This window comes from Rattus norvegicus, chromosome 10 (assembly GCF_021556685.1).
Source record: "Rattus norvegicus strain SHRSP/BbbUtx chromosome 10, alternate assembly SHRSP_T2T, whole genome shotgun sequence".
Lineage (NCBI taxonomy): Eukaryota > Metazoa > Chordata > Mammalia > Rodentia > Muridae > Rattus > Rattus norvegicus.
The window spans coordinates 106,564,373-106,634,807 of record NC_141543.1 but is presented as its reverse complement, the minus strand read 5'-3'; the positions used below and the strand labels follow the sequence as shown (position 1 = coordinate 106,634,807).

General features: G+C 47.1%; 3 protein-coding genes, 1 long non-coding RNA gene and 2 pseudogenes across 7 annotated transcripts in view; 4 read left to right on the top strand and 2 right to left on the bottom strand.

Moving 5' to 3' along the window:
* The window catches only part of LOC103693477 (uncharacterized), an 11,202-nt gene extending 835 nt beyond the window's left edge, over nucleotides 1-10,367 (top strand). The window contains exons 3-5 of one of the 2 annotated variants that reach the window (XR_015632256.1): nucleotides 6,808-6,922; nucleotides 8,699-8,779; nucleotides 9,707-10,367. This is a non-coding gene — a long non-coding RNA (uncharacterized LOC103693477). Of the gene's footprint in view, nucleotides 1-6,807; nucleotides 7,084-8,698; nucleotides 8,780-9,706 lie in introns of those variants that run through there. The other variant, XR_015632255.1, reaches the window with a different exon arrangement.
* Nucleotides 10,368-18,348: 7,981 nt separating this feature from the next.
* Nucleotides 18,349-18,874, bottom strand: Rpl6-ps9 (ribosomal protein L6, pseudogene 9; annotated as a pseudogene).
* A 2,773-nt stretch (nucleotides 18,875-21,647) lies between these two features.
* On the top strand, nucleotides 21,648-29,421 carry Cd300e (Cd300e molecule). Its single transcript, NM_001166577.1, has 4 exons — nucleotides 21,648-21,754; nucleotides 27,036-27,383; nucleotides 28,062-28,173; nucleotides 29,267-29,421. Exons 1-4 carry the CDS (start codon nucleotides 21,715-21,717, stop codon nucleotides 29,379-29,381), a joined length of 615 nt encoding a protein of 204 aa, NP_001160049.1. The 5' UTR covers nucleotides 21,648-21,714; the 3' UTR covers nucleotides 29,382-29,421.
* Nucleotides 29,422-40,574: 11,153 nt separating this feature from the next.
* On the top strand, nucleotides 40,575-49,804 carry Cd300le (Cd300 molecule-like family member E). The gene is given in 4 exon segments (NM_001202463.1): nucleotides 40,575-40,648; nucleotides 44,416-44,757; nucleotides 47,796-47,958; nucleotides 49,653-49,804. Coding segments are annotated over 4 exon segments (678 nt in total). The 5' UTR covers nucleotides 40,575-40,608; the 3' UTR covers nucleotides 49,786-49,804.
* A 9,295-nt stretch (nucleotides 49,805-59,099) lies between these two features.
* Nucleotides 59,100-60,132, bottom strand: Slc25a5-ps8 (solute carrier family 25 member 5, pseudogene 8; annotated as a pseudogene).
* Nucleotides 60,133-62,305: 2,173 nt separating this feature from the next.
* Nucleotides 62,306-67,345, top strand: Cd300c2 (CD300C molecule 2). 3 transcript variants are annotated; one of them, NM_001168284.1, is given in 4 exon segments: nucleotides 62,337-62,453; nucleotides 62,819-63,163; nucleotides 64,953-65,067; nucleotides 66,857-67,028. In NM_001168284.1, coding segments are annotated over 4 exon segments (636 nt in total). In that variant the 5' UTR covers nucleotides 62,337-62,392; the 3' UTR covers nucleotides 66,972-67,028.
* Nucleotides 67,346-70,435: the final 3,090 nt, after the last annotated feature.

Sequence of the window (70,435 nt, the reverse complement as noted above, 5' to 3'; positions counted from 1 at the left end):
TGTCGCTAAGCATGAACCTGTGTGTGAGCCAGGAAGCAGTGTTTCTCCATGGTCCCTGCCTCCAGCTTCTGCCTGAGTTCTTGCCCCAACCTCACTCAGTGGTGCACCGCGACATGAAAGCGTTAGCCAATAGTTTCTTTTAATAGTGGCATTTGTCACAAGAGTAGAAGTGAAACTGGGACAATGGCTTAATAAAAAGGATCAGAAGAATCTTCTGTGCTTAGAAAGTGAAATGTGGGTGTTACCATCTCTTTGATTTTTTTTTTTTTTGTTGTCACGGTCATCGCCATTGCCAGCATCACCATCACCACATCACGATTGATGATATCATCATCATCACCATCACTGTCACCATCACCACTATCACCATCATCATCACCATCATTACTGCCAATCATCAATTATAATTTCATAGTAGCAGAAGTGTGAGCTGGGCACAAGGTTCAGAATGTGAAAGCCACATTTCTCAGCACACCTTGCAACAAGATCTGGTGACATAACTAAGTTCTGGCCAGTAGGAATTGTGTCAGAAGTCAAACTCTTAAGAAGCAAGGAGCAGCAAGCCCTCTCTTTAACATCCACCTGGCTGGAATACGCAGGTGGCTATGGCAGCCATATTGCCTTGAGATGGAAACCAAGTCCTGGAGGCCAGAAGAACCCTGAGGCCCATGGACATGCCACACCAGCCTTGGACCATTCAACCTTCAATGATAAGACCCTTCTTATCGAATACCCTTTATGCCTAGTGAGGTGATGCCTCTTACACTGGATGACACCTCTTACCACTGAACTGCGACCCCAGTTAAACAGATAATTCCTATGTCATATATGGAACAGGTCTATTATTGTTTAGTACCAAATAATGTAGTTGCTAGGTGTAGAAAGAATGAATATTCTACTTGGTGGCTTAAAAAAAAGAATAAGGAAGGATGGACAGAAGGCCTTGTATTGATGGTGTAGATAGAAACATAGGGAGGAGCCAGGCATGGTGGTACATCCTTATAATCTCCCTTGGCAAACCTTTATCTCCAAAAATATATATACTACAATTCATAACATTAGCAGAATTACAGCTATGAAGTAGCAATGAAAATAATGTCATGGCCAGGGGACGCCACAACACGAGGAACTGTATTAAAGGACCGCAGAGTTGGGAAGATGAGATGAGAACCACTGTACTAACCCAAGAACTTCCTACATTTTTATTCAGGGTGGATCTCTTATGTCTGTGTAATTCTGACCGTGGAAGGATATAAGCTACAGAAGAGAGTTTGTTACTGGGGTCTTACTTTGGCTTCCCCTGAGCTCCCTACCACTGTGATCTCTTGGAAGGAATTCAGAGAAAACACACAGAGCATAGGCCAGAAGATGCAGAGCATTTATTACAATGTAAAGTGGATACAACGTAAAGTGGATACAATGTAAAGTGGATACAACGTAAAGTGAATACAACGAAAAGTGGATACAATGTAAAGTGGATACAATGTAAAGTGGAACCCTCTTCAGACTATGATAGACAAAGGCCAAAGGGAACATCTGGTCAACCTAAACCTTTAGCTGGGCTTTCTACTATTTCTTTAAGTCCTTTGCTGCCTTCCTTAGGGATGTTTTCCTGACTAAGTGATAGACATGCCCAATGTGGTAGATTATTCTGGGAGGGGGCAGGGGTATGTCTGTGGTCTTTGTCAGAAACTCCTAGCTGCATAGGATTCTTATAGCCTCCTGTGCAGTCCAAAATGCCCCCACTTCAACTATGACCAGAGAAAGGACTCAGATCTCATCCTTCAGAACAGTAACCAGAAGAGGGCTTTTGTTTTCTCTCCAGACTTTACAAGCCGCTGGCTGTGAGGGAGGAGGTCCGTCTTCAATGACCGCTAAACCTGCTAATATTTAACCAGCTATCTAACAGAATGGAAGGGGGAGTGGGGAGGGCCGGAAGGATGAAAGGGGACGACGAGAGGAAGAGATAAGGAGAGAGTAAATAGTTACTTTCAAGTTAATGGCTAAAGTGGGCAGTTTTTAGTTCAGAGAGACTGTTTCTTTACACCTGATATTTTCCAAGTGGGAACTGATTGAAAGTCTACTTTTGTGCCCTAGAAATGAGGCATGGTTGGGCAGGGAGAAAAAAATAGTGTCTTCTACCAGAGAAGGTGATAAAGGACAAGCTCTGTGACAGTCAGGTGAGTATCAGCAACATAGTCACCTCCAGCCATAACGGAGAAGGCCACGAGGCAGAGGATGTGGCTGAATACAGAACAATTAAGTTACAAGAAGAACTCAGAGCATGGGGGGGCATCCCATGTACTTAGTTCCCTTTCCTGGGGCCACAGGGCAGGGTCATGGCTATACTACGGTGCTGTGACATCATAGGCTGCCAGGTAATGAGTGGCTGGCTGCGAGACACACTAAATAAAGCCGGCCTAGAATAGTCTTTCCGAGTCTCACACTGTCTGTTTCTCTAAAGTACCCTGTCATTTCCTGACCTCATTGCTACCCTGAAGTTTTTGTGTTGTATGAAGCACAGGGGAGGGACAGTTTAGACTCCACGGGGCAGGACAGAGGATAGCAAGCTGCACTTTGTGGTTGCGTGGAATTGCTGTTTGGTTCAAGACAAATGTTTGAACCTGAAAACAGCTCAGTGGGCTTTGCTTCCCTCAGAGCTAGTGGGGTCCTGTGGAATGGAGGTGGGTGGCTCTGAATAGGAGGAGACCCTAGGTTTACAGATATGACTTTCTTTGTTGCCCAATGGGACTAGTCTCATGTTCTCTCTGCTCTGTGGACCACAGGGAGGGAGGTGGTAGAGAGAACAGGAAAGGAGAGAAAAGCTCAGTGCATAAAATGCTTGCCTTACCTTATAAAAATTGAATTTTGAATCCCTGGCACCAATGTGGAACCAGGGTGGTCCTGGCGGCCAGAGTGGGCATGGGATCTATAATCTCAGCACCAGGGAGGTGGAGGGAAGTGGAGGGAAGTGGAGGCAGGTGGATCCTCAGGACAAGCTAGCTAAGTATTAGACTAGCCAAATCACCAAGCTTGAGTTCATAGAGAGACCTTTAATTTTCCTTTCTATTTCAGTGATAAAACACCATGACCAAAGCAATGTACAGGGAAAGGATTTATTTTTGCTCAAAACTCCAGGACTGCCACGGCAGTAAAGCAGGATTTTGAGGGAGTTGACCACATCACATCCATAATCAGTGGGAGACCCATGAATAAATGCTTGCTTGATTTTCTCCTGTCTTCTATAGTTTAGTTTCCCCTGCCTAGGGAATGGCACCGCACATAGTGGACAAGCTTCCCACCTCAATGAACATAATCAAGATAACCTCCAATAGATATGAACACAGGCCAACCTGATCTAGACAGTCTCTTAGGCCCTTCCTAGGTGACTTTAGACTATGTCATTGACAAAACTGATCACTTGTCTCAGTAAATAAAGTGGAGGGGGACCAAGGAAGATACCCAGGATCGACTTCTGGCCTCCACATGTGTCTGATAGATCTATAGATGTATAGTATGTGTCCAAATACCACAAATGTATGCACATACAATAAATGGATTGTATGGAGTGGAGGAAGCCCAGTGTGAAGTCAAAGTGGCCAAAGCCTTTCTGGGTCAAAGTCTAAGTGTTTACAGATGATTAATCAGTGTATACAAAAACTAGCAACTGCAGCTTCCTCTTCCTCATAGATGTTTACAGCCTGAGACTGGGCCCCTGCAGAGACCTCCTGGCTAGACTAGTTAACTAGTTAACTGCACTGGCTACGAGAAACATGCTGAAGTTCTAGGTTCCAACAATAGGATGGACCTCTCCACCAGACTGAGCACATTCAACCTGACTTTAGCCTTCCTTAATGTGCATCTGCGTGTCTGTATGTCTGTCCTCTCTGCGTTTCCTCACCAGCCCCAGTCTGAGTTCCAGGACTCAGGCCAAGAGTGTCAACGGTAAACGGAAGAGAATGTGACCTTGGGTCAGAGCCCTGTGAATGTTGACCGTAAGAATTAGCTGTTTCTAGCAGAACTGTTTTCTTGCATTTGTGTATTTGTGTACACAAGCATTTTATGGGGTTTGGTTGACTAGAGGGGGGGTGCGTGCAAAGACCTTGGAGTCACAGTTCTACAGTGTGGGGAGGCCATTTTCTGTCCCTACTTCACCTCTCCCCCACCTACTCACCCTGTGGCCCCCACTAGAATGCCATTTGACTAGATTCCAGAGGTTGCACGGCAGCAGATCCCAGGGCCTCCTTTGCATATCTCCCTGGGTCCCCTCCCTCAGGTTCTAGACTTCCTGGCTCTGGTGGTTCTGGATGCCTGGTTCCCATCTCCATTTGGTCACTTCCTCTTGCCTGACAGTGTGCCTCATTTTCAGCATTTACATTTGCTTCCCCTTCTGTCCCCCCCCCCAGGGTTTTGCCCTTTCTCCCTTTTTTTCCTATAAGTTCACTGTCTGCTTTCAGTTACTTTCATAATCCCAAACCTCCCAGCCCCTCCCTGTGCTTGGGATCAGCTACTGCTTTTAGTCTCGGGTATCCCCCAGTTGCAAGGCTCTCCTGGGATGATTGTCAGACCAATTTTGGGTCCTCCCAGTATTTTCTTTTCTTTTGAATTGAGACTCGGGAAGGGAGGCCTTTCTCAGAGATACAGAAATCTGGGCCAAGTCAGTGGTTGTGTTTTTATCCCTCAGGGAAGGCTGTGTAGAGGGAAGAGAAAACAGAGCCACAGGACACAAGTAAGAGAGGTCCCGGGGCAGGGCTCTTTCACCTGGTTCCCATTGTCCCCAAGATTCTTCTAAAGCGTGTCCCCGTTTCCTTATGTGTATTCTAGGTGAAAACAGTCCTGGTCATGATGGGCTCCAAGGGAACAAAGGTCCCACTCAGGCTTTGTGATAAGCCAGTGGACAAGGGTACCAGGGACTGAGCTGGGGACCTTGTAAAACAATATGCGCTCCTAACCACTGAGCCATCTCTCCAGCTTCTTCCTTTCCTTTCTTTTCCTTTCCTTTCCTTTCCTTTCCTTTCCTTTCCTTTCCTTTCCTTTCCTTTCCTTTCCTTTCCCTCCCCTCCCCTTCCCTTCCCTTCCCTTCCCTTCCCTTCCTTTCCTTTCCTTTCCTTTCTGTGTTCTCTCTCTCTCTCTCTCTCTCTCCTTTCTTTCTTTCTTCCTTCCTTCCTTCCTTCCTTCCTTCCTTTCTTTCCTTCTCTCTTTTTTTCTTTTTCTCTGTGTAGCCCTGACTGTTCTGGAACTTGCCCTGTAGGCCAGGCTGTCCTCGAACTCACAGAGATCCCCACCTGCCTCTACCTCTTGAGCGCTGAGATTAAAAGTGTGTGCCACTATGCCAGGGCATGTGCAGATTTTCAACTGAATGATCTATTTGTAACGTTTTTATCAGGCACCTTGACTTACAGCCTGAATATCCACTTGAGGGAATGGACTTCCCGGGGACTTGCAGTCACAGCTGACCCCAGGCCTAGGATAGGAAGGTGCCTGTTGACAGCCGAAGCTCAGGCACAGCCCTCTGGTTGGCAGAGTCAGGCATGGAGGCAGAGGCCAAGCTTGAGAAGCCGGACTCCTGTCACTCATTTATGGAAGCTGCCCTCCTTCTCCTTCTCTTCCCCCCCACCCCCAGCTCCTCTCGTCCAACTCTTTTTTTTTTTTTTTTCCGGAGCTGGGGACCGAACCCAGGGCCTTGCGCTTGCTAGGCAAGAGCTCTACCACTGAGCTAGATCCCCAACCCTTCATCCAACTCTTTTATTCTCCTGCCCCTTGCATTCTCCTCTCTCCTGCCCTCCTTTTCTGTCTCTGAGACAGGCTGAGCGGAACTACAGCTAACCACCAGGAAGGAATCGAGAAAATAGAGTGTCTATCCAGCAGGGAGTGACTCAGGCGACGCAGCCAGCCATAAAATACAGAACAGACAGTATGCTCCACCCAGGGAGACGTTGCCAGTAATCCTTCTGGTGACTTGTTCCATCTCTACCAAGGGATGTTCGGAGTGAGCCTCCAGCTTCCTCGGGAGCCCTCCACGGTGCATCCTTTTTTTCTGAATTCCAGATGCTATCACACAGTTGCCCTGCCCTCCACCCACCATCATTTGATACCCAAATGCACTCATATTCTCCCTTTCCCTACTTTCTCTCTCTCTCTCTCCCTCTCTCTGTCTCTGTCTCTCTCTCTCTGTCTCTGTCTCTCTCTGTCTCTGTCTCTCTCTGTCTCTGTCTCCCTCTCTGTCTCTGTCTCCCTCTCTGTCTCTGTCTCTCTCTGTCTCTCTCTGTCTCTGTCTCTCTCTGTCTCTCTCTGTCTCTGTCTCTCTCTCTCTCCCTCTCCCTAAGTGGTCAGTCTGTTTCCCAAGTAGAAGGGGAAAAACGAATTGCTACTTCTATCTGAAACACACGCAGTGAGGAGACTGGCAAAGCACTCGTTGTTGTGTCTGACAGGGCAGTGTCTGGTGATTAAACGTGATTGATGGAGGTCTCTCACCGGGCTGGGAACATGAGTCTCTGGTGATAACAGGGAAAGGGGAACGCTAGCAATCTTGTAAACAAGAATGCTCTACAAGGCGTGTCTGCAGTCCAGCCAAGGGCAGGGCCTGTGGTGGATTCTCAGACTTGCTGTCTCTGCCACGTCTTTCTATCCGAACATCGTTTACCCAGAGAACAAGGCATGGTTCTCCTTGCTGTGAGGAAAGGTTAGTGGGGGTGCCCAGTGGATAAAGCTCTATTGTGTGTCTAGTTTGCTCTCCAGTTGCTGTGATAAACACCATGACCAGAAACAATTTGAGGAGGAAAGGCTTAATTCTGCTTACATTTTCAGGTCACAGGCTCTCCCTGAGGGTAGTCACGGCAGGAACTGAAGCAGATACCGTGGAAGCACTGTTGCTTACTTACTCAGCCGACTGCTGATACAGTTCAGGACCATCTTGCCCAGGGTGAGCTCTCTAGGATCAATCATCAGCCAACAATCATGACAACCCTCCACAGACAGCCACAAGCCAATTTGCTTTGAGCAATCCTCAAGGGAGACTCTTCCTCCGAGATGACTCTTAGATGTGTCAAGTTGAGAATAAAAACTAACCGGGAGGCAGAGGCAGGTGAATCTCTGTGAGTTTCAGGCCAGCCTGGTCTATATAGTGAATTCCAGACTATCCAGGGGTACACAGTGAGACCCTGTTCCAAAGCAGGGATCCTCTTCTCTTGGCCTCCTTGACACTGGGATTCCAAGAGTGAACTGCTGTGCCTGGTTTTTTTTCTGTGCCTGTCGAGGAGGATCAAATTCAGGCCTCATGTTCACACAGCGAGCACCTTACCTAATGTGCCTTCTCTCCAGCCTCGGACATTGCTGTTTCTCCATCTAATTGCCTTGTATTTGTGCTTGTCAATCAACCGACCATGAATCTATTCATGGGCTTTTTACGTGCCATTGATCATTGTGTATCCTCGCTTATAGATTCAGTGGTCATTAATATGCTGTACTCTCTTCTCTAGCGAACCCCAGACGGTCCCAAGCTGCTCTGTGGCTATGGTTCGCTGTTGGTTTATATATACCTTTATGCTTGGTTGAACCCCCACCCCCACCCCACAACAGCCTTCTACCTCACCACATATGGTCCCACCGAGAAACTTCTGTGGGAGTGAACCTGCAGGCTGGACCTGAAAGGAATTGTGCAATGAAGTTTTGGCCGGTTCCTGACGAGGATGACATCATGATTCACTGAGATTCCAACGTTATAAGCTGTTTTCTGTTGTTCTGTTGACCTATAACTGAGTGACCCAACCCTGAATTCAGAGCGCTTGCAGAAAGGTTAGCGGTAGGAGAGCCTGCTCATCCATCTTCCAGGTCCTCGTTCAGCCATAGAACTTGTGAGTGAGCTGGCTAATGGTGTGGGGTGTGAAGGGTATGGGGTCAGCACTGGACTCCAGCTCTGGGGACTGTTGATTCTTCTTCCAGTGTGATCAGCTGCTCCCTCAACAGTATAGCTTTCTCCTGTGCGAAATGGGGATAAGAACTGGTCCTTCTTTCAAGGTGGTTGTCGGGGGCTGGAGAGATGGCTCAGCGGTTAAGAGCACTGACTGCTCTTCCAGGGGTCCTGAGTTCAAATCCCAGCGACTAGATGATGGCTCACAACCATCTGTAATGAGATCCAATGCCCTCTTCTGGTGTGTCTGAAGACAGCTACAGTGTACATTTAGGGAAACAAAAGCTGCTTTAAGGTGATTGTCTGTTGGGGGTGAGATAATAGATAAAATAGCAATCTCTCAGCAAACAGGGGTCCTTGTTATAATCATAACTAATATCACTGCTATTGTATTTAAGATTTGAGACAGTCTCACTATGTGGCCCCAGCTGGCCTGGAACTTGATATTAGACCTAACTGACTTCAAACTCACAGAGATCCACCTGCCTCTGCCCTGGAAGTGACAGGATTAAAAGTGTGTCTTAGTCAGGGTTTGACTGCTGTGAACAGACACCATGATCAAGGTAAGTCTTATAAAGGATATTATTCAATTGGGGCTGGCTTACAGGATCAGAGGTTCCGTCCATTATCATCAAGGTGGGAACATAGCAGCATCCAGACAGGCATGGTGCAGGAGGAGCTGAGAGTTCTACATCTTCATCTGAAGGCTGCTAGCAAAATACTGGATTCCAGGCAGCTAGGATGAGGGTCTTAAAGCCCACACCCACAATGACACGCCTATTCCAACAGGGCTACACCTACTCCAACAGGGTCACACCTTCTAATAGTGCCATTCCCTGGGCTGAGCGTGTACGAACCATCACAAAGTGTGTGAGTACCCTCATCTTACTCTTTTTGAGCCAGTGTCTTGTGTAGTCTAGGCTGGTCTTGAACCCAAGATCTTCCTGTCTCAATCCCCCCAGTGCTGGTTTTATAGGCATGCACTGTTACACCTAGTTGTGTATATATTTGTGTGTGTATGTTGTATTCCAATGTGCTGAATTTTCATATGCTTTCTTGAATTCTCACATACTTTCTGTCCCTGTATGTATGCTCTGTGCATCTGTGAGTTAAAATTTATGTCTGTCTGTCTGTCTGTCTGTATGTATGTATGTACGTATGTGGGTAAAGTACATATGCCGCAGTGTGTTTAGGTCAGAGCACAGCTGTCGAGATTCAGTTCTCTCCTTCTACCACGTGGGTTCTAGGGCTCGAACTCTCAGGTCGTCAGTCTTGGTGACCGACATTTTTACCCACCGAGGTGTCTGGACAACCCTGGTGTGCTTTTTCTACATCCTTCTACATGTGTGTGTTGTGCTGCTGTGTGTCCTGTGGTCTGTGCTAGCTGCCTTTTCTCACTGCTGTGGTGGGATATCTGACAGAAACAACCACGGAGTAGAGGGAAAGGCTTACGTTGGCTCATGGTACGAGAGGGTTCGGTTCCCTATGGAAGGAAGCGCGGAGTTGAGGGCATGAACAGTTGTATCCTATGCAGTCAGGAGGCAGAGCAAGACACTCCGTGAGATGCTCAGCTTGCTCTCTCCTGGGGTCAGGGACCTGAGCTCTTGGGGCGGTGTTGATCACACCTAAGGGAGGTCTTGCCTCTTTGGTTAAACTGCTTGAAACACTATGAGATCTCACTGTGTAGCCTACGATTGACCTTGAAATCTCTCTGTGGCCCCAAGTGGTCTTGAACCCTCAACCCTCCTGCTTTTACCTCCCTAGTTCTGGGACTTCAAGCATGCTCCTTCCACCTAGGTATGATGCCCACAGAGAGAGTGTCTTCTACGTGTCCACCCTGGCTCTTAAACTTCTTATGACATTCAGTTCATCACCATCATCTCCTATCTAAAGACTCCCCTGATCCTCCAGTCCCAGCTGGTCCTGCCCCTCCTCTGGTCTCCATCGCTCTTGTCACAAGGTGTTATGGTCAGCCGCATGTGCCTCTGTCTGCTACTACATGCAAGTCCCACTGGGGCTGCCTGATCCATCATCTTTGTAGCACCCTAGATGTGATCCTGGGCTTCCATTAATATATATTCCACGGACCACAATCAAGCAGTGGCTGAGTGGGGCATGTGATAAAGACCAATCTTCGGGTGCATTTCTATGTCACTTCTTGCTACAGAGCTCAAAATCCAGCCTCAAGATACTTCATGGACAAGTGAGACGGATATAAAAAGACACACTAAATTCGTTCTGTTTTTTGACATGCTCCACTCCGTTGGCGTTCAGTGAGCTATCCAATGAACTCTGGCACCGGAAGAAAGCTCTCTTGACCAAAGTAAAGAACCCCAGAGAGACCTTTATTGGAGAAATTTACAGAAAAATAATCCCAAAATAGATTTCAGATGGAAAAGCGGCTTACAAAAAAATTTCCAGGAAAGCTAAAAGTGAAATAAAGAAGAGCTTCAAAGTGCTAACGATTGAAGTCGATCTGTCCTGGGGCTTACTCATGTCGAACAAAAGGTCCACAGGGTTACCGGGAGGAGACGGTCTGATGACAGAGGCAGAAGGGCTCGGAGAAGTTTGACATGCTATGGTCTCCAGTGTCCTCTGGAGACCTGGTATAGACCAGATGACTGTGGCCTGCCTTTAGTATAGATGTCTTATTTATTTATTATTTATTTATTTATTTATTTATTTATTTATTTATTTATTTATCTTTTTTTTCCCCCAGAGCTGGGGACCAAACCCAGGGCCTTGTGCTTGCTAGGCAAGCGCTCTACCACTGAGCTAAATCCCCAACCCCGGTATAGATGTCTTTAACGCAGAAATGTCTCTGCCTTGAAGGTTCCCTTTTAGCATCCTTCTCACCTGAGGCCAGCCGGTTTCAGTTGGTGTTTCTCGGAGAGGGGATGGGGTCACACGGGGCACTGAAGAAGTAGGAGAGCAAGGAGCAAGTCCCCGGGTCCCCCCACAGGCCATGAGTGTTCCCGCTCTGTTCTTAAGGTTTCTGAGGGTGCCCTGCTCCGGGCTGCTCAGTTCTGTGATCCACCCAAGCAGGCTACAAAGCTGACTTCCGCACCTGCTGAGCCCTGGTTAGAAAGGTCAGGACTTTCTGACGTTATTACTCCCGGTTTTCTGTTTGTTTGCTTTTCCTTCTCTTGTTGATTTTCATTAAGTCTTCCCTAATTAAAATGTCCTCTACTAGGCATCAGGATGCTTGCTGACACCCCTGCTCCTCTCTTGCCTTTGTGACCACAGTGGCAATCTAACTGAAATATTCATTAACAGACTGTACCGTTAGCGTTATATAATGTATGCTACCCTGATCGGGTCAGCAATACTTTGCCAAGATTTGCTAGTGTGGAGGTGTATAAATGGCTCCGTGGTGGAGAACATATTCTGCTGTTCAGTCCCCAGTGGTTCACAGCTGTCTGAAACCTCAACTCTGAGAGAATAAACGCCCTCTTCTGGCCTATGCAGGAACTGCACAAACAATTTTTTAAAAGGGGGGCGGGGTTTGAGATCAAACGTCAAATTTCCAGGCCCGACTGCCCCATGAATCTGAGGACTCAGTGGTATGTAAAAAGAGTGGCTAGTCTGTCTGCGGAAGCTGTGGGCCATTCTTTAGAAATTGGGAGGCCTATGTTAATTATTATGGGAGTCAAAGCCACAAAGTTTCAGTTCGCCTGCCTTCAGTTCTCCTTTTTCTGGGAAGCTGTAGTTTCTACTCCTGAGATGAGGAAGAAACAAAAAAAACCCAACTGCAAGGGAGAAAATCGGGACATGAGAAAGCATCTTGGCCAGCTGCAGGAGCCCCCCAGCCCCAGTTTCGGCAGAGGAAGCAGAGAGGCAAGGTAAGTCTGGTTCTGGGTCAGTGTGGGAGGCTGGTGTTGGGTTAGTCAGGGAGCCCTGGCCTGGTGCGGTGGGAGAGGATGGATCATGGGGGCTGCTCTAGGGACTGAGAGGGAGAGCAGGAAGGGACTGGAGGGCTTCAGGCTCCAGCTTTAGGTAGGTAGGGGTCTCTGCCAATCAAAGACTGAAGGAAAGACTCCCAGCTAGGCTGGTTGTCCAGAGGTCCTGGGATGATGGCACAGGGTGTGTGTGTGTGTGTGTGTGTGTGTGTGTGTGTGTGTGTGCGAGTGTGTACACCCTTGAGGGTAAAACTGTGCCTGCGGCGAGATGGCACATAGTGGGGCTACTGACTGCACTGACAGATCCCAGGTGCTCTGAATACTGGGGAATCTCAGTGGAGACAGGAAGGCAGCAATGACAGGTTAACTCACATCAAAGGGCAGAGGCAGCAAAGTAGGCAGCAGGAGGTTGGCAATCAGGAAGACAGCAGGCTAGCCCGGTGGAAGTTCTTTAGACACCCATGTCTGGGCTTTTAGTATTTCATGGAAAGACATAGTCAGAGTTCATTTGCATGGAGGATGGGCTAAGTCCAGGGTCAAGGTACCCATATGCCTGGGGTGCTCACCCGGGTGTCATGCAACAACACATGGTGCCCAGCAGAAAGGTGCTGGTGGCGAGAGCCTTTGAAGAGCTTACACGTTCTTGCTGAAAGTCCCTGAGCTATGAACGTGAGTCCTGGAACATGTTGTTCTCTTTCCTTGGGGTAAACAAGAACAAAAGCAAGGCAAGGGTTTGTTGTGGCCCACAGTTTGAAGGTGCATTTCACTGTGGGGGGAAGGGGGCAGCTGGCGAGTATGTCTACAGGTGGAAGGGGAGAGTCACAAGTGCTGGTGCCAGCTTTGCTCTCTCTTTCTCCCCTAAAGTCAGACGAAAACAAAACAAAACATAATTGAATTGTTGACTGCACTTGTGTGTGTATGTGTGTGTGTGAGTTTGTATGTGTGTGTATGTGTCTCTGTGTGAATGTGTCTCTATGTGTGTGTTTACATGTGTGTGTGTGTGTGTGTGTGAGTCTGTATGTGTCTTTCTGTGTGAAGGTGTGTGAGTCTGTTTCTCTGTGTATATGTGTGTGTATCTATCTGTGTGTGTCTGTATGTGTATGTGTCTGTGTTTCTCTGTGTGTATGAGTCTGTATGTGTTTCTGTGTGTGTATGTGTGTGAGAGTTTGTATGTATCTGTTTATGTATGTGTGTGTATCTATCTGTGTGTGTCTGTATGTGTATGTGTCTGTGTTTCTCTGTGTGTATGAGTCTGTATGTGTTTCTGTGTGTGTATGTGTGTGAGAGTTTGTATGTATCTGTGTATGTATGTGTGTGTATCTATCTGTGTGTGTCTGTATGTGTATGTGTCTGTGTTTCTCTGTGTGTATGAGTCTGTATGTGTTTCTGTGTGTGTATGTGTGTGAGAGTTTATATGTATCTGTGTATGTATGTGTGCACATCTGTGTGTGTTTGTGTGTGTGTGTGTGTGTGTGTGTGTGTGTGTGTGTGTGATGATGTTCCACAGATCAGATGAGTCTGTCCTCTGTTTCAAAGTGTTGCTCCCAAGGATTGAATTCAGGTCCTCTGACTTGGCAGAAAGTGCCCTTTCCCTGATGAGCCATCTTGCCAGCCCCTCCTTGTTCCAGTTTTACCCCATCAGACTCCAGCTCAAGGATGGTGCTACCCACGCTCAGGGAGGCTCTTTCAGAAAACTTCTAGGCTCCTTCAAAGGCAATTCCACACCCATCCAGGATGTGACAGTCAGGACCTCCCACCACAGCCGTTAAAGCAACTAACTGTTGAGCAACCATTTCCTGTTTTCCAGAAATGCTTCCTTGTGCTTTGGGTCTGTCCAGGAAGCTGAATGTTCTAGTTGCCATTGCAAGCCATAGCCCTGTCAGGAAGTGAAGACTACACTCTTCAGTGACCACGCATGACCCACCGAGCCCCTCACTGTCCTTTCACCAGGATCTCTTTAGACAGTGAGGAATATCTGCGACCTCTTGTGCTGGGGCCCAGTGCTTATTTTTTGATTATTGTTATTGTTTGAGACAGGGTTTCTCTGTGTATTTCTCTGTCCTAGAACTCCCTCTGTAGACCAGGCTGGCCTTGAACTCAGAGATCTACCTGCCTCTACCTTTCGAGTACTGAGATCCAAGTGCTTACTTTCACTAACTTAAAATACTGTGTGTTTGGGACTGGAGAGATGAGTCAATAGTTAAAAACACTGGATGCTTTCCCAGAGGACTGGTGTTTCATCCACATGCCGGCCTCACAGTGCTCTGCAACTCCAGTCCCAAGGGATCTGATGTCCTCTTCTGGTCTCCAGAGGCACTGCACACTCCCGGTGCACAGGCATATATGCACGTGAAACATCCATACATAAGTATTTTTTTGAGATAGTATCTTTCTTCATACCCCGACTATCCTGACACTCACTGTGTAGACCAGACTGGCCTCAAACTCAACAGAGATTCACCAACCTCTGTTTCCCAAGTGCTGGAATTAAAATTGTGTATTGTTGGATGATGTCACAAGTGAGGCAGGTACAAGATAGAAGGAGGCCTGTCATTGGATGAGAAGGAAGGATGGGTGGGGAGAGAAGTTTGAAGGAAGAGGAGAAGACTGGAATGGAAAGGAGGAAGAGACAGGAGGGAGAGGGAGAGAAGCTATGGCAGGACAACATGGCGGGTGACGTTAAGATTCCATGCTGTACCTTTACAGGTTGTTATGAATGTTTTTAAGGCATGGATGTGTATTGGGCTTTGTATGTTTAGGTGGGCAATTGTATCTTATCAATTGGGTCAAAGGTTATTGTGTTGTGTGCTCTTTTATGTGTAGATTTAAGTGTAATGGAGTGTGGGCCACCATGGAGTTGGGATGTGTGTTTCTGGCATGGAAACCTGCCTTGGGAACTAGATAGGTAGAGAGATTGCTGCCAGGCTCAGAGAGAGGCTTTTGGCAGTGTGATATAGTCTCTGACTGAGACTTAAGATATCCAGCAGATATCTTGGGGCACTCTGGTCTGGGTCTAAGGGGGGTAAAAGACAACCTTACTCTTTTTTTTTTTTTACAACAACAGTGTATCATCATGCTCAGTGAAATAAATGAAAAATTTAAAAGACTAACTGTATTGACTGACTAGCTATCTGTCTGTCTATCTGTCTGCCTACTTGCCTACCTACCTACCATCACCTGACTGTTGTATATCTTTCCATCAATCATCTTTCTATCTACCTGTCAATGTATCTATATATCCCTATCACCCATATGTAGATCTCTTTCTCTCTGTCATCTAGTTAAATAATCTAAGTAGATCACATGGTTTCTTTAAATTTTTTTTAGATGTATGCCAAGGACCATCCTCAGCTTGGAGAGGTCCTGAGGAAGGGGTGTTTGGGGAAGGCAAAAGAACAACCCAATGGGCACAAGCTGACAGCTCTGTGTTCTGCTTGAGACAGCTCTCCAGCAATCTCCAGACAGCTCAGCTCTTGCAGACCAAAGCCCAGTCTTTTATTTGTAGATCAATTCAACTCTCCACCCCAGGTTCTCTTTTGATTATCTCATGAATTAGCATTTTATGACCTTAGCCCTTGACTCTTAGAAAAAGACAGCAAGTACTTTTATTAAAAAAATGTGGCAAATGAAAAAAAAGTGCCAAATGAATTCAGAGATCTGCCTGCCTTTGTAAACACAGACAATATGCTGACTGGGTGAGATCCTCTTCTGAGATAGCCATTTTTACCATGCCTGGGCCTAAACTCACTCTGTCCTAGGCTGACCTTGAACTCAGGCATCTGAAGCTAGCTGAGTGGGATCTTGTCCTGCTATCACCACTCCCCCAATCTCTTTATCTCATTCCTTAATATCTTTCTGACAAGCTGGTTCATAGTGCAGCTGTCTCTCTTATTTTAGGTCCGTGAAGCCTCTCAGGTAATACATATGGCATCCTTATATTCTGCATAGTTGAGGAATAATACATTCTTGTACTCATGTTTTCAGAGTTTTTGCCCACAGCCCTAAGGGTATGTCCTGAAAGTCTCAGCTTTTATCCTTTTGCTAAGGACATTAGACAAACTCTTGCCTCTGGGGCTTGTGCTGCTTCTAATTATCATGGAGTCATTAAGCTTGGCAGGGAGGATATTTCCCAAAGGAGAAACATAAAGCAAATTATGTACATTATTATACAAGTAAGCCTCACACTTAGCAACCATCAACACTTGTGGAGGCCCACACCCTGCCAGCTCTGCTCCTGGTCTAGGAACTGTGTCATGCTGTCCCTTCCACATTGGCCATGCAGCACTGGGCAGATGTACTATTTATTTATCTGTGGGCATGAATGTTTTGCCTGCATGTCTGTTTGTGCACCACCTACACACCTGTAGCCCGAGGAGGCCAGAGGAGATTGTTTGGATCCCCTGGAACTAGTTACAGAGGCTTGCGAGCCACCGTGTAGGTGCTGGGAATTGAACCTGGGTCCCTGGAAGAACAACAAGTGCTCTTGACTGTGATCCATTTCTTCAGCTTTCCAGGTGTATTTCTGGGGAAAAAAAAGTTTATCCCCTGGAAATGGAGTTATGGTGACTGTGAGCCATCCTGTGAGTGATGGGAACTGAACACAGGTCCTTTGGAACCAGAGCTCCTCACCACTGAATTATCTCTCCAGACCCTGTGTGCGTCTTTCAGATCTCCTAGGTGGCCTATTTACTTGTTTATTTACTTCAAGATGGGGTGTTACTGTGTAGTCTTAGCTGTCCTGTAACTTCCTATGTAGACCAGCCTGGTCTCATACTGAGAGAAACTTGTCCAGCTCTTCCTCTTGAGTCTGAGTTCTAGGATTAAAGACAAGTGCCACATGCCTGGCCTGACCACTTTCTCTAGGAATCTCTCTACTTTTGATTCTCTATGCCTTTTTCATAGTAGAAGAATAAAATCTGCAAAGCTGGTAAGAGTGGCTCTCTCTCTCCTCTCTCTCTGTCTCTGTCTCTGTCTCTCTCTCTCCTCTCTCTCTCCTCTCTCTCTCTCTCCTCTCTCTCTCTCTTTCTCTCTGTCTCTCTCTCCTCTCTCTGTCTCTCTGTCTCTCTGTCCTCTCTCTCTGTCTCTGTGTCTCTCTCTGTGTGTGTCTCTCTCTCTGTCTCTCTCCTCTCTCTCTCTGTCTCTCTCTGTCTCTCCCTCTCTGTTTCTCTCTCTCTGTCTCTGTCTCTCTCTCTCTCTCTATCTCTGTCTCTCTCTCTCTCTGTGTAGGTAGGTGTGCACGTGAATGCCAGCTGTCTTCCTCAAGTGCTTTCTATTTTATCTTCTTGAGACAAGGTCTCTTGCAGAGCCCCAGGCTCAGTGATTCAGCTAGACAGTCCGGGCAGCAAGTCTCGGGGCTCCTCCCGCCTCTCTGCTTCCCTACTGCTAGTATTACTGGCAAGCACAGCTGCACTTGGCTTTTTACCTCAGTGCTGGGGGTCTGAACTCAGACACTCATGCTTTGGTGACAAGCCTTTTACTGACTGAGGCATCTTTGCAGCCCTATAAAAGTGACCTGTTAGCTTCTTATTCTTTCTTATGAAGGCAGGCATTTCCCAGGAACAGAACAAGAACTGAAGTCTTCCAGCTGAGCAGCATGCATCTTTACTCCCTGAGCCATCTTGCTGACTCTAAATTCCTGTTCTGGGGGACTCTCTAGTGGCTCACAACTCTCCCAAGATAGCTCAATGCAGCCACGAGCACCCCACACTTGCTGTTCTGTGGCTGCAATGGCCGTTAGGGGACTCTCACTTTGCAGCAAGGAGCTCAGCTGTTGATCCCAGTCCCACAGAGACTTAAGCTGTTGGCTTCTTTCCCACCTGGCCTATTTAGATTTCTCCTCCCCGCCCTTGCTACAGCCTAAGGCCACACCCTCATAGGCCTTCTGGCACCTTTTGCCCATAGCCTTCTGTTCCCTTTACAGTTAAAACGCTGGGCATTTCCCTTTTCTGACTGACTCACCGAGATGAACGCTTTGGGTTTGCTGTTTGTAGAGAATCTCCACACTCGGTGCCTCTGGGAGAGGTTCTTATGGACCCAAGCTACCGATGCCTGTGGAATTTGTGTGACGATGAGGTGACCTCATATTAGACCCGTTTCGTATGTTTTAGTTTGTCTTTTTTTTTTTTTTTTTTTCTGGAGCTGAGGACTGAACCCAGGGCCCTGCGCTTGCTAGGCAAGCGTCTTTTTGTTATTTTGTCTTTTTTTTTGTTGTTGTTTCGTATGTTTTAAATCATATTTGTCTTTGCAAACTCTTCTTCCCTTTATTCTTGATTATTTATTGCTTTTTCGGAGATAGGGTTTTGCTAGGAACCTTAGGTTGGCCCTTAATTCACTTCTGTAGCCTAGGCTAACCCTGAATTTATACCCTTCTTCCTATCCCCACCCTGGGAATGCTGGGATTACAGGCGTGCACCACCATGACCAGCTTCCATTCTGTTTTTTTGTTTGGTTTTGGTTTTTATTTGGGGGGGGTGCCTTAAAACTGCTTGGTTTTGTTTTGTTTTTGAACGTATGAAGCAGTTTAATTAGGTTTTTAACAATTTAGAACACCGGGTTGTGAGGATACATGCCGTCCGTCATGGAGAACTGAGATCGCAGGTAGCCCTGGAGCTGTGGAACAGCTTTGATCTTTGGCAAAATCTGCGGGTCCACAGCTTTCTGCTCAGCCTTTCACCGCTCTATAATCTCATTTTTCTCCTTCTCCCTGTTGAAGATCTTGCCCTCCTGATGCCTGGGCATGCGCAGCGGCTTCTTAAGCGTCAGTCAGGTGTTTGGTGTTTTTAACCTCGCTGATATCAACTTGTGTAGAGGTGGTGGTGACAGACTTCTGGCGTGTCCTGCGCAGAGGAACTCTGTTGAGGGCAAAAGGTCCAGTCACAGGTAGCAAGCCACTGCCCAGCTGCTTCAGGAAAACCAGTCTTTTGCCCGTGTGGCGCCCAGTGAGGATGATCAGGACAGTCCTGGGAGTGATGCTGGGGCGCAGCCTTCTCACGCGCTGTCTGAAGGGCTTTTGGCCATGGCTCAGGAGCTTCCGAGGCACATCCTTGGTAGGATAACACCTAGGCATTTTCCCAAGCTTCACCACCCAGGTGCCACCGTTTTTGTCCCCACCAACTGTTTTTGTGACAGTAGCAAGGACCTTCTCCTTTTTCTTCTTCTTTTCATCCTTTCGAGTATTTCCTTTTGTACGAGGCCTTTCTGGAATGCATAGCAGATTGGGAGTACCTGCCAATTCCTCTAAGCAGGACAAGGTTTCAGCTGCAATGGGGCTTCCCCTTCCTCAGCTTTTTAGGGTGACCCTTTTTGGTTGCACCAGTGGGCCAGGCACCGTAGGCAGCAGCATCACCACTAGCCTTCTTGGCCGCAGGTTTCTTCTCTATTGTATGGGACTTCTCCGTTGTTTTCACCCGCCATCTTGCAAGATAGAAAGAGAACTAAGACTGGTTTTGTTTTCAATTCTTTATTCTTTGGAAGTTTCCGAAACTTATGTGTATTCGTGTATTATGTGTATGCATTTAAACAAAACTATAGAGATGAGATTAGGTATGGAAAAGCACACAGTTGCACTCGTGCGCATGCACGCAAACACACATATACTCACACATACACACACACAGCTGCACTTACACACACACAACATTACACCACACACAGCACACAACACTATACCACACACACACACACACCACACTACACACTATACCACACACACACACCACAGACACACATACACACACCATACACACACACATACACACACACAGCTGCACTTACAAACACACAACACTACACCAAACACACACACACACACGTATAACACTATACCGCATACACACCACACACACACACACACCACACAGACACACACACACTATACACAGACACACACACACTATACACAGACACACACAACACAGACACACACACACACACACACACACACACACACACACACACACACACACACACCACACAGCCAGATGGAAAGAGCTGGGGACTGGTTTGATCTTTTTTGTTTGGTTTTAACATTTATTTGTTTTTATTCGTGGGTATGGACGTTTTGCCTGCAGGTATATATATGAGCTCTGTTCATGCTGATACTCACAAAACTCTTGGAACTGGATTATGAGCTGCCCTGTGGGGCTGGGAACTGAATCCTTGTCATCTGCAAGAGCAACAAGTGTTCTTAATTGCTGTCTTCTCTAGTCCCTGGTTTGACTTTCTAGGTGGGGAGACCTGAAGTCTCCCCACTGTCTGTAACTCTAGTTCCAGGGACTTCACTGGCCTCTTTGGGCACCAGGCATACATGTAGTGTACAGACAAACATTCAGGTAAACATCCACACACATCAAAACAAAAATGAATAAACCCATGGGCTGGAGAGATGGCTCAGTGGTTAAGAGCACTGACTGCTCTTCCAAAGGTCCTGTTGCTGTCAAGTCCCAGCAACCACATGGTGGCTCGCAACCATCTGTAATGGGATCTGATGCCCTCTTTTGGTGTGTCTGAAGAGAAGAGACAGTGTACTCATATACATAAAATAAATAAATAAACATTTTTTAAAAAAGTGAATAAACCCTTAAAAAACTACTGTCATTTTTCTGGAAGAGGGAAGCTGTCTATGCACCAGTCCACAGCTTCCCAGCCCCCCAGGTCCATGCAGGGAACTGTAAATGAGCTCAGTGGGTCACTGAAGGAAGCACAGAACACAGACAAGCAAACTCCATGGAAATGGGGGAACATGTGGAGGAGAAAAAATGGATTGAGTGGGAGTGGGAGGAAGCAGAGAGAGGATAATACAACTGAAAATGAAATATGGCACGTACACGAGAAATTACCACAGAATAATGAATAATAAGCAAAACCGGCAACAAAAGAAATGTCCTGGTTAATCTGCTTCACAGAGGAATAAACTGGAGGGAAGAGTGATTTCCCAACATGCTCCAGTTGGTGTATGGTGGAAATGGGCAAGGGCTGGCTCAATGGTTAAAGGAGCTTGCTGCCAAGCATGGTAACCTGAGTTTGAAACTCCAGCCCTACATGGTAGAAGGCGAGAACCGATCCCCACATGTTGTCCTCTGATGTCCACACATGCACCATGGTGTGTGTGTGTGTGTGTGTGTGTGTGTGTGTGTGTGTGTGTGTGTGTGTGTGTGTGTGTGTGTGTGTGTGTGTGTGTGTGTGTGGTGTGTGTGTGTGTGTGTGTGTGTGTGTGTGTACAAACACAGTAGATACACAAATAATGTTGCAAACAGATAGAAACAGAGTTTGAGTTCAATGCCCCTGGAGTCTACACCTTGGATGGTGATCTTGACTCTGAACAAGGCGAGAAGTTGGTTATTGAGTAGAGCTTGACCACAGGAAGTCAAATGTTGAGTCTGGGTAGAGCTTGACCACAGGAAGTCAAACATTGAGTGTGGAGGGATGCTGGGCTGCAAGAAGAGGCCTGGGGTCAATGGCACAGAAGCAATGGTTGAGAAAGACAGAGTGCCCACTCATCTCTGCTCTTTGAGTAGGGGACACTCATGACCCCAGAGTCAGTAGCCATAGCAAAGGGAAGCAGTGGAGATGAGGGGAGGGTAGCAAACAGGAAAGGGAGCTCAGAAATAAAGGCTAGAGTTGATTACATAACAGTTGGCTTTCCTGAAGGTCCGGGCTGTGGTGAACACTTTTATCGAGTGCAGGCTCTGCTCTGCTTCATTCTCTGAGGCGACCCTTGCTCACCTTCCTTTTATTGTTAAGTTAGGAAGTAGCTCAGAGCGAGAAGAAAGCAGATAAGAAGAGAAAAAAAACCACATAGAGAACTTGAACAAGAAGGTGGTTGCCAGGGTCCTGTGACTCATAGCTGGATTCCGACACAGCAGCGACCTAGAGTTTTCTGGAGACGGCACCCAGCGAGGCAGGAGCATGTGGCTGTCCATAGGTCTGTTCCTTCTCTGCTTCCAAGGTGAGTAGGGCGGTGGATCTGCAAACCTCATTTTGCAGAGGGAGGGAGAGTCGGAATCCTGGGTTCAAGCCAGAATCCAGGTACCAGCAGAAGTGGCAGTGGGCCCCCAGGGACAGGGAGGATGCACACATACACATACACACATTCACCCATCTCTTTGTCTAGTGTATACTTCAGCATTCATCCACGCATTCTATAAACCATTATTAAGCACCAACTGCATCCCTGGAGTTTTCAAAATGTTGTAACTATAAAGTAACTTCCCTAGTCAAGGGAGTCCTACTTGAATGAGGGAGTCAGGTGATTATGTTACAGGGTGAGTCTTGCTGCAACACAGAACGATCATGTAGATAACAACTACACCAGAGGCCCCTCACTTTGCCCTCAGAGGGATGGAGGCTTCATCGAGGCTCCACAGAAGTCAGTCTTGAAGGCTGGACCTGCCAGTGAAGCAAAAAGGCAATGATTTAGACTAAGTGTAGATACATCCTAAAGATTGTGGAGCATGCAGAAGTCAGCAATGACCTTGGTTTTGCCAAAGATTAATTTAAAGAGGTTGGAAGTGTTTGTAAGGGGCAATGTGTAGCTTGTTGTGACAGTTGGTTCCTGTAATCACAGCGCGCAGAAGGCTGAGGCAGGAAGTTGTAGGCCTGCCTCAGCTACACAGTGAGATCTTGCCTTTGAAAGAAAAATCTTTGAAAGATTCTTAGGCCAAGCATGGTCGTGAGTGCCTTTAATCCCAGTACTTGGGAGGTAGATGCAGATGGATCTGTGCGAGTTTGAGGCCAGCCTGGTCTATATAATGAGACCCCTGTCTCAAAAAAACAAACAAAAAAGAAGATAAAAATCTAGATCTTTAGGCTAAGTAAGACAATTGGATGCATTCATTATATTACACGTACGGGGCTTGAACTGCCTTGACTGAAGGTTATGATGATGATGTTGATGATGATGGTGATGGTGGTGGTGGTGGTGGTGGTGGTGGTGGTGGTGGTGGTGGTGGCGATGATGTTAGCCGTGGGGATGGTGAAGACGATGGTGGTGTGATGATTACAATGATGATGATGTAATCTTCAGACAGTCTGGAGAGTAGGGTAGAAATGCTGTAATTACTGAAGTAGGTTCCAGAAACAATGATGGTTGGAGCTGCCTTGTCCCAACTCACGGGAGTTGACTTCATATGAGCTTTCCCCTTCTCTATAGTAAATGAAAGCTTCAAATCAGATATGATGAAAAGATTGACCCCCCCAGTAATCAGCAAATGCTGCAAAGCAGGACCACTCCCGGCATACAACTGCTCCTCCAAATCAGCTTGCTTACATCTGAAAAAGTTGCTCAAGTGCTGAAGTTCAGTGCAGTTCAGTGAGTGAGACTCAAGAGGAAGACCTCTTTTTACCCATCATTCCGGAGCTGACTTTCCCACCCTGACCCATTCATCCTTACACCAAGGGCAGAGTGCTGGTGCCCAGATTTAAACTGTGAAGTAATTTTTACTGTCACACAGTGTACTTCTCCTTCTGTATCTCAACATACCGCCCCCTCTTCTTTCATAACATCCCCTCTGCCTGCTGCATCTACCCAAGGTTCTAAAGGCTTGGGAAAAGTCAGCCATCTTGTATTTATAGAGTAGACCTACAAGGGGTTCCCTCGTGAGCCTGAGAGGGAGGAATGAGGCAGAGATAGGAGGGGAGATGGAAAGAAAAATCCCAGAGCAAGCAGGGGAAGGGCAAATGGAAAAGAAGTGTTTTCTGATATAAAACAAACAGAAAAAGTCAGGCAGGGTGGCACATGCCATAGTCCTAGCTCTCAGAAGGTTGAGGGAAAGGATTTTGAGGTCAGCTTTGGCTTACCAGGGAGACCTTGTCTAAAGAAAGAGGAAGAGGAGGAAAAAGGAAAAAAAAAGAAAGAAAGAGAGGGGAGGGGATAGGGGACAGGAAACTGGGAAAGGGAATAACATTTGAAATGTAAATAAAGAAATATCCAATAAAAAAAGAAAGAGAAAGAAAAATAACAAAAACAAATAAATAAAATGAATAAAACTAGGGCCAGAGGGCTGGCTCATGGGTGAAAGTGCTTGATGCTCAAACCTGGCAGGGTTGACTCTGATCCCTCGAACCCATGTGGTGAATGGAAAGAACTGACTCCCAACAGTTGTCCTCCGATCTCTACGAGTGCCATGCCCACCACCAGTAAATAAACAAAGCTTTAAGGAGAAACTAGAACTTCTATTCGTTGTGCATTTTATAGCCCACACAGTTCAATTGAAATGATGATGGCACACATTCATGGGGTTACACTATGCTATTTTGGTCTATGTACACAATTTGCAGTGCTTAAATGAGTCCTGACATGCGTTAAAACATGAAAGGACCGGAGGATATGATATTGAATAAAATAACCCCTGGGTGTGATGTCTCAGGCCTGTAAGTTTCATCCAGCTCACTGGAGATTAGGGAAGAGGATCTCGAGTTCAAGGCTGATTTGACTACACTGTGAAACCTTGTCTCAAAAACAAAACACCGCAAAAGGCATTTGTGTCCTGGACCTGTGGCTATATAGGAAGAGGCAGGTTCCCTCCTGCAAATTCTGGAAGGTTCTTAGGCTTGATTAAGTGAGTGTCCACCACTGACTTCAGGTGACCCACTAGCTGCATGGAGGAGCTGAGAGTTCCGCCATCTCGTTTCCTGGTAGTGTGGAGCCTGGAGACGGAAGTCAGTCCCCATCCGGAGGCATGAATACCGTGCTACTGCTCAGATTGGAACTTGGGTGGGATTGTCGGACAGTCTGGATCCACAGACTTCAGTTGTCAGTGCTGCCCTGTCCTCAGCTGCCTTGGTCTCTCACTCCCCACAGAAGATCCTGCTTAAGGTTCACCTTTGCTCTGCCAGTCACTGTCTGTCTTCCCAGTCGAGACGACACCAAGCCCAACTGAAATGCTCGGTCCAGAAATGTGGTTTTCAAACAGCACAAGGGCTTCCAAAGGTCACTCACACGGGGCCTTCTCTTTTAGAAATCATAATTTGAATAAGATAATTTTTAATGGAAAAATAATAAAAGAGGAAATAATTGAAGCACACAATGGCGAGGGTCATGGGCTCTTAGTGTGTGCAGCCTGCAGTAGCTGCTCTCATGGGGACTATTAGGGCCACTTAAGCCTATGAACCAGTCGTGACCTAGGCAGAGAAGGCAGAATTGTCCTGGTTTTACAGACACAGTAAGAAGCAGCTACAAAGAAGAACTGAAAATGAGAAATCCATCCATCTCCTCCACTGGGCTCTTACTACTGCCTATAGAAGTATCAGAACAAAACAAGCCTGTGTGTTCAAGAAACAGCCCAGGATGCTTCTAGGTAGTCGCAGCTGCTACAGTGTATTCGTTTTCTTGTTGCTTCTCTGCAAGAAGCAACTTAAGAGAGGAAGTGTTTATTTGGACTTTCAGTTCAGGGACTAGGTTTATCAAAGCAATTTATAGTCCCAAAGATACCTTTGTCTGTTGTCTGCCTTCCTTCTTTCCTTCTTTCCTTCTTTCCTTCTTTCCTTCTTTCCTTCTTTCCTTCTTTCCTTCTTTCCTTCTTTCCTTCTTTCCTTCCTTCCTTCCTTCCTTCCTTCTTTCCTTCCTTCCTTCCTTCCTCCCTTCCTTCCTTCCTTCCTTCTTTCCTTCCCTCCTTCCTTTCTTCCTTGTCACACGCCCAATGTCGCCCAATGTCTCGCCAGCAAGAACGACGCGCGGCAATAGGATTCTTCTGCAAACAAGCCTTTATTGTACAGCTCTCTTGAACAGGGACCCCGAGCGAGGGAGGAAAAGGCACTGCTTATATATGCTTAGGAGACTCGTGTCACTACCCGATTGGTGCAAGCCCCAATGCCCAATTTGCATGCCCCGAGAGCGGGCTGTGACGTGCTTGGCTCATGTGCACTGCGTCCTTCGGGGTGGACAACAGCTGTGCCCTGTTGACTCACTCACAGGAAATCGGCGCCATCTTTGGGCGCGGTATGGGTGGCTACCAACACTTCCTTTCTTTTTCTTTGTTTCTTTGTTTTCTTCTTTCTTTCATTCATTCTTTTTTTTTCAAGTCAGATACTACTTTCTTGGGTGACGGGAATAAAGGAATGACGCCATAACCAAGGGCATGAATATCCAAGTCTTAAGCCTGGGGAATTGCTTCTTTAACATTCAATATCTGTATATGAAACAAACCTCAACTCTATGACAACAGCCTTTACAGCAAATACTGATCTCGTCTGCTGGAGAGATGCTCCAATCAGACTTGGGGGCAAGGGGCTCTACTCCCTTCTCACGTCCTCACAGTTTCCTTTTCTTTCTACACTGCCCGTGTGCCCCTACAGCCTGTTTACCCTGATAAAGTTTTAGGGTGGCCCCTTTCTACTGCCAGGAATAAGTCAGCTATCAGTCTGAGCCCTGTGGGTGGTTCTGGTGTTCATGTTTCCAACTAGGTGTGCGCAATAATCCTCCATCCTTAAAATCAAGTCAAAAGCTGCTTGCCAAGTGCGGTCTCTCCGGACTGAAAAGAGGACTCAGTGGTTAAGAGCACTTGTCGCTCTTACAGAGACCCAGATTTGGTCCCTGGAACCCACATGGAGGTTCATAATTATCTGTAACTGTAATCCCGGGGTTTCTTTCTGACCTCTGTGGCTATGCGTATCACACACATAAAATAATATATAAAAATCTTTTTTTAAAAAAAATAAAGCCTTTTATGGTGAGGCACAATCTGGAAAACTATGTTTGCACAATATGGAGTAACTTATAGCAGGGCACACAGTCTGGCCGTGACAGTGGAGTGAATCAGGGTTTTTGTTTTAAGACAGCATCTGCTATGTAGCTCAGGTTGGCTCAAAACTCCCAATTAGATGAAGCTGACTTTAAACACAAACTCAAAAATCCTCCTGTCTTAGCCTCCCACATACTTGGAAGGCTCTGCTACGTGCAATTTAGAAGTTGAATTTTTAAAGAGCAAGTTTGACTTGAAGAAGATTCCAGAATGCAGTGGTTTTCGTGCAAAGAAAGTGATTTGTAGATAACCTAACCTTAAGCCAGCTGTGGCTGCCTGGGTCCACATGGAGCCATAGAGTTGGTGCTTCGTCTCCATAGGGGGCAGATTTTTTCTTGTCTCTCTGCCAGAGCCTGCAGTCCATTTGTCTTGGATCTCAAGCACAAATGTCTCTCCTGGTACTCTCCCTGGATCTCCCCATGCTTCAGGAAAGCTGCTCCTTCCCAGCCCACCTGGAAGGAGACCTAGATTCTGCCTTATGTTTTTCAGGTTGTTTATCTCTGACGGGCCCTGGCTCTGTGTCTGGCTATGTAGGAGGCTCTCTCCGTGTGCAGTGTCAATATGCACAATCATATAAGGGCTACACGAAATACTGGTGCCGAGGACCGCATGACAAAGGGTGTAAAAGTATTGTAGAAACCGATGGAAGTGAGAGAGAAAAGAAGAATGGCCGAGTGTCCATCAGAGACCATGCTGGGAACTCCACCATCACAGTGACCATGGAGAACCTCAGTGAAGACGATGCTGGCTCTTACTGGTGCAAGATTCAGACGGTTTTTATCTGGGATTTTTTGTCACGTGACCCATCGGTCCGTGTAAAGGTACATGTTTTCCCAGGTAAGACCACTCTGGTTGCGGTCACGGAGTCTTTAATTAGGAAGTATCTGTCTGCCCTGGGGACGTGTGTGTTGACATTGTCTTGAAATGTGCCTCTGAGTGTTGTGGTCATCTCAGTCAGGTTGGGAAAAGAGTGTGTGATAGACATGGAGGGAGATGGCTGACCTCTCCGTCCATGGCCGGGGAAGGGGCGAGGTGTAGGTCACACAAATAATCTGACACCTGATATCTCTAGTAGGAGCTGAGAAACAAACTACATTCTCCTTAATGGTGGGATAAAGTGATCCTTAGTTGTTCCTATATGAGGGATTCTTAGCAACCCTCCACGACCTCTGGGAGGATTCTTGGGCCACAGGCTGAGCTGTGTTCCTTCACACTCTCTCCTAGGCTTCTCACCAGTCAGGGGGCACCCCTGAGAGATCTCTCTACCCTTCCTCAGTCAGAGTCAGGCAGGGATGGGAAGAAAGTCTGAGATGGCACAGACAGCCAGTCTTTCAGCAAGAAGGCTCCTTCAGCCCTTGAGAGCCCCAACCCTGGATGTGGCTGAGGTTTGGCTTAAAGCACGTCTCAGAACCTCCACTGTGAATATGTGATGCTGTATGACATCAGATCCACACAGACACTCAGTACAGGCTTGAGACCAAGCAGTGACCTGGTGTGCATCTTTGTCTCCAATAGCCACAACTCCCATGGAGACCACACTCCCAGCCATAACTCCTTTCCTCCCACTAGTGGATCCTGGACAGAACCTGAGGATTCGTTCTAGCACAATGCTCATCTTCCAACTATGGTAAGAAGGACCCAAGGCTTGAGGAGAGTTGGTGGCTGTTGGATTGTGGGGCCAGCAGTGTTGGGGAAACCTTACTATTGAGTGATATCCCCCCCCACCCCAATCTCAGTTTTCACATTCTGTAAGCCTATGTGTAGAAGCCAAGAGGAGGGTCTCAAGGGACACAGGCTTGGGGCTGAGTCTGTGTTTAACAGATTCACATAGCCTTCCCGTTTCCCCTAGTGCTGGTAATTACAGATATAATCCCTCTTCTCTGCCCTTCCCCACCAGACTCTAGACTTGGAGTTCTAGCTGTGTCTCTTTCAAAAGTCACTGTTGAGGGCTAGGGAGGTGAGTCAATGAGTTAAGTTGCTTGCTACAAGTCTAACCACCTTAGTTCAAGCTCTGGGTAACACAACAGAGAAATAAATGTAAAGATCATTGTTCAACTGGGGTTCTTGCTTCCAGGAGCTGCTCTCGAGGTCTGTAAAGGAATAGGCTCTGCTCCGGGCTAAAGTTTACATTTTTTCTTCCTTCTTAGAGAAACCTAGGGAGAGCCAGGCTGTCTATAGGCCCCGAGGGAGGGAAACTCAGAACTAATTTCAAGAAGTCAACTGAAGACTGGGGACTGAGCTTAGTTACCAGAGTGCCTGCCTGATGTGCATAAAGCCCAGACAGAGTTCGATCCCCAGAAATGCATTGATTGGGTGCTGTGGTACACATCTCTTATTACCAGCACTAGGGAATCAACAGTGAAACAAACAGAAGTTCAAAGCCTCAAGTATATCATAAAACCGGCTTGTGCTATGTGAGCTCTGCCCTGCCGCTAATAAGGTCAGGGGAGACCTTGGTAGCTCTGGGCTGTGCTTTTAGAAAAGCTAGTCTAGCTAGATCCTTTACCTCTCTTCACCCATCACTTCTCCATAACAACAGACTGGGGAGGAGGACGGGGGTGGGGTGGGGGTGGCACAGGCAAGACGTCCTTGAGTCATTTCCTAGTCTGATTCTGAATCAGTTGGGCTTTTGAGGCAAGGGATTAGGAAGTGTGGGAAGAGACAGGGGTCAGTCCTGGATCCTCTCCTTGAACTCCTCTTCTGTCCTCACATGCCTGCAGGTCTCTGCTCAGCAGCGTCCACTTCCAGGTCCTGGTCTTCCTGAAACTGCCTCTGTTTCTGAGCATGCTCTGTGCTATCTTCTGGGTGAGCAGGAAGATTCCTGAGGGAATGTAGAGTGACCTTCCCAAGAGCTATGAAGTGAAGAACCCCAGGAATGCCCTGGGAGGGACTCAGCCCTGCAGGCTGAATGAGAGACACATTGGATTCTGATGACTCTGCTTGGAGGCAGCCGTACCTGGATTCTGGACTTCTTCATTGTTCTCTGTCTCAAAGTGGGGCAGGGGTGGCCCGCTGACTATCAGGGAGTCTTGGATACCAGACTTCTGTGGTGTCCTCAGCATAAACGAGGGAACAAGGCTGGGAGTAATGGCACATGCTGTTAATCCCAGCACTAGAGAGGCAGAGGCAGCTGAATCTCTATGAGTTCAAAGCCAATCTGGTCTATATAGTGAGTTCCTGGACAGCTAGGGCTAAATAATAGACTCCATTTTGTTCTCAAAAAGAGGGAACAAGACTCTCTTGGGCCCTATGTTAGAGGTCTGCCTTTCCCTTCTCCAGATTTCCTGGATTCTGCTCTCATGTCAGCTCTGAAGGGTAAGAATCTTCTAGAAGTTTCTTGAACAGAAATCTAGCCTCTTCATCTTCTTGGTACCATAAAAGCATCCCAGGCCATTGTCTCTGAAGGCAACAATCACCTCCTTACTACAGAGAAGAAGTTCCTGAGGAACATGTCCCCCACAGACTTGACTCACAGACAATGCCCCCTCTTCTAGAACAATCCTAAAGGATTTGGCTGCTAGCAGAGCATTTCCACTGCCAACTCTCCCAAGCACACAGCATTCTTTGACCTCGCCTGATCCTTTTAGCTCAGTATGATCTCTAAGCCTCCTTATGTCTCCACGACCAGAAAGCATGTGTCAGAATTCAGCACATACCTGCCAATCAGCTCAGAAGCAAAGTTCTGTGGTTACACAGAGCGACAGTGGAGAAGCTGGCAGTGGGCGTCCTTGCATTTCCTAACCTGGGAGGCGGGGGTCTTCTGTGCAGAGTTTTAACTGAGGGTCCATCTATTCTCACTTGAGAAAATGTCTGAGATCACCTTGGGGAAAAGACAGGTATTCAAAGGCAGGTAGTGTGCTAGTCGTGAGGAAATGTCAGATCTGGGCATCCACTGGGCAATCTCAGCTCTGCAAAAGGCGATTTATTCATTGCTGCTCTTCACAGGGAGGACTCAGAGGGTTAGCCTCAAATTCCACCATTTTCACTTACTCCAGGTATCCAGGTTAGACCTCCTTCTCCACCCTCAGGCTCAAGTCTGCCATGAGCTATTGATGTCCAGTTCCTGAGAGAGGACATATTTATAGGAGCATAGTAACCAGATGTAAAGACTCAGGGAATACCTATCACAATGATAGCTGCCCATGGAAGCCCTATCCACTGACAGAACACACCGTGGATGTAGTTTCTTAGGGTGAGGCATGTCTGTCAGTCCAGCATCGTGAAGTTTTTCTTCTAGCAGTTCAGAAGGAGCGTGTGGATTTGTCATCAACTCTTGCTTGCATTTCCCCTCTGAACACTGGATGGATTGGAGCACGCCACGATCCTGGATGTAAGCTAGGACTTTTTACCTAGCCAGTGGCACATCATGTTCAACAAAGAGTCAGGAAGGGGAGGGTCTAAGTCTGAGAGAAGTAATGGGGTGTTGCTGACAGTTGTAGGAAAGTGTGAGGAGCTATCCGAGGAGCTGTCCTCACAGATGTGAGGAGCTGTCCGAGGAGCTGTCCTCACATATGTGAGGAGCTGTCCTCACATACTCCATTACAAGATGGCACTGGCATCCGGCAGAACGCACCTAGTAAAAAGGGCAATACTCAGGTGCCTGGTAACTTCCCTACTCAAAGGGACACGTACGTTTTGGTACGTCATCTGGCATAATTGGCAGCGACCAGTCAGAGAGTGACACGTCCTAGGCGAGGATAGTTTCCTATATAAGGGACGGTTATTCCTCACTCGGCGTCTCTGCATTGTAAGCTTATGCTCTCCCTCTCAAGACGCATTAAAGCTTTTCTGCAGTAGGATCCTGTGTGTGCCGTGTCGTTCCTGCTGGCGAGACGTAGCGCGGGACATCTGGTGCCAAAAACCCGGGAAAGACCTCGCCATCGTCAGCACCTTCGGAGATCCCTTGGCGACAAGGAGGATTCAGAACTGCAGGTAGATACGTTCGGAGAGGCAGCCCTCTCTTGGACTTTGGTCTGGAGTTGTCACCGCCTTGGGAAGGATTTGTTGAGACTATAGTATTTGTCCTGGGAGCCACCCTACTCTTTATGTTCTGTTTTCACCGTTTTCGCTGTTAAAAGGACGATCACAGCAGCTGAAGGCGCGTCTCAGTCTCTCGTATATAAGTGAGCTTCGCGCAGCTCCCTTTTACCTTCGATTTTGACTGTTGAGGAACAAGGACGCGATAAGGCCGACGTAGATAAGCGGCACCGTCCGGGGAGGCGCGTGTAAGACTCCCGTACATAAGAGAGCAGCATGTCCGTCTCTACCCTTTCACCTCACGCCTTGTCAGACGGACGTAGATAAGCCGCCGGCGTTCCTGGCCCATCATGGGATCCTCACAGTTTGTGGTCACGGCCTTGGAAACAGTGTTAAAGCAGAGGAACATCAAAATTGGAGGAGGAACACTTAAAAACTTTGTGAAGGAGGTGGAGAGGGTGGCGCCTTGGTTTGCCTGTTCAGGCTCGTTTACGATTGCCTCATGGAACAAACTTGGAAAAGACCTTGACAGAAAATTGGCGGAAGAGGATCTGCGGCTAGGGACCAAAGCTATATGGAAGCTGGTTAAGAATTGTTTAAAGGATGAAACGTGTAAGGCAGCAATAGTAGAAGGACAGGCCACTCTCGAGGTAGTCCGGGAAAGTCTATCAGAAACCGAACGTAGTGAGAGGTTGGGTGTGCGCAAGAAAAAAGACGTCCTAAGAAATAAAAAGGGCCCTCCCGGTAAGTCCGCAGACAAGGGAGCATTGAAATTTTCAGATTCCAGCACTTCCTCCTCTACACATAAACCAGGAGGGGGAGCCAGCCTATACCCTGTGAAAGAGCTAGAAGCGCTGAACCTCGACAGTTCTGAAAGCTCTGAAAATAAAACCTTAGACTCAGAGGAGGAGGCCGAGCTAGTGCTGTTAGTATTCTTGAAACCGCCGGTATAATTAAAACCACTAGTAAGGTGGCAGATATTTTCGGAAAAATCCAAATTATCCTATTAAATAGAAGATTCCCTGTATACATTACTCATATACGGGCCCATTCTGGACTCCCTGGCCCAATGAGTTCAGAGAATGATTTGGCTGACAAAGCCACAAAAATGATAGCTGTGGCCCTGGCCTCTCCTTTAGAGGCCGCTAAAGCCTTTCATGGCAATTTCCATGTCACCTCAGAAACTTTACGCTGCCGCTTCTCTATAACTAGAAAAGAGGCACGTGATATAGTCACCCAATGCCAACAGTGCTGCCAGTTCCTCCCAGTTCCTCACATCGGGGTCAACCCGAGAGGAATACAGCCATTGCAAATCTGGCAAATGGATGTTACTCATAATTCTACTTTTGGAAAATTACAGTATGTGCATGTATCTATAGACACATGTTCTGGCATTCTACATGCCACCCCACTTACAGGAGAAAAAACAACACATGTCATTCAGCACTGCCTTGAAGCATGGAGTGCTTGGGGAAAGCCAAAATGTGTAAAAACTGACAATGGCCCTGCCCACACATCTCAAAAATTCCATCAGTTTTGTGCTCAGATGCAGGTTACCCACCTGACGGGCCTGCCCTACAACCCTCAAGGACAGGGAATCATAGAGCGTGCTCATCGGACGCTCAAATCATATTTAATAAAACAAAGAAGGGGAATTATGATAGAACTCCCCCCAACACCCCGAGTGGCCACTGCTCTGGCCCTTTTTACCTTAAATTTTTTAAATCTTGATGAAGCTGGACAAACAGCAGCTGAGCGACATTGCTCAGAGCCCAAGAGGACAAAAGAATTAGTCAAATGGAAGGATGTATTAACAAATGAATGGAAAGGCCGGATCCTGTTTTAATAAGATCCAGGGGAGCTGTCTGTGTTTTTCCACAGGACAATGAAAATCCCATATGGATCCCAGGACGACTTACTCGGAGCATCACAGCAAGTGATCAAGAAGGGACTGGGACTCCTGCACCTCCTCACTCTTCTTCCATGGATGCCAGCAACGGTGCAGGGCGAGCTACGATGGGGAATAATGTCAACCTTTCCACTCCCGATGCCGGTGATGTACCACTAACAGGGATTTAGGGTTGGCCTATTTACCTAAGGATCCACAGGTTGAACGACTAAAAGAAAATAGGACTATTCCCCTTAAGGGCAGCCTTTGTTTTGGCATATTCAACAAAACATCTTTTGATCTCTCTTGCATTATGTTATATAATCAATCTTCTGGTTGGTTAAGGGAGGCCACATGGGGAATTGGTGAGGAGGATATTGTGGCTAACGCCACAGTTCTCTATGGTGGTGGCCTTACATTGCGTTAATGGTAGCTGCACTGATCTTACGCCCATGGCGATGCTACTTGGAGGAAAGGGCGAAAAGGGACGGTTGTCATTTTCCTGGATGGGGAACATCAAACCTGCTGCCTCTGTCTGGACAGCTACTCATATAAAATATCGCAGTAGTTACCCGCATGCCTCGCTTTATCCCGATCCCTGTTGATGCCCCGGGGACCATAACCTTATTTAGAGGAAAAAGAGATTTTGGTACTTCTGCAATTATTGCTGGCATTATTGCTATGACAGCAGTCGCTGCCTCGGTTACTGCCTCGGCATTGGCCTTGTCAAATTCAGTACAGACAACCCAAACTATCAATGATTTATCGGCCACCGTCTCTGTGGCTCGGGACAGACAGGCCTCGGCCAATACTCAGATATAGGGAGGCCTTATGCTTGTCAACCAACGTATAGATCTGGTCCGAGAGCAATTAGACATTCTATGGCAACTGGCCCAGTTTGGCTGTGAGCAAAAACTCCCAGGCCTTTGTGTCACCTCCATATAATATGACAAATTTACCCGAGCTGCTAATCTGTCTAAGAGTCTTTCACAGCATCTGTTACAGAATTGGACCTCGGAGTTTGAACAGACACTTTGGGAGCTGAGAGCGACCATCATTCAAGTAAATTCTACCCGACTGGACCTGTCTTTGACGGAGGGATTGTCGTCCTGGATCACCTCAGCAGTCTCTTATTTCAAGGAATGGGTGGGAGTGGGACTTTTTGGAGTGATCCTCTGCTGTGGATTAGTGTTACTCCTCTGGTTGTTTTGCAAATTGAGATCTCAAAAAAGAAAGGACAAAGTAGTGATCACCCAGGCGCTTGTAGCCCTTGAACAAGGAGTGTCGGCCGATATCTGGTTGACCATGCTCAAGCAACAGGTCGCCGGCTGGACAGCTCTTGCACTCCTAGAACCTCGGTTCATTGCACAGGATTAGAGTGTCCGGCTTGAGCAGCCCATGAGGGGTGACGAGCTTAGCATCGCACAGGGAAGTTCTACCAAATACGCTCCCTGGAAGGCATGTCATATTACATGAGGGTTTCTGCCCCAGTTTTCCCTCCCTCGAAAAATGGCAGTGCGACGGGTCGGGAGTGCCCTGGGTCCCAACAACAGCCTAAGGGTATCTCTCTTGTACAGGTTCGCCAACTTTGTATGAGGATATGACCTCTGTCTTCGCCCTCCTATATCTGGGTGTCCTGTTTGCTTAAAAAAACAGAAAAGGGGGAGATGTGAGGAGCTGTCCGAGGAGCTGTCCTCACATATGTGAGGAGCTGTCCTCACATACTCCATTACAAGATGGCACTGGCATCCGGCAGAACGCACCTAGTAAAAAGGGCAATACGCAGGCGCCTGGTAACTTCCCTACTCAAAGGGACACGTACGTTTTGGTACATCATCTGGCATAATTGGCAGCGACCAGTCAGAGAGTGACACGTCCTAGGCGAGGATAGTTTCCTATATAAGGGACGGTTATTCCTCACTCGGCGTCTCTGCATTGTAAGCTTATGCTCTCCCTCTCAAGACGCATTAAAGCTTTTCTGCAGTAGGATCCTGTGTGTGCTGCGTCGTTCCTGCTGGCGAGACGTAGTGCGGGACAGGAAAGAAAGGGGCAGGCTTAGATGAAGCAGAGCCCATGTGATTACATTTCCAAGCAGAGGGGGTCAACTAGGAATCTAGAGGTGTGGCTCGCGGAATGTTCAGGGCTGGAGAGAAAGGCTCAGGGAGAGATTAACTGGCTCCTAGAGGTAGGTGAAATTACCAGGTGAGTGTTCAGTACCAAGGACAGAGCTCCGAAACCAAGGCAAGGTCGATGAGGTAAGCGTTCAGGACCAAGGACAGAGACCGCAGAGGCTCTAAGACCACACCAACCATGACCATTTCAAGGTGGGAAGTGAAGGCGGCCACAATACTGTGAACTGCATAGCAGCCTTTTCTCTCTTCTCAGCGGTTTTCACATGCATTCATTTACACATGTGTTTAACTGTGCAGCGTTGTCCTGCTCATGCATCCATGTAACAACCATCACAGTCAAAACAGAGGATTTCTCCACATCACAAGTCCTCCTTCATGCCGGTCTGCCTCATTACTGCCCACTGGTGACCACTAATCTTTGCCCGTCTCTGGCTCTGTCACTTTGAGAATGTTCTAGAAAGGGAAGCATTTCAGTGACATATCCCTTCCTCCCCTGTTAAGTACAAGTCTTCCGGGATCCACACAAGCAGATGTTCTTGGAAATATTCCATTCCTCTTTATTACTGAGCATTATTACATTGTATACATTCATTACAGTTTGTTTAACTCCTTGCTCATTAAAGTATTTGGGTCTAATAACTTGCTCAATCTTTCGGGGAATAATTAAGAAAAGCATTTGGATCATTTCCTTTACAAATAAATAAAACTGTTATCCACATTTCATACGTATTTTCTTTCATAAGGGTATGCATTTCTATGTCTCCAAGTTGTCTCTTGCACAATTACAAACTTATACAGTAAGTACGTTTAGCTTTCTAAGAAGAAATCCAACTATTTTCAGCATGGTGATGTTAACTTATTTTTCCATCAGCAAGGGATGAAAGATTGGGTTTTGTTTTTGTTTTTGTTTTTTTGCTGTTATCATTATTTCTTTAAAGGAATTTCGATTTGCTTTATGTGTAGAAGTGCTTTGCCTGCACATGTGTCTGTGCACCATATGCATGCATGCCTGGTGCCTTGGAGGTCAGAAGAGAGCATTGGATTCCTGGAACTTGAGCTTCTGTGTGAGTGCTGGGAGCCAAATCTGGACCCTTTAGAAGAGCAGCAAGCACTCTAAACTACAGAGGCCCATCTCCTGCTCTCATTACTTCTTGTTCATTCCAGATGTTCTGATAGGCATGTGGTTCTGAGTTTCCCAAGTGACCGATGATACTGCAAATATTTCTGGTGTGTTTCATTTCTACCCACACACTATCTTTGATATCATATCTGTTTCATGTCTTTCATTTATTTTCAAACTGACGCCATTTTTTAGAGTTTTGCTACATTTTTAAAAACTTGGTGCATAAGCACACACACGTGTGTGTCACAGTGCAAGTGTAGAGGTCAGAAGACAACTTGGTGGGAGTTGGCTCTCTTCTTCTACCAAGTGGGTCCTGGGAATTGAACTCAGGTCTTCGGACTTGGAGGCAGATGCCTTTCCCAGCTAAGTCGTCCTGACACACTTCTGCTTCAGCCACCCAAGTCGTGTGCTACAGAGATGCGCTGCCATGCCTAGACTAAATAAATTAATGTTTCTTATTGCTTTCTTTTTAGAGTTCTCTGCCTACTGTACACAGAAGTCTTGGTCCATATTGTATTTCAATCTCTAGCTCATGTTTTTATCCTCCTTATAAGATAGTTTACCGTGAACAAAATCACGCTTTGTGTGTTTGTATGTGTATAGCACATATGCATGTTTGTGTGCACATGGATGTGTGGGCACACCTGCCTGTACATGCACACCTAGAGGCCAGAGGTGACATTGTTTTCCTATAGTACTTTGTAACTTCTTATCTCTCACAGAATCTGGGGCTTGCTGTCTGAGCTCGACTGTCTGGCCAGCAAGTGCCCAGGAGTCTCCTATCACCTTCAGTGCAGAGGTTACAGATGTGTGCCACTGTACCCAGGTTGTAGGTAGATGCTGGGGACCTGAACTTAGGTCCTCATAGTTACAGAACAAGCCTTTGACCCATGAGCCATCTCCCTGGTCAAAACATTTTAAACTTTGATGACTCATAATTCATCAAATTTTCTTTCAAAGGTTATGATTTTGGTGTCATGTATAAAAAACTGTGAATTGCTTCATATTCCAGCTTTTAAGAAGTTTTAGAGTATTTATCCTCTGTCTGTCTGTCAGTCAGTCAGTCTCTCTCTCTCTCTCTCTCTCTCTCTCTCTCTCTCGTGTGTGTGTCTGTGTCTGTGTGTGTGTCTGTATGTGTCTGTGTGTGTGTCTGTGTGTGTCTGTGTGTGTCTCCTGTGTATGTGTGTCTGTGTGTGTGTCTCTGTGTGTCTGTGTGTGTGTGTGTGTGTGTGTGTGTGCATGCAGAGGCCATAGGAGGTTGAGAGCCGCCCTGCCTCCATTGCTCTGTTTTATTCTCTTGATAGAGCATCTCTCCATGAGCTGGAGCACACTGCTTTTTGGCTAGGCTGGTGGCCAACTGGCCTGAGTTTTGTAGTTTTTAAATTTAACACTTGAGCTCATGAATCATGGTTTATTTTGGATTTCTTGTTCAGCACAGGAGGAAGGAAGTTCTAGGCATTTAGCTTTCTAGCATGTGGATATCCAGTTGTTTCAACAGTGAGTGTTAAATTTACGATATTCCACTGTTGTTGTTGTTCTTCTTTTTCTTTTTTTGTCAAAAACAAGTCAAGCATATTTGAGTGCAAGATGTGTGACATTATCCAGAGCCCAGGGAGAAATGAAGCCACCAAAAAGATGAGATCTGAAGCAAAGACAGAACCCTACAGTGAAACATACACAGACAATTGCCCTTAAAAATACTGTGAGCAAGGCTCTGTCAGAGCCCGACTGATACAGATGAGGATGCTTATGGCTAACCATCGGACTGAACAAGGGTACCCCAATGGAGAAGTTAGAGAAAAGACTGAAGGAGCTGAAGGGGTTTGCAACACCATAGGAAGAACAACAATATCAACCTACTAGACCCCACCACAGCTTCCATGGACTAAGCCACCAACCAATGAGTACACATGGAGGGACCCATGACTCCAGCCACATATGTAACCGAGGATGGCATTGTCCAGCATCAGTAGGAGGAGAAGCCCTTGGTCCTGTGAAGGCTCGTTTCCCCAGTGTAGGGGAATGCCAGGGCATTGAGTGGGAGCATCCTCATAGAAGCAGGGGGAGGGGGAAAAGGGTATGGGAGAGGGAGGAAAGACGATGACATTTGAAATATAAATACATAAAAAATCTAAGAAAAATAAAATTTAAAAAATACTGTGAGCAAAACAGAATGCATCTGTCAGTTCGTGCAGAATCTCGGGCGGCAGTCTGCAACCTCTGAATAGAGGATGGAAACAACAGAACTGTGGATGTTTGCCTAGGGCCATACGGTGCTCCCAGCAGGCATGGGGACTGACCTTCTAAGGTGCACAGATGGGCCTGCAGGGACAAGGTGGGGACCAGTCAGCAGGGCAGATTCAGCTCTTTGCCTGTCTTGTGACTGGACCCTAGGTGGTGTCACAATATTCAGGTCTTGTTCTTATAATAATCAACTAAACAGGCTAAGACCCTTCTCTGTAGCCCCTCATGGCCTGGCTGCAAATTCTTTAAAACTCCTTCCTTCCCCTAAGTCTGGGTGTTCTAGGATGGCATCAGCCAGTAGATGGCACTGTGGTTCTTAATCTTTTCTTCAATAAGCATACTAGACGGTTAGTCCTGACTATCTATATTCAGGGTTGGTCGTCCCTCCTAATTCAAACTGTACTTACAGGTGAGTCTCCTAGGTGACTTCAGATCCAGTCAAGTTGATAATGAAGATAGAGATCAGAAGCATTCCCAGTGTGCGGGGAGAGGGGGGCATGCATGTGTGTGCATGTGTGTGCCCAAGTATGTATGTGCATGTGCTTGCATGTGTGTGTGCATGCATATTTTCATGCATGTACGCTCCTGTGAGTGCATGCCTGTGTGTGCATGTGTGCGTGCATGCATGTGTGTGTGCATGCATACTTGCATGCATGCATGCTCCTGTGTGTGTGTGTATGCCTGTGTGTGTGCCTGTGTGTGTGCCTGTGTGTGCATGTGTGTATTTCTAAACTTCCTCCCATGAAAACCTTGATACCAGAGGTAGAGTGTACTTATATCTATCCACACTTGCAACTCTTCCTTTGGATTTAAGTCACCTGCAGATTCCCACAACTTGGGAGGCTGACAAGGGAGGGCGAGAGCTTGAAGACAGCATGGGCTGCACAGCAAAACTCTGCCTTCCAGGAACAGAGCAAGGGCTTGTGGATTCAGCTCGGTGGATAGAGGGCTTGCCTAGCATTCGTGAAACCTTGCATTCACTCTCCAGATGCTCGTAAAACATCTGGGGCATGCTGGGGAATGCCTTTAACCACAGCACTTTGATTCTGTAAAAAGGAAGATCAGAAGTTCAAGGCCAGCTTGAACTACAGGAAACCTCACCTTAAAGTCACATCCTCCCTCTTGCTCTGAGCAAATGCCTGTGGCCCCAGTAGCCACTGTACCAGATGCCCCTGGCCAGAGAAATCCCTGCTCTGAGGTCTATAGCAGTGCTGCCCCAGGCTGAGCCTTAGCAACACCCTATGCCATCCTGGGTTTGGCCTAGGCTACTGCCATGGGCTTACCCTGGGCTGCCTTGTGTCCCCTTGCTCCTGCAGCCACCCTGTCTTTGGTTGCTCTCCTTTCCCATAATGCCCTACAACTCAGTAACTTCCTGGGTGAGGGGTTTGCTGGATTCCATCTTTTGTGTCTGTAGGCATCTCTCCTTGTGAATCCCACCTGCTTTTCACACTGAGGTCCAGCATTGCATCCATTCAGTAGAGGACGTCCCTGTTCACCCAGCTGTACCTCCCATCCTGTGACTTGGTCTTCTCAATGACTGACATCATCTTTTTTCCAGTATGAAAATGGAGAAGTTTTGTCAAGGAAGTTAATGAGAGAAGCTGAGGGGTGAGACCTAAAGGAAACTCAAGCTGAGCTTTAAGTCCTTGCAGGGTGCTGGCATCTGTCACCACCAAGGACAGGAGAGGGGACCAGACCATGTGGCAGTTCTCTGCTCTGATCTTCCTCTTCCTCCCAGGTAAGTAACATGGGCTATAGAAGCTCCCATGTCGGTGGTGAGGGCAACACAGATGGTCTGCCCTGGGTTGGGGAAAACCGGCTGATTCACTCACCAGCTGCTAACTCCCAAAGTAAAAGGCAAGTTTTTGGCATCTGATGGGTTCTGTGGGTATTGCAGAAAAACCAAAACCAAAAAACAATTTTAAAAACAAAACCAAAAAGACAAACCTTCCAGAGTATTTCTCAACCATAGCTCCTCTACAAAAGCCAATGAAAGAGTGGATGAACTAATTCTCTTCAAAATGTATTTTTAGTTTGATGTTTGGCACACGCAGTCTAGGATGACCCAGAACTTGTGATATTCCAGGTTCTACCCTCTGAGTGTTGGAATTTCTAGCGTGGAGCTCCATCTCCAGTTACATTTTGATTTTTATTTGACACAGTAATCAATACTCACAGGGTCTGGGTGTGGTGGTGAATGCTTTTCATGCCAGCACTCAGAAAGCAGAGGTAGACAAACATCTGAGTTCAAGGTCAGCCTGGTCCACAATTTGAGGGAAAAACCTGATGGGGTACAGTGTGGCATCTGCACATTGCTACAGGAGGTAAGGATCAGTGCAGGGGCTGGGCTTTCATTAAAGCCACTTGTCATGTCTTTGAAATCTTCTCTAGGAGGTATTTTGAAATAATCTACTGTCAACCATAGTTTTTGTCAGTCTCATACAACACTAGAAGTTGTCATTCTCGTCAAATGGCAGACACCTCTGTCCCAACAACTCTCCCTCTATGCAGTCAGCCCTCTCCCTTCTTCCCTAATACCCTGCCCAGACTGATAACCCCTGTTCTGTTCTCTGCTTCTTTGAGGTTAACTTTTGTTCCTTTGAGGAAAAAAATGTGTCTGTGTGGTGTAGGTATGTGTAAATGTTAGTGTCTGTCTCTCTGTGTATGCACACACGTGCACATGCGGTCAGGTGCACACATGGGTGCACATAAACATATGGAAGTCACAGATTGGCTCTGAACACCTTTCTCCACCACTTTCCACCTTGTTTGTTTACACACGGTCTCCCGCTGAGCCTGGAGCTCACACAGTCAGTCTATCCAGCCGTGATCTCCAGTAACCTCCTGTTTTTGGGATCACAGATACCCACCCCCCAACCTGGCTTTTCCCCCCATGTGTTCTGGGGATCCAAACTCAGATATTTTTCTTCATTACACAGAAGCACTTTACAGACTGGTCCGTCTCCCTGTCTCTCTAGCCACAGAGAGTAACGTTTTCGCTCCCACACATCAATAAAACTGTGTGGTAGCGTCTTCCTGTGCCTGATTTATTTCAGTTCCTCCAATCTCGCCTGTGGGCTGCAAATGGCGGAACTTAATCCTTTTACGACGATACTCCCTTGCATTCACACACCACACTCTATTATCTGTTCATCTGTATCCGCGTGACACTGAGCCATGGCTACTGTGAGCACTACTACGGTAAACACAAGGGGAGATGTCTCTTCCACATATTCGCCTTCTCTGGGCTGCATGTTTGCTTTACCACTGAGCTAAATCCCCAACCCCAATTACTCAGCCTGCTTCCTTATACCTCTGCTACCCAGAGGTAGCACCGCCCACAGTGGACTGGACCTTCCCACGTCATAAAATGTCCCCCAGATTTGCCTAGAGGCCACCCTAATGGAGAGAGTTTCTCAATTTGTGTTCTTTTTTTCTGTATGTTCCTAACATGGTGCCAGGTTTATAAAACCCCAACCAGCACAGGGTGTGTCCCCCAGTGGGATTGCTGACTTATGTGGCAATTCTATGCTAGTCTTATGAGGAACTCCCACACCATTTCTCATAAAATCTAATATACATATCCAGCACACAGTGTGTGAGACATCCTCTGTCCCACACACATCGACACTGTTACATTTTGTCTTTTTTTTTTTTTTTTGGTTATAACCATTCAGATTGGGGTATGATGCTCTTTGTGATCCTGGTTTGCATTGATCTCCCTGAAAATTAGTGACATTGATCATCTGTTTGTATGTTTATTGACCACTTGTATCTCCTTTGAGGACTGTCTGCTCAGTTTGTCCGCTCCTTTGTGTGTGTGTGTGTGTGTGTGTGTGTGTGTGTGTGTGTGTGTGTGTGTAGGTGTGAGCATGCCTTCCAGGAATGGGGATAGGTATGAGCATGTGTGTGTGTAGGTGTGAGCATGTGTGTGGGCAGGCGAATCTGCCTGTGGGTTTGCACATGTGTGGAGGCCTGAGATCGAGAGGCCAGGTATCCTTCTTTAAATACACCTGACTTTATTTTATTTTACTTTCTGTTTGATGCAGGGTCTCATTGTTGAGCTCTGGCTAGCTTACAACTCTCTATGTAATCCAGGCTGGCCTTGAACTCACAGAGACATGCCTGTGTGTGACATCCACCATGGCTGACTCCCACCTTTATTTTCTGAGAGAGGGTTCCTCACTGAACCTGAAGCTGGCTTGGATGGCCAAAGAGCTTCTAGCATCTCCTGTCTCTACCACTGACCTCCCCGTGCTAGGCTAGGACACGAACGCAGGTTCCTCTTGGTTTGGCTTACGCTGCAGACACTTCGCTGACTAAGCCACATCTCCACTGCCCCTCACTTGTCCATTTGCAGTTGGACTATGATCTCTTGTTGGACTCCTTGAGCCGAATTCTCACTCATATAGACGGGACATTTACCTCCTATCAGATCCATAAGCTGGAAAGATTTTCTCCCATACTGCAGGCTGGCTCTCCGTGCTGTTGTTGGTTGAGATCGTTTAGTTTAAAAATAAGTATATTCAGCAGTTTTTGTTTTCTTACATGTAGGGACATACTTTGTTGCTGGTGTTGTTTAAGGCAGTGCCCTGCTTCTTTTATAGTTTATCTTTTATATATATATATAGTATATATATATACATATATATAGTATATATATACATATATATATAGTATATATATACATATATATTATATATATATGTATATATATATATATATATAGTAGCTATCTTCACACACACCAGAGGAGGGCATCAGAACCCATTTGATGGTGGTGAGCCACCATGTGGTTGCTGAGAATTGAACTCAGGATCCCTGGAAGAACAGCCAATGCTCTGACCACTGAGCCATCTCTCCAGAGACTCCTGTATCATTTTGTTTACAGCGGGTATTTGATGGATGCTGCTTGTGCACGCTGTGTCAGCACCGCACCCATGGTGTTGCAGCCTCAGTCCTTACCAGGAGCTCTGGACTCAGATTCCATGGATCTGAAGGACAGCAGAGGGTCTGTGTGCTGTGGGCTCTGCACCATAGGGAAATCTGAATGGTTGGTGCCATTTTAGTCAGCCTCCAAGACATTCATCCCAGAGACTGCCAAGACTAACACAAGTGGCTTCTGTGTGGCCATGGGACATGACTTCTTCAGATGAACCTCATGAGGCTGATGGGTCCCTAACGAAATACAGAATGATGTCCAGTGGACATGGCCTTCTGACACTTCCTCCACTCCAGCCATGATTGGTCATTGTCACCATTTTATCTTCTGAGAACTGTAACTGGGGACTTTAGCCTTTTTTTTCCTTTTGCTTTTTTTCTTTCCTTTCCTTCTCTTTCTTTCTTTTTGCAGCTTCAACCAATGGGATAATGACGATGATCTGTCTTGGGAAAAGGGAAGCCTTTCGCTGGTTGTTATTCAGCTCATGAACTCTCCTTGGCACAGGGCCCTGTACCCTTCCCTTGGAGTAGGAGATCAGTGATCTGTGATTCTGTGTTTTCCAGGCTGCATCACTGCTCAGGATCCAGTCACTGGTCCAGAGGAGGTGAGCGGTCACGAGCAGGGCTCCCTGACAGTGCAGTGCCGATATGCCTCAGGGTGGGAGGATTACAGGAAGTACTGGTGCCGAGGATCTGGTTGGAGAAGCTGTGAGATCCTCGTTGAAACTGATGCATCAGAGCGGTTGGCAAAGAAGAACCGTGTGTCCATCAGGGACGACCAGACCAACTTCATCTTCACAGTGACCATGGAGGACCTGAGGATGAGCGATGCTGACGTTTACTGGTGTGGAATTACGAAAGTTGGACGTGATCCCATGTTTGAAGTTCGTGTGAGCATTGACCCAGGTAAGAAAAAAAATTCCAGAAAATCCTGGTTGGGGAGAGGGATTGGCAACCCTTCTGAAAGCCTTACTAGAAAAGGTAAGCAAAGTCTTCTCTATTCATCCTGTTTTCTATTGAAATAGAGAATGAGGTGGGAAAGCCTTGTCTCCCGGCTCCTGTATGTGTGTCTTAGATACCCTCACTCTTAGAGGTCTGGGAATTGACTCAGAATCTCATGGGTGCCATTGAGCTAAACTTCCAGGCTGAGACCCCGTTCCCTTTAGCATAAAATAAAGGAAGCTGCAGAACCTTTAATTCTGGGCAAGATTCAGTAATAAAGGATCGGGTTTATGTCTTGCTTTAAACAACTACAACAAAGGAAATAGACAAAATTGGAACTGGAGAGATGGGTCCATGATTATGAGCACTGGCTGCTCTTCCAGAGAACTGGATTTCCTTTCCAGCCCATACATGGTCGCTTGCAACCATCTGTAATTCAGTTCCCATGGATCCTGCGCCCCCTTCTGGCCTCCATGGGCACTGCAAGTACGTGGTGCACATAGATACACGGAAGCACCCATACACATATACATGGATATTTTTTAAGAAATAAAATATGTAAAACTGAACTTTTTTCTGCGTATCGCACACCAGGCAGTAATGAGTATGCTCTGAAGGAAACAAGTTTTAAAAGGGAGCTGCTTTTTTCTCTGCACATCATCTTTAGAAAATAGTTAATGTGCTAGGCATGGTGGTGCACGACTTTTTTTTTCTATAAAATGTAAATTTATTTTCTTAAAAAAAGTAAGTTTATCTAACTGACAGTTTGGGAAACTAGGAATCCAAATGTCACTGGTTTGGGCAGTGCCACACTTTGGTCTCCTCCCCCTCGTCCTAATGATACTACTAGGATTCAGTCATTTGGTCTCTACTCTAATGATCTTAATTAATCATTTCCCAAAGGTGCCTTTCTGATTAAGTTTTACCCCCTTATACCATTAGCAAAGATTTACAGGAAGAAAGGCCTGCATTGAGTTCAGGGAACTAATCACAGCATTCAACTCCTAGCTCTTCCTGGCTCCTAAAACTCACGTCCTCCTCACAGACAAAAATCCCATTAAATAATTTCAAAGACTTAACTTATCCCAGCGTAGGTTCACAAGGCTCATCCGAGATAGTTGTCAACCACTTGTAGCGGGGAGCCTGGAGTTGCAAAACAAGTTACATTCTTCTAAGGAACAGGGGTGGATGGGCAAACGGATGGATGAGGGATGCTTAATGAGCCCAAGGAGGAAGCCAAGCCAAGCCAAGGAAGGAAACATCTAATCCCAGTCCTCAAAGTTACATTCTCTCCTGTGGGGCTTTGCTAGACTCCGCCCCAGCTTTAGTCTTCATGGGCTGGGGTCTTCTTCTTGGGTTTCCGCTATGGCTTGACTACCACAGTACCACGAGGCATCGTCACCTCAGATTCTTTCCACAGAGACTCCAACCTGAAGGCAGTCTTCTTCCTGCTCTCACTGGGTTTCCTCTTCAGCCATGGTGAGAGCCGCCAGGACTCCACAGCTCTGTTTTTCCGAACTTTATAATCCCCTGCGCAGCACGGATGCTGAGAAGGCCTGCTGCTTGTAGAGGCTGCGTCTGCGCCCCTCAGAATCATGGCGGAAGTTGAGGATCTCTTTGCCAGCAAGCTAGAGTTCCCAGTCAGTTTTGGGGCTCTCTTCGGGGGTCCCCTCAAGGAATCCTCCTTCTTTCCAGGATTCAACGCCCCCACCACTCTCTGTTTCTCAACTTTAGTCTCCTGGGACAGAGATTGTTCTGGGAAGCCTTTTGCCTTGCCATCCCGGCGGCTCCACCTCTGGATATGCCGCTCCGATTTCTTTTTAGTAAGCTTTGTCTTCAAACGATCCCTTTGCTCTCTCATTTGACTCGAAGCCATTAAGAGCTGCCACGCTGTAGCCTGGACGCTTTGCTGTTTCGCGATCTCCTCTGCTAGGTGCACTGGTTGATCCCTTGGAAGTTCAGTCTTCCAACATGCCTCTGGACAAGGACACAAGGAAACCAAACCTTCTGCCACAAGAAACAGGGATGGCCTCTACTCCAGTTCCCAAGACAGTTCTTTTTTCCATCAGAAACCTCATGTGCACCGCCTTCCAAAGTACACATTCCCGGCAGTCTTCTGGTTCTCTGAGCCCTCGCCCAGACTGGAGGTTGTGCAGCTGTCCGATCTTCCAGGAGCTGCTGCTTCAGACTCTCCCGGCCTTTCCCTCTTAACCAGCTCCAAAAGGTCTGCTATGCGTTCAGGGGCAGTGATATAAAGGACCACATTTTACTTTAGGAAGAAGCAAAGGAGGTCTACTTAGCTCTTGTCTTTTTGAAGGCTAGAAAATCCAAGAGATGATGTTGAAGGTGCTTGTCTCTGCCTCTCGGTACACATCATTATTCCCAGCACTAGGGAGGCAGAGGTAGGCAGATCTCTGACTCTGAGGCCATCCTGGTCCATGGAGTGAGTCCCGAATGATCCAGGGTTACACAGAGAAACCCTGTCTCAAAAAAATATGTATAATAACTAATGTAAGTTCTCGATGGTGACTAGAAATTGAGCTCTTTAATTTCTAGTGGAAAGAATTTAAGGCTGTACCCAGAGCTGGACTGCCAAGAGGCAGTGTGTGGGGTCTCCACAGTGCAGAGGGGGAGTGGGAAAGTGGGTACTGTGGTGTGTGTGTATGACACTTGTCACTCTTGAAGCTGTCCAGAGGGATTCCCAGCACTGTAGAGCTACCTTGGTCTAATTTCATCACAGCCTGTTGGGGTCAAGTCTCCGGGTCAAGGACACAGATAAACCACAAGCTAAGCTAAGGCATCAGTCACCTCCCTAGTTCTTCCAGAGAATTGTCCTTCAGGTCTTATCCAGTCCCCTGTCATTTCTACTGTGTTCTTTCTGCTCCCTAAACCTTAAGTTAGACAAACAGGTCTCAAAGCATCTCACCTCATAGGCCCTCACAAAGATTATTTTTCTTTTTAATTCACAAGAGAACTGAACCAGGTTCTCTTTGTATCCTCAGCCCCAGAAAGTTCAACTACAAGAACGACAGAAAGTTCAACTACAATAACGACAGAAAGTTCAACTACAATAATGACAACCATGCCCACAGTTCTGACATCCATACCACCAAACATGGAGAACGCTGGCCACGAAAGGTTGATCCAGAACAGCCCCTTCATCTGGTAAGCAGAGCTCTACCCTGGCAGCTATGTCCCACTGAGCTGACCCTGTGTCCTCCCACTGGGCAGGCCTCCTGACAAAACATCAAATGCCCAGGAATCCTGGGATTCAGGAAAACCAATCATTTCTTGCCTAAGTATATTCCAAGCATTACTTGACATGACTATATTTATACTTTTTTTTAAAAGGTCATCTATCTGAATACCAAATTGGCCTATCCATCTTGTAATTTTATTTGCTAATGTCAGTAACTATCTCGTGGAAACACCTGGGCTGGTGGATTCTCTTTTGACCTTTTAGTATACCAAGACTTCCCTTCTAAGCCTCAGCTACAGGAAGGTAACATTTTTCACCTGAGTGGCAGGAGAGACTGAGCTCTTTTGTCTCCTCTGTGTGTTCCCCAGAGGGCGGGACAGAGGGTCACGGTTGGGGCTCCACTGAATTAGAAGAGATTTCTCTCCCATCAGGTACTGGTTCCAGCTTACAAATGAATCTCATTGTTCCTATCCAACTCTGCCAAGAGCCAGTGTGGGGGGGCTCCACAGTGCAGAGGGGGAGTGGGAAAGTGGGGACTGTGGTGTGTGTGTGTATGACGAGTGCCACTCTTGAAGCTGTCCAGAGGGATTCCCAGCACTATTGAGCTACTTTGGTCTAATTTCATCACAGCCTGTTGGGGTCAAGTCTCCGGGTCAAGGACACAGATAAACCACAAGCTAAGCTAAGACATTGGTCACCTCCCTAGTTCTTCCAGAGAATTATTCTTCAGGTCTCATCCAGTCCCCTGATCTTTCTACTGTGTTCTTTCTGCTCCCTAAACCTTAAGTTAGACAAACATGTCTCAAAGCATCTCACCCCATAGGCTCTCACAAAGATTATTTGTCTTTTTAATTTTCTTTTTCTGCCAGTGCCTTGGATGTGTTTTTATGGCTTGTTTTGACAAGTGGATGGAAGGTTAGTGATCAAGTGACAGAGGGTAGGAGGTGCCAGAAATGTAGAGGGTCTGAAAGAATGTGAAGCACGGAGAGAGCTCAGTCCTTGGAAACATTCCGGGACATTGGATGGCATGGTGTGCCAAGCAGCGGCTCTTGTATTTTCTAGGAACGTGTTGGGACTAACCGGTGACTCAGAGTATCTGCAGTTGTAGGTGCTTTCCAGGAGCTGAGGACGGCCTCCTGTTGGGCCAAAGGAGAAACCAAGGATGGTCCAAGGAGGGAGAGGGAGACCTGGGTAGAGGATGGCAGGGAGGTGGGGGATGGGGCTTAATACTGTTCAGGGTCTTATGGCCCCACATGGTATGAGAAAGGGACACAAAGAACTGCGACACCAGTCTCAATCCACGGACAAAGTGGAAGCAGCCATCAACCATATCTAGATGTAGTGTGCCCCAAGCCTCCTACTAACACACAGGCTCTGATGAGCTTGGGCGGGGCCATCCTGGTGAAGAATGGAGCAGAAGCCAGGGTCAAAGGTCAGGGAGCAGTGAAGCCTTCAACCTGGCGGAGGGATGTCTGGTAAAGCTTTCCGGGAGAGCGTTTATCCTGCAGGCGCCATGACCAGCCATGCGCTTGCAGGGACGTGACCTGTACACCTAAGCGTGTCCTTCTCTGGCCCTTGAAGGCTAGGACACTGACGTCAGGAAGGCTGAGCCCTCGGTGCCAGTTGGCAGCTCACTTCCTGCCTCTTTTATTTCCTGCAGGCCCCTGCTGAGCAGCGTCTCCTTCCAGTTGCTGGCCTTCGTGGTGCTGCCCCTGCTTGTGAGCATGCTCAGTGCGATCCTCTGGGTGAACAGGCCTCAGAGACGCTCTGGGGAGGTGAAGTTGGCCGGGTGAAGGCCCATAGCTCTGGTGCTCAGGACAGAGAGAAACACTTCCCAGGAGATGGAAAATAATCTCTTTCTCTCTGCGTCTCTCTGTGTCTCCGTGTCTCTGTCTCTCTGTCTCTGTCCCTGTCTCTCTATCTCTGTCTCTGTCTCCCCCACTCCCTCTGTGTGTGTGGGTGTGTGTGTGTGTGTGTGTGTGTGTGTGTGTGTGTCCCTTTCTCTGTCTCTACTACCTTCTCAACTCCCCTCCCCATACCCTGAATAAACTCTATTCTATAATATGCCATCGTGTGGCTGGTCACTCAGGGGGAAGGGATACCTCAGCATGGGCCCATGGAGGCACTCTCTTCCCCCACACCTCACCACAATCCACCTAAACCAATTTCTCCTGTTTTACCTTTTTATAAGCACACTTCTTTCTTTTAAGCAAAGACTGGTCAGCAGTACCATGGCTCTGAGGTGCTGTGGGCTCAAACTCAGACGGCTGAGTTCTAAACTCCATTCATGTCCCTCTCTCTCAGAACATCCCACAGTGCCTACCTGGGCCTATCTTCCACCGATGGCTTCCAGGGAAGTAGAAAATCCAAGAGAAGGTCATGTTTCTTCCCGGGGCCCCAGTTCCTTAGAGGACACATGCCATACAAGTCTGTGAGCCACCAGCGAGGTAACTGACCAAATATATGGGAAATGTGGCCTCACCAAGTGGCAAAAAAGTTTGCCACTGTCACACTGGATGTTTGTCCCTTATTGATGGGACATAGCCTGCTTTCTTTTTTGTCAACACAACCCAGTGACTAAGCCCATTGCAAACACGGATGAGGCAGTTGTCCTAGGCTCTGTGCCACTTGCACAGGTCCCCAAGTAGTCTTAGTTTTGGTCCCTGAAGGCTAGTCACCCTGAAGTGAGTGTGGGGCTAAACTCACACCTAACACGGATGTACTCCCACTTTGTGTGAGAAGAGTCCCCAGGTTAGTGTCTTCTCCTTGATGAGTCTAGTGAGCCTGCCTCTGTTTCTGTTGAGAGGACAGTTTTCATTTGCTTCTGTGGTATAGGTGCCGATCAGTTACCCATGGTCCACTCATGCTCAGACAAGCAATCCCAGTTAAATTCAGTGGGACACACACACACACACACACACACACACACACACACACACACACCATGTAATCAGGAGAGGGGCTCAGTGATAGAGCACACCTTTAATCCCAACACTCAGGAGGCAGAGGCAGGTGGATTTCTGAGTTCAAGGCCAGCTTGGTTAACAGAGTGAGTTCTAGGACTACACAGAGAAACCTAGTAAGTTCCAGAACAAACAGAGCTACATGGAGAAACCCTGTCTTGGGAAAAAGAAAAAAGAAAAAGAAAAGAAGGAAATAAAAAGAAGCAAAGAAGGAAGGAGGAGAATGGGACAGGAAGGAAGAAAAGAGAGGGTAATAGCAGCGAGAATGACCAAAATTTGTTGTATATGCCTGTGAAGCTGTATAAGAATTTTTGAAATAATAAAATTTTAAAGAGGGAACCATTTCCTCTCCATGTGTCCCCACTTTCTTCTTTCCAGGGTGGGTTCTGTCAGCACAGCATAGAGGGCAAGCACACACACGCGCTTGCACACACACACACACACACACACACACACACGCATTATATTTACTCTCCCTTTTGCAAGCAGGTCTGGGGGTTACCCCCACTCTTTCTGCTTTAAGTGGATTCATTGCTTGCATAATTTCTCCTTTTTCTTATTACTCAACTTATTGCCTCGTTGGCAACTTTCATCATGATGTGGCTTTGCTATTCTTAGCGGGCCAATGGGCACTGCATTCTTCCTCCTCTCCTGCTGTGATTGTCCCTGGCAGGAGCCCTTGAAAATCTGCCCTAGCAGTGGAGATACCCAGAACTCTCAGTCATTGGCTTGTGAGATGAAGATGGGTCTTTTTATTCGTCTTCTGGGATGGATATCCATGAGCTAAAATGTGAGGCAGACACACTCTTATGTCTGTCACACACCCCTGCTCTCGCACCAAACAGGAAAGAACACAGTTCATGAGCCCATCTCCTTTACCTCCAACACCAGGGGCACACAGAAGCAAGTTGGCCCATGCCACATAGAGAATGGTAGCTGAGGACACCATCCAAAGCTCCAACATAACAAATTTAGCACAGACACCATAATATGCACAAATTCCCCTATCATGGTCTGCATTCATATCTTGGTAAGAACCCCCCAAAACCCAACCCCACCATCATTCTGAACACTTGAGGAGATTTCCCATGAGACAAGTCTTCTTCACCACCCTCACAACCACCCTGGGCTTGTGTCTTCTGGCTGCAATCTAGAATAGAGTTTCTCCAACCAGCACCCAAGCCTCATGCGTTCAGGTCTCCAGGGCCACAGTCCCACTACCCTGGAGGCTGAAAAGGAGAAGAGCTAGTGGCAGCCACTGGATCTAATCTTACCACTCTTCCACCTACAAAGAGCAGTAACTCCAGACTCAGCAGAGATAGTCTACCTCCCATTTGACTCTCCTCAGAGCCTTGTCCTTAAAAAAAGATTACCTCTGTGTAATGGTGTGCACATACACCACAGATGTGTGTGTGCACATGCCATGGCCCAGGTGTGGAAGTCAGAGAACAATTTTATAAAGTTGGTCCATTCCTTCAACCCTTACTTGGGTTCCAGGGGTAGAAGAGAAGGCTTCTGTCTACTCAAGGAGTCATCCCACTGCTGACTTATCCTTCTAGACCCTCCGTCTACCTTCTGTTTCATCCTTCAGCTTCTTCCCAATTTTGAGCCTTAAGATAAATTGGGTCAGGGCTCAGAAAGATGCCAATGAAGAGTTGGTGCCAATTGTACGGGCGAGGGAAGAACAGAAGCTGAGATTTTGGAGGGGGAAGAACAGAAGGAAGCTGGGATTTTGGAGGGGGAAGGGAAGGACTGAAGCAGAGATTCTGTAGCTAATTCGGACCTGAGCATCACTGGATGCCTGAGTCTGCCGCCATGAGACTCCCAGACGACCATGGGATCAGCTTATTTTTGTAATTAGAATGTTTTATTTTGTATATATGGGTGCTTTGCTGCCAAACTGTGCACTACGTCTGAGCCTGGTGCTCTCAGAGGCCAGAAGAAGCCATAGAATGGGAGTTGCAGATGCTTGTGAGCTGCTATACAAATGTTGGGAATCAAACCTGGTTCTGCAGAAGAGCATCAGGGTCCTCAACTGCTGCACCCTCTCTCCAGTTCCTGGCATGATTTTACAAAAAGATTCATCATCATCATCATCATCATCATCATCATCATCATCATCATCATCATCTTAAAGTTATGTGTATCAATGTGTGCATATGTGCATGAGTGTACAAGCATCCATGGTATTAAAAACAAAAGGGTGAAGATTCCAGGTTAAGCCACCTGGGGTGGATGCTAAGAACTGAAGTCAGGTCCTCTGCAAGAACAGAACCCGTTCTCTTTTTTTTCCTCCTATAATTTTTATTTCCTTATTTTATGTGTATGGGTCTTTTGTCTGCATGCATGTCTGCGTAGCACGCGCATGCCTAGTGTCTCACAGAGCCAAGGGGAAGGCATCAGCCTCTCTGAAACTGGAGCCACAGATGGCTGTGAGACCCTATGTGGGTGCAGGGAATTGAACCGTGGTCCTCTGGAAGAACAACGACTTAACAACGAAGACCGTTCTCCAGACCTTGAGATGGTCCCGATGGAGTAGATACTCGCCATCAAATATCCAAATTGGTCACACGAGTTGATAATGAAAGAGGCATGGTGAACGGATTAACCACTCTCTCCAAGCCCACATGGAATTATGTGAGGTCTCTACTTATGTCAACAAATATTTATTAAGAGCCTACTGAGTGCCAAGCCCTGGTATAAACATGGGGTAGAATGTCTGCCCCAATGAAGCTTATGTTCAGTCAGAAGGACATAAGATATTACCAAATTGTAATAGGCTCAATGGAGGACCCCAATCAGGGGAAGGGTGATGGAGGAAGTCATCTCTGGGAACATGGCTCCTCATTTGGGACCTTCAAGGAAAAAAAGGCGCTGTAGAATAGCAGCAGAACAATCTCCTTAAATCCACGAAACGAGCCAGGCAGGGGAGGTGGAGGTACACACCGTTAAGCCCAGCACCAGGAGGCAAAGGCAGGCTGATCTCTGTGAGTCTGAGGTCAGCCTGGTTGGTCTACAGACCAAGTTCCAGGATAGTCAGAGCTACATAGTAAGACTTCTGCTGTTGGTCTGCATTTCCGCCTCGCTGCTGGGGTATGGGAACACAGAGGGGAGGCGAAACGCCTGGGGGTTCATAGGCTGCGTTTTTTCCTCACCATTGGGGTGCCGGGCTGCCTACACACCACTTGAGGAAGAGGAAACGAAAAATAGTCTAGGATAGGGGACCCAGCCCCTGTTTCTCAGAGAGAGAAACGAAGGAGAGCTGGGATAAATTCTGTGGTTCTCAAACTCTTGCGTACCCCGATGCTACTGGGAACCAAAGTAGGAGTTGAGAACAGGGTCTCCCATTCTTCTGTGTACCCAGGTGGCAGGGAACCAAAAGGAGTTGGGAATGGGGGTCTGACCCCCCTATCCCCTATTCCGCACTAAGCCTGGGACGTGGGGTGTTGGGATTCTGCTTCATTCTGAGTGAATGCCAGGAGTATGGAGGGGCTTCTAGGAAAGACTTTGGCGGGGCTCTGTATGATGAAGGCCTTCCGCCTCGGACTCCATATGGTGAAGAGCTCCCACCTCAGGAGGCTCTGATAAAGAAGACGGTCTTTGCTTATCTAAACAGTTTTATTCCTAGCAAAAGTGGATGCATACGACTTACTCGGGGTGAACAAGGATTAAATACCTTTTGCAGGAAGGGATGCCCAGAAAGGAAATCTCATTGGCTAAACACTCTGGGTCTATACTTCGTTATCATGGAAACCCTACCTGACTGGTTGTTGAGGTCCTCTTAGTGGGGTGTCATGGTCACATGCTCCAGGACAGGAAACTGGTCGGGAGTTAGTTGGAACCTCTGCTGTTCTCAATTATGTGATTTATTGGGGTTCTGAACTTGCTACAGCCTTACCAGTTCTTCTGTCCAGTGGCACCGTCCACTGCCCCACACTCTGTCTCAAAAAACTAAAGCTAAAATTAAATTAAAAATTAATTTTAAACAGAGCATGTAATGAGAAGTTGGTGCTTGCATTTTTGAGGCTAAACACAGTGAGCAGTGAAGAGGATGTGGGGGAGGGACTGAGATACAGGCTGAGGCTGGATCATGAGGTCAAGAGGCTGGGTGGGTCACAAACAGTGATAAGCCAGTGTTTGAGTCTAAGTTTGAGATAAGCTGATCTGTCTGAATGTCTGGTCCATGCACCCATCTGTCTGTCTGTCCTAGTCTAATTTTGTTGCTGTGATAAAACCCTGACCAAAGCCAACGTGGTGGGAGGAGAGGTATAATTTGGCTGATGCTTCTATGGCACAGTCCATTTTGAAGGAAGGTCTCAGGAGCTCAGCAGGAACCTGGGGGCAGGAACTGAAGCGGAGGACATGGAGGGACGCTGATCACTGACTTGCTCTCCCTGGTTTGTCAGCCTGCTTTCTTATAGAAGCCAGGACCAACTGTTCAGGGATGCCATCACAGCCATCCATCAATTAACAATCAAGAACAGATCCTTACAAACCTGCCCACCATGTCAACCTGATAGAAAAAAGTTCTCAATAAGGGTTCTTCCACAGTTTTCTAGTTTGTACTTAGTTGACAAAGTTACAGGTGCACTATAACCTATCAGCCCACTGACAAACTGTGTGTCTGCTTATCATTTTTCTTTTCTCTTCCTTTTTGTTTTTGTTGTTGTTTATTTTGTGTTTTTTTCTTTTCAACATAGGGTATCTTTCATAACTTGCAGTCTAGACCAGGCTGGCCTCAAACTCACAGAGATTTGCCTCTGCCTCCACAGTGTTTTGATTAAAATCGTGAACCAGCAACCCCAGCTTTCTTTCCTCTTTCCAGAGACTGCCGGTCAGCTTTTTTTCTCCTTACTCTGATTAATATCAAGACAAAGGCTGCTTAAGGAGGGACAGGTTTATTTTGGCTCATGGTTAGAAGGGATTCAGTCCACTGTGGTGGAAAGGCAGGGAGGGGGCTGTGAGGTGTCTGCCCACATTGCCTCCACAGTAGAAAGCAGAGAGGGATAAGAGCTGGTGTTCCCTTCCCTCCTCCCTTCCTTCCCTTTACCCAGTCCTCCATTCAGCCCAAAGTAGGCATCTGCTTTCTGCACTCCCTCCTCTCTCTAAGAGGGACCTTCCTCCATCCTGTTCCTGAGAGAGGCCCTGATGGCAACAGAAGACCATGAGAGACACAAGGAGGTGCCCCATGACAGAGAAGTCCTACTAGGCACCTCCCAGATGAGTCTGTCCCTGTGGAGTTGCAGCGATCAGCACTGGATACATGTAGAAACTTCTGGTAGCTGAGGGTTGTTCCTCTTTTTGGATTTCTTGCTTCTCATCTCAGGTCAGAGCTTGTCAAGAGACTCCAGAAGACCATTGTCTTCGGGGTTTCCTCTTTTCCCCATAGCAACTGCACGTGTTTCTGGGGTTCTGTTTGTTTCTGTGGCCTGACAGGGGTGGGTGAGTGTGAAGTGGCCCCACGCCTGGGGAGAGTTCTTGTTGGCAACTTCCTACTCTCCTCTCTCACTCTTGCAGTAATGACTGTCTTAGATGTGCAGGAAAAGTCAGCTCTTGGGAGTGCACAGAACAGGAAGACAGCAGAAGCCTGGAACCCCGACTTTGTGGAGTATGTACCTCAGCAGACACTGGTGACACAGAAATAAGTTGCTAATTTTTCAGTCTCTGGTGCATTTCTGGGAACATCAGCACCTGTGTCTCCCCTCCTTCCCACTCCTCTCCGCCTTCCAAGAGAGGCCTATGGAGCAACTCTCAATTCAGTCCTGCACCCTAACAAGAAAGAGAAAGATTCCCAGACCTAAGGCCCCTGGAGCCCACCCTCCCAGAACCCACTTGGAGCAGGCTGGCCTACACTGGCTTATAGATACACAAATAGGCACGGCTCCCCATGCAAATATATCATTACAATTCTAACCTTTCAGGATCAAGTGTAGTTATTGGCATGTGTGTGCACTACCATATACATGTGAATACTCCTCACATGTGCTAAATATGCCACACACGTGTATGTACCACACAGCATACATGTAACACAGTCAAGTGCTGCATAGTGAACATACCACATGTGACACATACATACTATATGCATCATTTGTATGTATACCATATCTCATATACCTAACATAGGATACATACTGTACATGCTACAGACATAATGCATATATACTGCACACATCAGATGTAATTATGAACTCCACACTATACACAGCTGTACATGCCACATGAAATACGTCAGCCATCGTTATGATTCAGAGACACAGTCAGGGTTCAATAATAAGGGTGGAAATGGCAGTCCTGGCTGTAACAACATTATGTCTTGGTCACACACACACACACACACACACACACACACACACACACACACACACACTTAGGTACACACCTCACCCAAATACACACATGCATGAAGATACACAAATCACATATACCACATTTAGTCACCCAGCCCCAGGTCCCCTGTTTCCATGGACACCTCGCTCCCTATCCCCTCACTCACTTACCCCTCAAGCTCAAGTCCTGGGTCTGACAAAGGCAGTGTCCCTGCTCAGCCTACCGTAACACACAGGTCTCTTTAGTTCCTGACTCCAGGGAGCCTCTTCAAGCCTGGCCCCCCTGTGAGGCTAGAACTGGGGACTCCTGGACTGCAGGGTCCTTCCTCCTGCTCTGTCCTGGTCCTATGCAAGGCCCCATGGAAATTCCTGGGCACATAGTGTCAGTATAAGAGGAACACAAGACATGACCAATTCTGCTGTGTTTGCCATCTTGGGTGGTCCCTGGAGGTTTAGCACAGGCCAAGGTAGGAAGAGGACCCTGACCAAGCATACGTCAGGATTGTCTCAAAAACCTCTCATTCACAGGAAACTCAGGCAGATTTTACTCCAGATGACACAGGCACAATTGCTGTGGGATTCATTAAAATGGACTTAGAAGAGACCAAAAAGACCTCTGTACAATCCTGCCTTCCCTATTGTCCTGTCTGTCCCATCACAAGTCTGTGATTCCAGCAAACACAGAACTGTCAAAACATGGGACTCTTATTCACAGCCCTGGGCAAAGACATGAAATAAACCAGCCTAGCAAGAATACAGGGGCAGCCAATGGCAATGACCAGTGTGTGTTGTGCAGTGTGTGTCTGAATGTGACGGTGTGTGCAGATGAACAGAGACAACTCTGTCCTTCAGTAGCTGTGAGTGCTACCCCGACTGTGCCAGGACCAGACACTTCTAGCCGAGGGGTAGAATCCAGGAATGAGCTCCTTATCCCTCCATGTCCTGATGAAGGCCATGTCCTCTCTGAAGGGGCCTGAGTCCTGCTGGGACCTCTTGCCATCCTCTTTGAGGGAAGAGGACTAAGAGCATCTGCTTCCTTCCATGAAGGACTTCCCAGGCCGGGGACTGAGTGTTCACCTTCTTGCCATGAAGGGTTTGGGGATTTTTGTTGTTGTCCTGTTCTGTGTTCTTCTTTCTGTTCTTCTGTTATATCTTTGCGTGTTTGAGGGGGCAAAGAGAACCCTCCTGGGGGCACACATGTGCCATGAGACATGTGCATGCCATGGACACACCGAGAGAAGCCTTCAATGCCCCTCCTCACCTCTCACCTTATTTGAAACTGGGTCTCTCTTGTTCTCTACTGCAGACATCAGGCTAAATGTTTCAGAAGCTTCCCCGAATCCTCCATCTCTGCGTCCCGTCTCACCTAGTAGGGCAGCGATTACAGATGAGTGGGAGCATTCAGCTTTCTGTGACTTCTGGGGATCTGAACCCAAGTCATCACTTTGCACTGCAAGCACCTTACCTACTGAGCCATCTCCCCACACCCATGGAACTCCATGGAATTCCAAGTCACTACAGGGGTCTTGGGGTTCTAGATGGCATTGTGGGACATAAAAAGAGCCCTGATGCAATAGGACTTTCTGTTATAATGCTGTGTTTATAAATCTCTTACTGACTTTATATAACTTTTTTGTATATTTTTATTTCTTCAATTTTTCATTATCAGGAGTGGCTGAAATAAAAAATATAATTGAGTCCCATCATTATTGTCATTATGGAAATGGCCATAAGAGAAAACTGGTCAGATGAATATTATTGCTTCCCACTTTTCAACTGGTAAATAGTTGCCATTGATAAAACAGACAAGCCCAGAGAATCTGTCCAGAATGTTCAAGAATATGGTCTGTTATACAACATGCCTGTTTTCGGGGAGAACACCTAGGACATACTTATGTGTCCTTCTTGATCTCATCATACAAGACAAGCACAAAGGCACCACCCATGCCTCTGAGAACGTTGGACCATGCACCCTTGAAAAAGGCCTTGCCTCCTTCGTCTGGAGCAATCTTCCGCCAGCAGTCAAGCGTGCCTGTATGCACGATATCAGTTCCTTTGTGTCCAGACTGCATCATCATATGATGAGGAACCATGTCAAAAGGATAGGAAGTCAGGCCAGCAACAGAAGTGACAGACTGTGCAATCATCCAGCTGATGAAGATGTGAGTATTCTTGGGATCTGGGAGCATTCCCTTTGCGGTGTCTTAGATACCGAAATAGGCAGCTCGGTAGATGATAATACCCTGTACTGACACATTAAAGCCGTGGTACAGGCCCTTAATCCCATCAGATTTGTAGATCGTAACCAGGTAGTCACCAAGGCCTTTGAAGTCCCTTTCAGCTCCAGCTTTGCCCACATCAGCTGCTAGACGGGAACGGGCAAAATCAAGAGGGTACACAAAGCGTAAGGATGTGGCCCCAGCAGCACCACCTGATGCCAGGTTCCCTGCAAAGTACCTCCAAAACTGGGTCCTCTTGTCCACACCACCCAAAAAGATCTGCTTGTATTTATCTTTGAAGACAAAGTTGAGAGCCTGGGTGGGAAAGTATCTGATGACATTGGCCAGGTTACCATGCCAGAAGGACAGGACTCCCTGTTCCTTGGGGATGCGAACTACACAGTACATGATGCCCTTGTATTGCTTATCTGCTGAGATTTGCTTGCTGGCATGCTGTACCTGCAGCATGACACACTCGATGGGTGCTACCACCATCTTGAAGATGGCTGCAGTCACTCCAACAGCCAAGAAGACCTTGGCGAAGGACACAGCAGCATCTGTCATGTTGAAAGCAAAAAAGAAGAGGCAGGCGAGTGCAGGACAGGACTGGGTTGACAACTGGCTTTGACTCCTGGACTCTGGGTGACTTTATATAACTTTTAATGCATGTTTCTTGTCTTCCCAAAGCTTATCTGACAAGGACAGCTCCTGGCAGAGTGACCTAACATGAGCATGAGGTACAATGGGAGCACAACTACTGACCATCACCAATAATTCTGAGTCCCTTGTCCTTACTGATGTGTTCGTCCAAAGGGACTGTGGCATTGTGTTGTGTCAGATACGTTTATGTGGCACCTGGAGCAGGTTCTGTGACACTGTCTGGAAAGTGACTCTCCATTCTCACGTCCTTCAAGTCTGGACCAGAGGGTATGCACTGAACTCTCGGCTGAGTTAGTTATGAGTCATGTGCTCTGCTATGAGTCAAGTCCTGTTCTGAGGAAATCCCAGAGGTCATGTGTAAGACAGACCTGTGTCTGAACCCCACATTCTCTGATCTCCATTAGCCACTGTTGAGCCAGGGGATGTAGTGCCCTTGTGCCCCTCGGTTCAGATCAGTATTGAGAATTCTCCCAATGTCGGACTGTTCCTTTCCTCAGACAGAGATACCCTAGGACTGAGGGTGCCTCCTCTGGGGAAGCAAGGAGAAGTTGGGGTTCGTTATGACTGATGCTTCTTCCTCCTCAGGCCCTGACACACTCTATCCAGGCCCATGACATTTTGACCTGGTTCAAATATGAAAACAATTACAAGTCCAGAACAATCCATTTGGTCCTTTTGTTCAGCCTTGTGTTTCCTAGAGCTAGATCTCACCTGCTGGTAGAAAGGGAGCCTTCAGCCCAATGCCCATCTGCTTTGAGGCTCCAGGGCATCATGATGAATTTGCATTCTGTGTTAGTAGGAAGAACATCTTTGTTCGGTGTTGATAGGGACTAGAAGTGAGTGGGATAAGAGTGGATACACAGAGTAGAGTCTCAACCCAGGGCCCTGTAAGTGTAAATGTCCCCCACAAATGTCACCACAGCCTGCACATATTTCTGTAGATCAGAGGGGCATAAGTGCCTCTGTAGTCAGGTGGGTGAGTGAGCTTCAGTACTCACTCTTGTTCCTTCTTCCCCAACAAGAAAGAGAAGTAGACGGCCAGAACTGGGAAACTGAGTCATCAGAAAGTAGACATCTTGGGGTTGGGGATTTAGCTCAGTGGTAGAGCGCTTGCCTAGGAAGCGCAAGGCCCTGGGTTCGATCCCCAGCTCCGGAAAAAAAAGAACCAAAAAAAAAAAAAAAAGAAAGTAGACATCTGAGGTCATCCTTACATTCTTCCACACAACACCTACCTGAAATCATGTCCATGTCTAGACATGGGGCCAGGAGACACAGGAAGAGCGAGCTGTCATGCATAGTGACACCCATCTATTTCTGGTACTGAAGGGAAGGGAGATTTCTGTGAGTTCAATGTTAGCTTGAGCTAAAAGGTGCATTGCAGCCCAGCTTGGGTGGCCGTGTGAGACACTTTCTCAAATCATCAGGGCCAAAGATGTGTCTTAGTCGGCACAGTGCTTGCCTAGCATGTGTGAAGCCCTGAGCTCCATCTTGAGCACACCATGACTGGGCTGTGGTGACACACACCTAAAATTTCTGGACTCAGGATGTGGGGGAAGGAAGATGAGTTCAAGGACATCCTTAGCTAAATAGAGTCTAGCCTGGGCTAGAGATGCTGCCACAGACAAACAACAAACCAAACAGAATCAGAAGGAAGATATGATGGGAGGGGAGAAAGCTGTGACCTACAGGTCCGTACCCTTTGTGGGGACTCAGACACACAGATAAACTCTCAGGGATCAGCTCATAGCATGAGCTTGACCAGCAGTGTGAACCTGGAAATAGTGCTAAAGACCTCATAAACTAAGAGCACCCTATAATCTGAATATTGAAAGGAGGTGGTTCCTCTGTAATCACAGAGCTAGAGCAAGAGAAGGGCAGCTTTCAAACCCACTCAGGAAGTGGTTTGTAAGAGAGGGTGGGCCAACTGACTGAAAAAGGAAATGTTCCCCAGGTCTCTTGGGCAGTAGGTAGAAGCCCTCAGGGACAGAGGGCATCCTCAAACCACATCCATGGGTGCCCCTACTTGCTGGGCGTGGTAGGAACCCCAGACTCTGAGGACTAGAGCCCTCCCTATAACTTTTATCTAGAGCCTCACATGGGAGCAAGGAACCAGGAAGCTGAGGAGAAAAAGGAGAACTAGGCAAGAGGACATTCTACTGTGTAGAAGGAGACTGCTCCTTTGTCCCTCTAGGCTCTGGCATGGGTGCAGGTGACAAATGAGCTGAAGAAATGATCCCCAGAGGAATAGGATTGTGGCTGCCTTCAGCTCTGCTCCTCTCTGGAGTCCCAGGTGAGCATGAGGCAGGTGTGTCAGGTCCATCGTTGAAAATGGAAGCTCTTGCTGTTAGCCTGAGAGGGCCATGGGAAGTGCATGGAGCAGACAGCACAGGCAGACTGGCCTAGAGAGAAGGCAGGAGGGTGAGACAGAATCAGGAACCACACAGAGGGCTACCTGTGACTGTCACTGCCATAACCATGTAATCTCTACTTATCTTACAATCTCTGTGTAACCTCAGTGCTGACTCCTGCTCTGACAAAGCCTCTCTCCTTTCTCACTGTTGCCTCAAGATCTGAGGGTTTTTTAAGAGCTGACTCAGGGGAGGCCGTCCTCCTCATCCAGCTATGAGATGCAGAATGGAGATTTGTGTTTTCCAGGCTGTTTCCCTCTGCGTGGCCCCAGCAGTGTGACAGGCACTGTGGGGGAGTCCCTGAGCGTGACTTGTCAGTATGAGGAGAGATTCAAGATGAATAAGAAACACTGGTGCAGAGGGTCACATGTTCTACTTTGCGAAGATATTGTCATGACCAGAGGCTCAGAAGAAGCTAGGAATGGCCGAGTGTCCATCCGGGACCATCCAGACAACCTGACCTTCACAGTGACCTTGCAGAGCCTCACCCTGGAGGATGCAGGCACCTACATGTGTGGGGTGGGAACACCATTTCCCTATCACCGCTTTTGGAATAAAGAGTCATTCAGGGTTGAGGTGTCTGTCATCCCAGGTAAGCCTCCTTCATGTCAGGGCAGCCTGAGTCCAGGCCTGTCATTCCCTCATGGAAAAAGGAAGCCATGATCCTTAGCATGATGAACTGGGAGAGTGAGTGATCCAGGATAGGGAGTGTGTGTCCACACATGCTTTTGTTAGAACATGTTTGGTACAAGTGACAGTGTGTGTGTGTATACCATTACATGTGTGTGCATGCACACAGACACAATGGGGAACCTGTGTTCTACAAGACATTTTATTATTTTATTTATTTATTTGCTTTTTTATATATTGTTTATTTGTCTGTGTATAGGAGCTTGTCCATGGTGTGTGTGAGTAAAAGGAGAACTTCTGGGTGTTAGTTCTCTATTTCCACCTTGTGGGTCAAACTCATTCATCAAGCTTGGCAAGCAAGAGCCTTTAGCCAGTGAACCATCTCATCAACCCGTGTTGGAGATTCTCAGTGTCCACTGTGGGACAGTTTCAAGTGTGAAAGTTTCTAGAGACAGGCTCTGAATCGTTGGCTCTTTGTGACTTCCAGTTCTGTTAAGAGAGGAGTCCTCTGTCCCAGGTCTCATACGATCCTGTCCCCAATCTCCATGAGGGAACAGTACCTCTGCACATCAGCTCCCCTCTCTCAAAGGTGGCTCTGACCTGGGACTGAGTGGACACTTCCTTTCCATGGAGGTACCAGCTCTATCACTGGTTCTGGGACTTCTGGGAGATTTCTCAGCATCCTGAGAAACCCCCCAAACAACCCCAAGCTCCCCCTTGTCTCTGTTTCCCAGCAACAATTTACTGCTGGAAGAAACTCAGAGGATTCCTCCAGGTTCCCCTTGCAGGATGGAAAACGCTTTCAGCTACTTTGGTGGCCAATATTCTTCGTGTCTATAGTTCATTCTCAGATTATGGGACCTCCCTTGTACTTAGAACCCATAAGAGCAGGGGTGGTGAGGGACTGAAGTAGGGGTCAAATGCCTCTGATAAGCCCAGTTGGTATCATCACATCTTCTTCTTCCTGTTCTTGTTCTTGTTGTTCTTCATCTTTCTCCTTCTTTTTCTCCTTCTTCTCCTTCTCCATCTTCATCATCATCATAGTTATTTGAGGGAGGATCTTGAGTATCCAGGTAAACCCCAATCTCACTGTGTTCTCAGGACTCATCTTGAATGCCTGCTGTCCTTGTCTCTGCCGCTCCTGCGCTCAGATTGCAAGCAGACATCACCACACCCAGCTCCTGGTTCTCAATGTTGATTTTCCCCTTATGTTTCCCTGCAACCTCCTCTGTGGATCCACACTGAAGTCTGGGAAGGCAAATCCCACTGACATAGCTGTCTCTCTGCAGTAGAGGCCACTCTCCCCAGGGCCCTGCAAGCACCTGCCTTTCTAGAACTTTCCATCTGCTCATTCCTCAGAGAACACTGCCCAGTGGCCTTTCTGGCTGACACTGGGAATGAGTGGACCAGGCAGACAAGGAGATTCACTACCCTATTTGTCCCCAGAAGGATGGCAGACAAGGAGGCAAACACTGTGGTTGAGATTGAATGGAACCTGACACACTCTCCTCTGTAAGAAGACTGTCTCCATGTTTACAAGTGCAGGCCAGACACTGTGCACCCTGAGATGGGCTGGGAAGGGAATCCCTGACCAGGCATTGGTGTGGCCATGGGGCTGATAGCCTGTCAGACGGCTGTCCACATGCCCCAGGAAGCCGTGTGAAGCAGAGTGACAGAGCTTCCTGTGGGTAGGAGACAGTGTGGAGGTCATAGGAATTGTCTTGTGTTCTCATCCTTTGCTCCAATCACAGGTTCAAGCCTTTGGAGCAGTACAACAGTCCCAGAGACCATCAGATCCTCACTGGTTCATACTCAGCCCAGTGTGACCACAGAAGACACAATTCCTGCTCCTAGCGCACGGCCTCGGTGAGGAACCTACATCCATGAGATTTTTGGATTGTCGAGGAGGGGTCATACTGAGAGAGCAGAGGTAGAAGGGTTTGGATCTCCCTCTTGTATACCTCTCCTGTGTTCCCAATGTCAGGCTAACCTGAAGGGTCTTGTGAGTACAAGTTGCTCATCTAAAAATAAGGACACAGAAGTGACACTCAGATACAGACCCACTTGTTGGTGGTAAATATTTAAAAACTTGCTAAACCTTTTATCCCACAGTAGCCCCGGCACTTGTGGGGCCGAATGGAACTAACCCTAATTTACCTCTGGTTAGTATCTCTCCCGGCAGCTCTCTGCTAGCTGATAACTTTCTGGTAAAATCAGGGTTCTAGAAGTCCAGCATGGACTGGCCTGTCATGGCTCCCTGCCATTGACACTGCTCAGACTCCCAACAACCCAGTGAAATCATGACTCAACAAAGTATAATTTATCAATCTGATTTATATGTTATACTCTCAATCCACAATCTGTCCACACAATAAACTCACAAGCCGATAAGCGATTACCTCTGATAAGGCTATAAACCGCTTACCTACATAGGATAAATTTGCCTACAGAAATCCATCCCAGCTACTTTAGCAATTCAAGATCACCCATATCTGGGTCACCCTTTTCCGTCTCCATCATGATTCTCCTCCTTCCCCTTCTCTCTCACCTTACAAAATCTTTGTCACCACCTTAGTTTTTTACTGTCCAATCATGGCTTTGCCCTAATTTGTTCCAGCCCTCACCTGCATACAGACATCAACCTACACCCACTGAACTGGAGTTACTTTCCTGCCAAGCGGGTCCTACCTAAACACATCCAGAGCCTGGAGAAATGGCTCTGGGGAGATGGTTCTGCCCCTCTGAGTACATCTGAGTTTGAGCCATATCACCTACAGGGAAAGTCAGGCATTTCAGCTCATATCTGAAGGACAACAGCTGCTGAGGTAGAGACAGAAGGATGCCTGAGACTCACTGGCAAGACACCCTACTTGGCGAGCTTCAGGCTAGTGAGAGATCCTGTCAGAAAACAAGACAGATGGGCCAGGTGTGGTGGCTCCCACCTTTAATCCCAGCACTTGGGAGGCAGAGGCAGGTCAAGCTCTATGACTTTAGGACCAGCCTGGACACACAGTGAATTCCATTCTAGCCTGGACTACATAGTGAGACCTGTCTCAGGACTAACGCAGAGTAGTGGCTCATGAGGAATGACCAAGTTTATTCTCTGACCTCCACATTTATGCACATGCATGTTTACCTGCACATATACACATGAACACACACTTACACACACACACACACACACACACACACACACACACACAAGTATCTATGTAAAATGAATAAGCAGGGGATGTGGAAGCAAAGTCACCCAATACTTGGGAGGCAAAAACAGGTGGATGTCTATGAGTTGAAGGACATCTTCGTTCAGCTAGGCCTACATAGTAGAAATGAATGAATGAAAGAATGACACCAGGAGAAAGTGGGAGAAGTCCAGTTAGAAGAGATCTGAGTGTGGGTTGGGGAGGAGGTGTCTGCATGGTTAGAGGCTCTGTGGTTAGAGGCCCATGGGTTTGGTCTGGAGAGAGCAGGCCAGGCCTGAATTCACGGCTACTTCTTGGGCTATGGATTAATCACACTGGCCTTTCAGGCAGTCCTGTCCTTGTCCCTGCATAGATCTCTGCAGACACAGACCTGGGGTGGACACAGGCACATAGCACAGGGCATCAGCGTCGCCTTCTGGGAAGGGAGCTCATTGTGACTTTGTCCCTTCCAGGTCTCTTCTGGGCAGCCTCTACTTCTGCATCCTGGTGTTTCTGGAGTTGCCCCTGTTCCTGTGCATGCTCAGTGCCGTCCTGTGGGTGAACAGGCCTCAGAGGTGCTCTGGGTGACACAGCATTGGGCCCTGTCATGAGAACCAGTGAAGTCTGTTGATATGGAGGCCCTGTCCCTAGATGCATCACTTCTGGTGGCCAAGGACAACCAGTAAACCTGTGTTCTTGAGAATGCTCTGAGACTTTTAGAAGATTCTCTGCATGTGTCAAACACATAAAAGAATGTGCCCAATAAATACCAGCTGGGGAATTGGCTCAGCAGGTAACAACACTGGCTGCTCTTCCAGAGGTCCTGAGCTCAATTCCAATAACTACATCGGTGGCTCACAACCATCTCTAATGAGTTCCGATGCCCTCTTCTGCTGTGCAGGTGTACTTGCACATAAAATATTCATACATTGAATAAATTTATTAAAATTAATTACATAGAATTATAATAGAGTACCTTTACTTATTATTTGGTATGTTCACACGTGTGTAGAACATGACTCTATCCTGTCCATCTGCGTCCCCACCCTCCCATTCCCTCAGGCCTGTGTCCCCTGCTTCCTTTCATGTTCCATTTCTCTTTTTCTTTTTGTATCTCACCGAGAACACTTAGTGCCTCCTGACTGGATGCTAGCTGACCTTGCTGACTTGGTCTTGGGCATGTAACCATGGCTGCAGTGACCTCAGGATCAGGAGACAATGCCACATTCAGAACTCAGCATTTCAGGGCACTCTCCTCCCCTACCTCTGCCTGTGGAACTCTTTCCTCTCCCTCTCTGCCTTGGGGTGGGATGGCGGTGTCATACAGGGCTGAGCACTCGATGGTCACTTACACCACAGCAGAAGGAAGCATCGCCAACCAAGGCCAGGGCACCGCTCATTCAAGGGTAGAGACGTAGACACTTAGAGGACAATGTGACAGCTTGTCAAATAGATACGTACACCTTCCATGAGAAATACCCAATGCACTGTGTCCTCCAGATTCACTAATAGAATGCGGTCTATACTGATAATCTCCCTGTCTGACGTCACATCCCTGATTCCCAGCCACCCTGGTGACATCCTGAATCTAACAGTTATATCTGCTTGGCTTAAGGCTTTGCTGCATACATGCTCATGGGCTTGCCAAGGGTGTATTGTTTAGCTTCTCTGTGTCTGATTGTTGTATAAACAAAGTTGTACTTTTTTTTTTTTACATAGAATCTTGCTATGGATGCCTGGTCCAGAATTCACTATACAGACCAATTGGCCTTAAACTCAGAAATTCACCAGCACTGTTATACCAGGACCAATGTTATATTTTCCCCCCAGTTTTCTGAAGTAAACCCAAAGCCTGACTCACAGAACAAGCACTTTACCACAGAGATGCATCCCACCCTCCCCTCCTGTCTGTCTGTCTCTCTGTCTGCCTCTTGTATTTCCTCCATCCTTTCTTCTTCCTTTTTTGTTATTAACAGGGTCTCAATATATAGCCCAGTCTAGTTTCCAACCCCTGATCCTCCTGCCTCTGCCTCCCTAGTTCTGGGATTACAGCCATGTTCTACCATGCCCAGTAACCTCCTTCATTTCTTTCTTTCTTTTTTTTAATTAACTTGAGTATTTCTTATATACATTTCAAGTGTTATCCCCGGTTTCCGGGCAAACATCCCCCTCCCCCCTCCCCTTCCTTATGGGTGTTCCCCTCCCAACCCTCCCCCCATTGCCACCCTCCCCCCCACAGTCTAGTTCACTGGGGGTTCAGTCTTAGCAGGACCCAGGGCTTCCCCTTCCACTGGTGCTCTTACTAGGATATTCATTGCTACCTATGGGGTCAGAGTCCAGGGTCAGTCCATGTATAGTCTTTAGGTAGTGGCTTAGTCCCTGGAAGCTCTGGTTGCTTGACATTGTTGTACTTTTGGGGTCTTGAGCCCCTTCAAGCTCTTCCAGTTCTTTCTCTGATTCCTTCAACGGGGGACCTATTCTCAGTTCAGTGGTTTGCTGCTTGCATTCGCCTCTGTATTTGCTGTATTCTGGCTGTGTCTCTCAGGAGCGATCTACATCCGGCTCCTGTCGGTCTGCACTTCTTTGCTTCATCCATCTTGTCTAATTGGGTGGCTGTATATGTATGGGCCACATGTGGGGCAGGCTCTGAATGGGTGTTCCTTCAGTCTCTGTTTTAATCTTTGCCTCTCCCTTCCCTGCCAAGGGTATTCTTTTTCCTCATTTAAAGAAGGAGTGAAGCATTCACATTTTGATCATTCATCTTGAGTTTCGTTTGTTCTAGGGATCTAGGGTAATTCAAGCTTTTGGGCTAATAGCCACTTATCAATGAGTGCATACCATGTATGTCTTTCTGTGATTGGGTTAGCTCACTCAGGATGATATTTTCCATTTCCAAAAATTTGCCTATGAATTTCATAAACTCGTTGTTTTTGATAGCTGAGTAATATTCCATTGTGTAGATGTACCACATTTTCTGTATCCATTCCTCTGTTGAAGGGCATCTGGGTTCTTTTCAGTTTCTGGCTATTATAAATAAGGCTGCGATGAACATAGTGGAGCACGTGTCTCTTTTATATGATGAGGCATCTTTTGGGTATATGCCCAAGAGAGGTATAGCTGGATCCTCAGGCAGTTCAATGTCCAATTTTCTGAGGAACCTCCAGACTGATTTCCAGAATGGTTTTACCAGTCTGCAATCCCACCAACAATGGAGGAGTGTTCCTCTTTCTCCACATCCTCGCCAGCATCTGCTGTCACCTGAGTTTTTGATCTTAGCCATTCTCACTGGTGTGAGGTGAAATCTCAGGGTTGTTTTGATTTGCATTTCCCCTATGACTAAAGATGTTGAACATTTCTTTAGGTGTTTCTCAGCCATTCGGCATTCCTCAGCTGTGAATTCTTTGTTTAGCTCTGAACCCCATTTTTTAATAGGGTTATTTGTTTCCCTGCGGTCTAACTTCTTGAGTTCTTTGTATATTTTGGATATAAGGCCTCTATCTGTTGTAGGATTGGTAAAGATCTTTTCCCAATCCGTTGGTTGCCGTTTTGTCCTAACCACAGTGTCCTTTGCCTTACAGAAGCTTTGCAGTTTTATGAGATCCCATTTGTCGATTCTTGATCTTAGAGCATAAGCCATTGGTGTTTTGTTCAGGAAATTTTTTCCAGTGCCCATGTGTTCCAGATGCTTCCCTAGTTTTTCTTCTATTAGTTTGAGTGTGTCTGGTTTGATGTAGAGGTCCTTGATCCACTTGGATTTAAGCTTTGTACAGGGTGATAAGGATGGATCGATCTGCATTCTTCTACATGTTGCCCTCCAGTTGAACCAGCACCATTTGCTGAAAATGCTATCTTTTTTCCATTGGATGGTTTTGGCTCCTTTGTCAAAAATCAAGTGACCATAGGTGTGTGGGTTCATTTCTGGGTCTTCAATTCTATTCCATTGGTCTATCTGTCTGTCTCTGTACCAATACCATGCAGTTTTTATCACTATTGCTCTGTAATACTGCTTGAGTTCAGGGATAGTGATTCCCCCTGAAGTCCTTTTATTGTTG

Coding starts and splice junctions, on each gene's coding strand:
- Cd300e (NM_001166577.1), top strand. CDS start 21,715: ATGTGGCTGTCCATAGGTCTGTTCCTTCTCTGCTTCCAAG. Junction 21,755..27,035: donor GTTCCTTCTCTGCTTCCAAG/GTGAGTAGGGCG, acceptor TATGTTTTTCAG/GTTGTTTATCTCTGACGGGC. Junction 27,384..28,061: donor AAAGGTACATGTTTTCCCAG/GTAAGACCACTC, acceptor TGTCTCCAATAG/CCACAACTCCCATGGAGACC.
- Cd300c2 (XM_087572514.1), top strand. CDS start 62,393: ATGATCCCCAGAGGAATAGGATTGTGGCTGCCTTCAGCTCTGCTCCTC. Junction 62,454..62,818: donor GCTCCTCTCTGGAGTCCCAG/GTGAGCATGAGG, acceptor TGTGTTTTCCAG/GCTGTTTCCCTCTGCGTGGC. Junction 63,164..66,856: donor TGAGGTGTCTGTCATCCCAG/GTAAGCCTCCTT, acceptor TGTCCCTTCCAG/GTCTCTTCTGGGCAGCCTCT.